Source organism: Muntiacus reevesi, chromosome 1, assembly GCF_963930625.1.
Source record: "Muntiacus reevesi chromosome 1, mMunRee1.1, whole genome shotgun sequence".
Classification (NCBI taxonomy): Eukaryota; Metazoa; Chordata; class Mammalia; order Artiodactyla; family Cervidae; genus Muntiacus; species Muntiacus reevesi.
In genome coordinates this window covers 5,887,663-5,959,751 of record NC_089249.1, presented here as the reverse complement: position 1 = coordinate 5,959,751, position 72,089 = coordinate 5,887,663, and the positions used below count along the sequence as shown (strand labels likewise).

At 37.2% G+C, this 72,089-nt stretch overlaps 1 protein-coding gene and 3 pseudogenes across 1 annotated transcript; 1 reads left to right on the top strand and 3 right to left on the bottom strand.

The window, feature by feature from the left end:
• The first annotated feature begins 15,278 nt into the window (after positions 1-15,278).
• Positions 15,279-16,114, top strand: LOC136163006 (olfactory receptor 5AP2-like; annotated as a pseudogene).
• Positions 16,115-40,531: 24,417 nt separating this feature from the next.
• Positions 40,532-41,473, bottom strand: LOC136162916 (olfactory receptor 10C1-like). The gene has a single exon (XM_065927370.1). It carries the CDS (start codon positions 41,471-41,473, stop codon positions 40,532-40,534), a length of 942 nt encoding a protein of 313 aa, XP_065783442.1.
• A 6,387-nt stretch (positions 41,474-47,860) lies between these two features.
• LOC136162820 (olfactory receptor 10A2-like) lies at positions 47,861-48,795 on the bottom strand (annotated as a pseudogene).
• A 12,605-nt stretch (positions 48,796-61,400) lies between these two features.
• On the bottom strand, positions 61,401-63,751 carry LOC136159012 (heat shock protein HSP 90-alpha pseudogene; annotated as a pseudogene).
• Between the last annotated feature and the right edge of the window lie 8,338 nt (positions 63,752-72,089).

Here is a 72,089-nt window from a genome sequence, read left to right as displayed (position 1 = left end):
TATTTCCATAAGTTATTGCAATCTCTTTTTTGGACATAATTGATTTTTAATGTTGTGCTAGTTTCTGCTATACAACAAAGTGAATCAACTATATGTCCCCTCCCTCTTGTATCATTAAGAGTTTGGTCAGTATAGAAAAAGAAAGAAGTTTAGGAATTTTAAACAGGAAGATGTTAATAATTAAGGTGAGCGAGGCCTATGAAATTTGGAAAGGCAGAATGAACTTCTAGCTGAAACTCTTGCAATGACTCTTAGAAAAACATAGAATTAATTCAAAAAGTGAGGCTACCATTGTAGGTATGGTTTAAGGACAATATTGCTGACTGTGATCCAAGGATCATATACACAGCAGCAAAAATATGTCAGTACTTTCTTATCCATCAAAATAGATTCCCTAGGAAGTTAGAGGTTCAACAAGGCTTCAGAGAAAAGCCTTCAAGTTTTCATAACTTCCTAACCAGTAGAAAAAGTAAAAATGAATGGAACATTGATCCAAAACACACTGTGTCTTCCCAAATCCCAAGTCTGTATGGATCTATTACAATTGGTTGTAAAGTTCTGTGTCAAGAACCTTAGTAGCAGGAGACATTTTAACTTTTTAACATCACCAAGTAGAAAGAACTTGGAGAGGAGCTTTGGGATCTAATCCATAAAGTATAACAAAATTCACTATACTTTTTCTCATTTCCTAAACTTCCCACAATACCATTAGCAAAACAACATGTTACTGTTTATAAATATCTAAGAAAAACTTACTGGAAATAACAATAAATGGGATGAATTCTCAATAAATTCAAAGACTGAAATCATTCAGTGTATGTTCTTTGATCCTGGTCAACTTAATATAGAAATGAATAACAAATAGACAAATAGAAAGTGTGGATGTTAGAAATAAACACTGCCTAAAAGACCATGAGTAAAAAAGAAATCAAACCATCTTTTTATCTAGTTTGAACTAAGTTGTAATAAATTATGATATACCTAAATTTCTGGGGTGCAGAAAAAGAAGTATTATACTTAGTGGGATATATAAAACCCAGAAGTAACTACTATAAATGAGTAAGAAAGGAACATAAATATATTATCCATCTTAATTATGTGAAGGAGGAAACAGTCGGTGCAAAAAAAGTACTATAAAATAAAACAAGGTAAATAATAAAGGGCAAAATTAGTTAAATAGAAATATATACTATAGGATATTTACAAGGCTTAACACTGATATTTTGAAGGATTAGTAAGATACATAAAACCCTAGCCAGCTTAACAAATACAGCAACACTGAATCACAAGTGTCAGGAATGAAAAGGAGATAGCACTACAAATCCTTCTAATACTAAAATGGACATAGCAAATACTATTTTTTAACATCAGAAATGATAATTTTTAAAAGTGATATATATGAATTTTAAAATATCTATTAATCTGCAGATATAAACTACTGTATATAAAATAAATAAACAACAGGGTCCTATTGTAACACACAGGGAACCATATTCAATCTGGGGGAGTGGAGGGGGAGTAATTGTTGAAAACACTTTTGTTTGAAAATCAATTCAAAGTGATGCACCTGACTTTCTGGTGTTTGGGGTTTGCCTGCCCCTGTCTGCCCCCTGGCCTAGAGTGAAGAGCATCCAAGTCCAGACTAGTCAGCCCAACCCAGATATCTGTCAAATGAAACAGCCAGGGGAAAGGCCCATTTGCAGCCAGGCCCAGTCCCCGTGAGGGACTGCCTGGAATACCGAGGGTCCACCTGCCACGATAGCCACTTAGCGTCTTTAAGGCCCCTCAAGGAAGGACTACAGGGTCATTATTCCCTATCCCAGGGGCAGGTGCAGCCAGACACTGGCTTGGTTGGAAAATGGAGCAAGCTGTCTGTCTAAACAGCAAACCAAGTTACAAAGAGAATAGTGATGCCCATTTGGCAAACCCCCATGGGTCCTTATCTTTTTTCCTGAGGAGCCTGGTAAGGACTATGAATGATTAAGACACTGACAACTGTTGAGGCTGATTGTGTACAGATCCTGACCTCCCCTGATCCTGCGTGGATAAAGGGGACACTGTAGGTGTTGCCCTACTTTACAGAAGAAGAACAGAGAGAGGCTTAGGGAAGTGAAGTAAGTTGCCCAAGAGGAGAGGAAGAATGGAAATCTGAACACAAGACAGCCTGACCTTTCTGGGTAGTGCAATTATCAATCATCTGCTCAGTGGTCACAAATAAGGAAGTGACACTTTCAGGGTGGGAGAAGGGCAAACCTGGGTCAGGAATCAAGAATGGGGAGTCACCTAGTGTCTGTTGATTAATATTATTGGCCGAAAGGACAACAAGTCAGAAAAGGAAGCCCATCCATAGCCTGGGCAGTAGAGAATCCCTGGGAGACCCAGCCAGGCAGTTGGAACTAACACATTTCAATCTCAATTTTTTCTCCCAGGAGATGCTCAGAACCTCTCTGAGCCTCCAGATGTTCGGCTGTAAAATGGAAATACTACTGCTTTCCAGAGCTTTTGTGAGGATGAGCTAATAGCAAGCACATATGGCACAAGCCCGGTATTTGACGCCACCTTTGCCAGCACCCCAGATCGAGGCTTGTGAGCTTTCTCACCTCCAGCTTGCTTTCCACTCACCTTAAAACTACAAGTCCAAGTGCAGAAAATGGTCCCTAAGAGGAGGGCCCTTCCTTGTTTCCAGGCCTCCTACTCGCAGTCATTGGGAGAACGTCTCAAGGCCACACAGAACTTTCAGACAGAACTAAACAGCAGCAGTCCCACCTGTAGCTGAAACTTGTGATCATCGTGCTGACTCTTTATTTCGTCTCAACCCAAAGCTCCACCACCAAGACATCTGTGGCAGTCCTGCTCTGACTGTGCATGGGACTTGGATCCTGCAGGAAACCCGACAGCTCCATTCTACTCACTGTCCAGTGAGGTGGGAATTCTTAGGTGAAGCCCGGTCCTCAATTCCTACACCATGCACTGCAGTGGCAAAACCCTGAGCCAGACAGGGTCTGCGTCTCCTTGTCCAAAACATGACAGAACTTCTCTGCAAATATGCTCTCACACTCCAGCACTTCACTGCCCTGCAGAGAATCAGGTCCTGAATCACCAGTCACCTGTCAATGCAGCTAAAAGCCAGAAACATTTTATTTTTCCAGCCACAGGACTGCAGTGATCCCCGGTATCATACTGTGCTTGGGGAAACTGAGGCCCAGGAATCTGACCCTCCCAAGGACCCCCAACCAGTGAGTTCATTGAAGCTGGGACTGGGACTTCTCACTCCTAGACTGCCCAGCCCTAATGCATCAAAAAACTTCACTTTGTGCTACTCCCTCTGGCCTGAAGGAGCCAGCAGTGGGATGAAGGGTGTACATGGAGTTATAAAGAGAAACCCAAATTGTAGCCTTAGATTGCTAATCAGTAATAAAATATCCCTCTAACCCTAGTCCTTCCCTGAACTGACAGACTGAGAAGGTAAAACAAAATCTGTGCTGGGCTAGCACCCGACCTTCTCGGGGCTAGTACCCCTGTCCGCTACACGAGGCACCTGCAGAGCCCACTCAGCCATCCAACCCGAGAGAGAGGGTCCAGTTCCCATCCCATCCGCAGGCTGTCACATGGGGGAACAACAGTCATTGAAGGCCTAGATACATTTTCTCTGAACCAGGAAAGGCTTCAGACAGAACCAGAAAAGGCTGTTTAATCTCTGCTGCTGCTGCTAAATCACATCAGTCATGTCCGACTCTGTGCGACCCCATAGATGGCAGCCCACCAGGCTCTCCCGTCCCTGGGATTCTCCAGGCAAGAACACTGGAGTGGGTTGCCATTTCCTTCCCCAATGCATGAAAGTGAAAAGTGAAAGTGAAGTCACTCAGCCGTGTCCGACTCTTCACCACCCCATGGACCACAGCCTACCAGGCTCCTCCATCTATGGGATTTTCCAGGCAAGAGTACTGGAGTGGGCTGCCATTGCCTTCTCCTGTTTAATCTCTACCTTAAGGCAAATAGCTGAGGCAGAAGTAACTGCCACCAGAAGGAGGAGCTAAGCCCCCAAAACTATGGAAGAACAAGGAAGCAGGAGAGGAGCGAGGTGGCCAGGAGGAGCACTGACCCAGAGGACTGGAGAATGGGGCCCCTCTGATCTGCCCAACAGTCACTGGGGGGATGGGAGAAGGCCCAGCTTTCCTGAGGCTCCCACCCCCACCGTGGCAGCCCACAACCATCGGGCTTCTGGCAAAGTGAAAGTGTCAGTCACTCACTTTCCAGTGTGCGAGTCTGTGTGACCCCATGGACTGTAGCCCACCAGGCTCCTCTGTCCATGGGATTCTCCAGGCAAGAATACTGGAATGGGTTGCCATTTTCTCCTCCAAGGTATCTTCCTGACCCAGGGATCAAACCCAGGTCTCTTGCATTGCTCGTAGATTCTTTACCATCTAAGCCATGTGACAGACAGTCTACAAATCCTTTCAGACACTTTTATCCACCTTATATCCAGGTGTAGGAATCATCGTCTCCATTCTACAGAGAAGGAAACTCAGGCACGCGTAGACCAAAAGCCAGAACCCATTCCAAGCACATATTCCTCTGCGAAGTCTTAGAGCCTCGGTTGAAAAAGGCCCCTGGACCCTGAGAAGGGCAGGACTAAAGGCCGACCAGGAAGGCTCTTGGCCCTGGTCCTCTGGCCCAGCTTCTTGGGCCCCTTCTCAGCAGGCAGGCAGCACCGAGAAGCCCTGGTGGGATTCATACACACGTGGACGCTGCTCAGGTTTGGGGCAGCAGGTCGCAACAAATAAGACAGGAAATTCCACATTGCGCAGATGGAATATCCTTGCATTTTTCCCCCCCATGAAAAGCTGCCGGCTCCCAGACAAGGGTTTCCAGGCTGGGATGTGGCGCCTCCAGCCAGCCCTAGACCTCCAGCCTCTCGTACTCAACTACCGGGTCCACTGCGAATTCCACGCCTCCATCACTTAGCCAGAAAATCACCACTCAAAGCCCCAGTTCGGATGGACTTGGGATCCTCCCGTCCGGAGCCGGAGGAGGGGTCTGGAGTGGGGGCCTCCCGTGGGGGACAGGGGTTGTGGTCCAGAGACCCGCGCTGCCCGGCCGGTGCCGTCCTTACCGCGCGGGCCATCGGGCACGCTTCAGTGGTGAGATGGCTCCAACGGGTCGTCCAGGGACGTGTGCGGGGTGACGGCCTTGTCTTCCGGGGGCCTCGTGCGGCCTGAGGGGGCAGCAGCAGGGCTGGGAAGCGCGGGTAGCGGCCTGGGCCTCCGCCTTAGCCCACGCCGCCCGCCTACCGCCCGCTCAAGCCGGCCCGGCAGTCCTTCCATCTGTGGCAGCCTGCGTCCCCGCTCCTCCTGGTCCAGCAGCAGCAGGGCTCCATGAGCTCCAGGGTCCCGCCCAGCAGGGCCTCCCGGCGGCCTCGAGTTCCCGCAGCTTCCGAGGTTCGCGGGGCCACCTCTAGCCGCAGGCGCAGGCAACGTGGCGCCCACAACGCCGCCACAGGTCGCGCTGCCCGCCTTGTGCCGGTCGGCGGCGTCCAGGAAGCCGCAGAGCCCGCGAAGCTGCAGCTGATCGTCCTGCAGTCACAGGTCCTGGAGGCCGAGATACTCGGCGGGAGCTGCCACAGCCGTCCGGTCACGTTGAGCATCAGCATCAGGCCACCGTGCTCCCTCCAGCACGAGGCCCGCCTTCTGGGCCTCTGAGCGCGGCATCACTGCACCGGCTTCTCGGTCCATGCGCCGTCGGAGGAGGTGAGCCAGGGGCCTGATCCCCAGCCTTGCTGGTTTTCCGAAGGTCTGCTGAGGAATCACTTCCCTCATTTTCAGTTTTTTGCTTTCTGATGCAATACACTGGTCAGAGAGACATTTAGGTCCCTTGCAGAGGGAATGACTGCTACTCTGATTTTTCTCCCCAGGAAAGAGTTTCTCTCAGGACCCTTTGCAGCTATGTTTGTTGGTTTAATCAATTAAAAAGTACAGAGAACTAAAGAGTGAGAAGCTGCATCCCTGCCCCCCTAATACTTGTTCCTCTTAGCATGCTTAAATAATGATCTAAACAGTGAGGAAATGCGATCTATGTTGCAGAATTACTTACTGTTAAACAAATATTTGCTTCTTTTCATACTGTTGATTATTCATGAATTGCTTGATTTCATTGTTGGTAAAGTTTTCATTCCAATCCCAAAGAAAGGCAATTCCAAAGAATGCTCAAACTACCGCACAATTGCACTCATCTCAGACGCTATTAAAGTAATGCTCAAAATTCTCCAAGCCAGGCTTCAGCAATATGTGAACCATGAACTTCCAGATGTTCAAGCTGGTTTTAGAAAAGGCAGAGGAACAAGAGGTCAAATTGCCAACATCCGGTGGATCATCAAAAAAGCAAGAGAGTTCCAGGAAAACATCTATTTCTGCTTTATTGACTATGCCAAAGCCTTTGACTGTGTGGATCACAATAAACTGTGGAGAATTCTGAAAGAGATGGGAATACCGGACCACCTGACCCACCTCTTGAGAAACCTATATGCAGGTCAGGAAGCAACAGTTAGAACTGGACGTGGACCAACAGACTGGCTCCAAATAGGAAAAGGAGTATGTCAAGGCTGTATATTGTCACCCTGCTTATTTAACTTATATTCAGAGTACATCATGAGAAACTCTGGACTGGAAAAAGCACAAGCTGGAATCAAGATTTCCAGGAGAAATATCAATAACCTCAGACATGCAGATGATACCACCCTTATGGCAGAAAGTGAAGAAGAACTAAAGAGACTCTTGATGAGATTGAAAGAGGAGAGTGAAAAAGTTGGCTTAAAGCTCAACATTCAGAAAACTAAGATCATGGCATCTGACCCATCACTTCATGAGAAATAGATGGGGAAACAGTGGAAGCAGTGTCAGACTTTATGTTTTTGGGCTCCAAAATCACTGCAGATGGTGATTGCAGCCATGAAAGTAAAAGATACTTACTCTTGAAAGGAAAGTTGTGACCAACCTAGACAGCATATTAAAAAGCAGAGACATTACTTTGTCAACAAAGGTTGATCTAGTCAAGGCTGTGGTTTTTCCAGTGGTCATGTATGGATGTGAGAGTTGGACTATAAAGAAAGCTGAGCACCGAAAAATTGATGCTTTTGAACTGTGGTGTTGGAGAAGACTCTTGAGAGTCCCTTGGACTGCAAGGAGATCCAACCAGTCCATCCTAAAGGAGATCGGTCCTGGGTGTTCATTGGAAGGACTGATGCTGAAGCTGAAACTTCAATACTTTGGGTACCCGATGCGAAGAGTTGACTCACTGGAAAAGACCCTGATGCTGGGAAGGATTGGGGGCAGGAGGAAAAGGGGACGACAGAGGATGAGATGGCTGGATGGCATCATCGACTTGATGGACTTGTGTTTGAGTAAACTCTGGGAGTTGGTGATGGACAGGGAGGCCTGGTATGCTGCAATTCATGGGTTTGCAAAGAGTCAGACACGGCTGAGCGACTGAACTGAACTGAAAGCGTTTACTCCATTCCAAGGAATATGTAAGGAATCGTATCCAGTCATGAGACTGCCTCATATTTGTTTATTCTTTGAAATAAACATTTGCTTTTTCTGTTTTCTTTTAGATGCTTTTAGTTACATTTATGTTTTTTAAATAATATGTCTCTGTTGAAACAAGAAATGTGTTTATGTAACAAATGAAGTGGCTTCGAGTTGGATTTCTGGAGAACTGTCACTTTAACTTTGAGCTACTGTGTTGCGGTGGTTTTTCATGGTGTTTGATGAGTTATTCTCTGCTAGTGCACTTGAAGTAATGAACATCTTTCTTCCCTAGGTAAATCTGCCTTTTTTTTTTTTTTTGGTAACCTGATTATAATGATTCAACAGATTAGTAGTTAGAGGTGTTCCTCTTGTTGTGTTTGGTAGATGGTCCTGTAGCACCAGTTTTCCGTTTCTCTTACCTGAGCTGCCTGTGGTTATATGATAGGATTGGCACTTCCCGCCTTCCACCACCTCTGCCCTCATTGTTACTGCTTGTACCTCTGGGGTCAGTAGCGCCTCGCCACCGCTGCTGGCGTTGCCGCTGCTGTGGTGGGTGTTGCCATCCAGGGCTCTGGTGTGGCTGTCCCCTCGGCTACCTCTGTGGTCTCCTGGGATGGCAGCTCCACCACCCCAGGGAGAGGACAGAAGTGTCGGGGGAGCTATGGTCACAGGTTCCTCAGCGACGTCTGGAGTCGTTGAGTTCCCAGGGGCTGCTGTGGGTGGGCAAGGGGCCAGAGTCACGGATGCCTCTGTGGCTAAAGAAATGGGGCCGCCGCTCTGCCGCTGCCTGTTTCCTTGTGGCTGCGACTGCTCTTGCGTCCTGGAGGCCTGAGTCCTGGGCCACCTTTCCTGGGCTCTCTGGGACTGCAAGCCTAGCTGGGGGGCACCCACCCTGCTTAGCCCTGGCTCTGCCTCCTCTGTGTTTCCAGTCCACCCATCTTTAGATGTGCCGATATGTGGAATTCTCTAGTGTGTCCTGGTGTGTTGGACAGAGGCACATTTGTTGGATTATGAATGTTTTCGAATCCACCTGCAATGCGGGAGACCTGGGTTCAGTCCTTGGGTTGGGAAGATCCCCGGGAGAAGAGAAAGGCTACCCACTCCAGTATTTGGGCCTGGAGAAGTCCATGTACTTTATAGTCCATGGGGTAGCAAAGAGTTGGATACGACTGAGTGACTTTAACTTTCACTTCACTTTAGTGATTGTAGATTGAAGGAGAGAGGCAAAGAGAATGTCTGCATCACTGTGATGAGTTATGTGTTTATTTAAAATTTTTATCTGGTGTGTCTTACAAAAATTTTTTTTTTTTCCTGGTGTATTTCTTTTTTTTTTTTCATTTATTTTTATTAGTTGGAGGCTAATTACTTCACAACATTGCAGTGGGTTTTGTCATACATTGACATGACTTTGATTTTAAACTTTTTACTATAGCATTTTATAGCTGTGACTTTGAAAAATTTAAACTTCTCCTCCCACTCCACATATACAGTAGACACCATATTTTGAAATAAGGGAGATTATCTCATTTACATTAATTGTAAAAATCTGTTATTGTTCTTTACTTTTGCCTTCTAAATGTCTTTGTTCTGTGTTCCTTTTTTTTTGGTATTTTGCTATTAAATAAATAATTACCAATTCACTTTGAGAAATATAACCTTAAATTGCTTGTATCATTTGTGTCTACATATAGGAATTTATTCTCTGGTTTACCCTCTCTCATTTAAAATCAATTTTTAAAATATTTAATCTATATATTATACATTTAGAACTACAGAAGACTGCACTGTAATAATTTTTCTTCAACTACCAAACATAATTTAGAAAACTCAAATTTATTGTATTTACCTACATTGTGGTATATCATCCACAATATATATTGTACTTTGAATTTCAGTTTTTATATGAAATTGCTTATAGCTATGATTTTTTATAAATCAAGTTCTCTTTCCATTATCACAAATGTAATTCTCTTAAATGAAGGTAGTGTATTTCACTTACATTCATTTAAAAAATTTATTTACTTCACTTCACTCTAGTCTTCACTTTTGCTTCACTTCACTTTACTCACTAAAGTCATTTTTTGTATTTTCTATGTATGCTCCATTTTTTAATGTTGTTTTAGAGGAAAATAATACTTCTGCTATTTCCATCTTTCAGAAGTATAAGCCTATGTTGCATTGTTTGTGTCTGTAATTAGCAAGTGTATCAATTTTCCCCTTTCAATCTTTAAGACTTAACAAATTATTCAAATTCATCTTTTACTTTTAGAGATAGTATTGTTCTCTGAGCCTTGTTAGATTATACATATCTGTCAGTTATTCTTATATATAAACAAATGATATGGAATGTAATGAAATTTTTCCAGAAAATATTTTTGTATCACTTAACAGATAAGAAATAGAAGTCATTATAACTTTATAGTTATTTAAATTATATTCTTTATATGTCCATATGTAGAAAAGTTTATTACTTTAATTCTTAAAAGTCGATCACACTTGTGAGAATCATATATTTCTCTATGCTGAGTCACATTTTCTGTTGTGTTTAAATGGGTCATGTCTGTTTATTTTGTTTCCTGCCATAGCAAGTGAATGTCTCCTTAACAAAGACTACACCAAATTTTCAGTGAGTCTTTCCAAAGGCTTAGAGTCTCACTTTGGCTAAAAATTTGTTTTCTTTTAACAGTTAATTGATAAAGGAAAAGAGTTTATAAAATATGAGGAAACAGGTTAAGAAAGAAGTAGAATGAGGTGATGCAGGCAAGGACGTGCAGGACCGTTAAGGATTCCTGGAGGATTCTGGCTCCAGAAGCAAAGGCTGGATCCGGCTGCAGTTTGCTGCCATCTGGTGGCTGTTGTCTGACAAAATAGCAAGACAAAGATTCTAGGTGCTATGGTAGAGGGGAGCTTCCAGAATGATGGTTAAGAATTCTAATTACTGCCTAGTTACCTGGTTTCTGTCCCCATCAGAGGTCCCGAGGAGAGGAGCTTGGCTAATAACAACCAGCAATGTGCAAAGCCCCAGACACCCCCCTGTCTCCCAAGATGAAGTTGTCTCTGATACTGTGAGTCTTGTTTTCTCTCCCCTCCTTTTGTTATTTCCCTCACCTAAAATAAGTCCTGTGAGATCTCACCGCTTGTTTCAAAAAACAGATGAACAGAAAATGGAAAATATTTTCCAATTACATTATATCTGAATTTGTTTTATCTTGAGATCCCTTTGCATGGGTTTTATTGGATTTTATTTAGAATTGTTGTATATATATATTTGTCATCAAGATAGATCATTATTTGCTTTCCTCATACTAATCATGGTACATTTTGTACTTAAACTTGTCTTATCATTAAAAGATGGTGGATTTTTCATCAATTTTAAAATTCCTGAAGAGATTGTATAACACTGAAATTATTCACTGTTTCAAGCTTTCCAGGAATTAATGGGAGTTGCCATCTGACAAAGGATTTTTTATCATAGGAAGAGTTTTGACTTATGATTCAATTATTTCAGTGGTTAGCAAAAGGGGTAATAGTCAAAATATTTAACAACATTTTTAGTAATCATTTATATAAGTGCTCATATATCAAAGTAAATCAATATTTCAAAATAGTCCCTTTTGTATTCTTACTAAAGTTATTACTAGTGAAGAAATTTTTAACACAAACACTAAATTTTTTCTAATCATTTATTGATTTTTTAAAACAAATTGCTGTGGAAAAACTTTGGTTCGATATACTTTGCTAAATGCTGTCTGAGCCACAGTTTGAAGTCATCCCTAAGGTTATCAGAGGGGACTAGACAGGCCAAACCATTACAACAAGTTACTAGTTGTCCCATTAAATTTAAAGTCATCAGTTGCTGTATTTGAAAAAAAATAATCTTCCAACAAAATTGTTTATGATGCTGAATCCTTGCCAGGTTTCTGCTAAACTAATATCAATTATATTTACAATTTTCTATCTCCTTGTCTTGTTCCTGATCTTCAGATAAAGTCTTTCAGACTTTCATCATTAAGGGTGATATTATTACCCCTAGATTTTTCATAGATGCCTTTTATCAGGCTGAGAAAAGTTGCTGAGAGTTATCAGAATTGAATGTCTGTTTTTGTGTGTATATATTCTCCTTTCCACTTTGTTAATATAGTAAATTACATTATTTTTGAACAATAAATCAGTTATGCATTCCTGGGATAGCATCTGTTTCATCCTAGTGTCTTATCCCTTTGACATCCCTTGGTCCTCTGTTGGATTGAAATTTACTAAATATTTGTTTAGAAATTTCACGTTAACGTTCACAACAGATGTTGACCTGTATTTTCTTCTCTTTTTCTGTGTCTGTCTGGTTTAATGCCACCTTTATCTTGGCTTCATTAAATAAATTAGGAGGTATTCCCTCATTTAAATTCCATGGAAAAGTTTATGTAGAATTATTATTAAGGTCTTACTTATGTATTTGGTAAAATTCACCAGCAAACTGAATAGAGTTTTTCTTTGTGGGATAGTTTTGAACTACATATATGCATATGTGTGTCTATGTGGTATATGTATCAGAGGGAAGAAGGAGAGAGGGAGGAGGGAGACCCAGAGCGAGAGTGAAAGAAAGAGACTCTTGTTACTGATTCGGGCAGAGATCTGGTTTCTTTTACTTTTTGTTTGCTAGAATCAGAAGTCAACTCTTTTATTTTGCAAAACAAATTAAACTTCTTTTCCAATCCACCTAAGTAGTAGAAAGACAGTGATTTCAATTAGGTGTAAATGTAAAGAAACCTAAAGAATGCCTGAGAATTGGGGAGGGTGGGAGGAGCATGGTTTATATATGCAGCATTTAGTGATCTAGTTTTGATATCCACTGGCGTCAGAAAATGAAAAATGGATTATATTTATTACACACTTGTGTTGAACAAAGACAGAAATTCCTGGAAAGGATATTTGTAAATCAATGCAATGAAGGGTGGAAATATCCTTCCAGAAGAATATGTATGATTAATAATACCTTTGATTGACTTTGAGTGAGAATGTTGCTATTCTGCCAGGAAGCAATAAAGAGACCAAATTCACTTGTCCTCGAACTTCTAAGTAGGAACTGGCTTCATTGTGGTCAGTTGAGAATCATAAAATATAAATGAATGTTCTCCACACTCATCTCACTAGACAATTTTCAATATTGAGGCTAATTAAGAAGGAGGTGTGATCCAGGAATCAGTACTAAAAGTGAAGCAAAACAAAACCTCCCTAGCAGATTTTAACATATGGGGAAATTTAGCAAACAATGACCTAATTGACCTCTAGAGCCCTTTTTACTTTTCAGAAAGACCACATATCTATATATCTATATCTATCTATCTATCTGTTTATCTATATCTAATTTACTTTCTTTTTTACAAGAATAACTACATGGTTAGATCAAAGGATTTAGAACTTATCTAGGAGCAATTTTTGGTTCAGTCTTTGCATAATATAAAGAGTAGGATATTTCTTGATGTCAAACTGAAGAGTCAGTCTGATCCTCTTTTGGTTCTAGCAAGTAAAAATAAGGTATATGAGATTTCGAAATAAATAGGTCTGTTTATTGAGTGCCCTCACTTGAATAGATTGAATATATACTGTTAAACATGTTTGCAATTAACCACACTTTCTTCAAAGCTTCTTTTAATGGAAAAAGGAGCTAATAAAATTCTTCAATGAGCTTCTTTTGGTACCTGCTGAATCTCAAGTAAGGTACCTGATTTTTATAAAATCACAACTTTTAAAAAGATAGATTTCTTAATTTAGAAAAAAATTCAAACTCTCATATATGCACTCTTAATGAACACTTTCTATTTCCCAGGTCCTACATATTTTATTTAATTTATATACATCACTTAATTTAATCCTTTCAATACCACCCTATGGGATAGATGTTCTAAGACATATTTTGCTGATGAGGAGACAGAGGTTCATAGACTATGAACAATTTGCCCAAGATTACTTATCCAGTGAGTGTCAGGACCTGGATTAAAACCTAGGTTTACATGTGTCAAATGCCACACTTTTAACTAATAAAATATGTTTTACTTCATAAAAAAAAATAGTAACAGAAGCAAAATTGATTTCAATTTTTCTGACTCTAATTTTGATTTTGTAAAAGTGCCCAAATTAAAATGACTTCAAATATGACATTAATTTCATTGATGGGAAGTTTTTTTTTTTGATATTTCAGAAATTAAAGATAGAAATGGACACACATTTATAGCATTAAATTTCATCTTTTCCACTTGGATTTAAATTTTCAGATACATTAAAATTATTGATGTTTTATCCACATACATCTTTAGTGTTTGATATTAAGCATTGATAGTTATTTTAAAAAGCAAAACCTGTGCACCGCAGATTTTGTTTGCTCTATGTATTTCCATTAATGTCTTCTGTTTGATTAATAATATAGACAGGGGAAAAAATACTTCTTAGGAAAGTCAATCTTGTACTTCTTGTATCATAAAGTTTGCTTCTGTATAAGCAATAATTCATGTACTGAGATGTTAATGCTTTACATTAAAGGAAAAAGATGTGCTGGAGTCTGGCTGCAGAAGGAAGCAGGTCTACTAGCAGTCAGAGTTAAGTGGTAAATGAGTAGAGGTCGAAGGGTGTGTAGCTAGTGTAGGAGGGAAGAGTTCATTCATCATTTCAGATGACTGTAAGACTGGTGCTTCATTCCATCCCATGAAACTGTAATCCCATGTTTCCTAATGTCTTTTAGATAGCAGGATGTTTTAAGGCAGTCAAACTAGCTGCATTTTGTGATAGGAAAAAGAATTGACCTAATTTTTCACCTGATATTCATTCCTAAAACAAAAGTAATTTTTTACGTGGCTATTTGCTTGTTAATTTGTCTGACATTTACTTTGAATTTAAGAAGTTCCAGTAACTGCAAATATTGTTTTTCATACTCAGCTTCACATTTTTATCACAAAAACCCTATAATGTAGGTATTATTATTACCTACCATTTCACAGAAGAGGACTTCAGGCATGGAAAATGTAGATAGCAATTTTAGATTATTTCAGATTGAAAGAGGTGAAATTCGGACTTAGTCTATCTAATTCCAAAGTTCTGAACAAATGGTATAAAATGACTCATAGCATCACTGTCCCAGACATCTTTTGCCCATCTACATTTCTCATATCATTGACATTGAATATATTAGAAAAAATTATATATATTTGGCTATCGGTCTTTTCAAAAGTAAAGTTATTCTGTTAGATGTGTTGCCAAGAGAACTTCATATTCCAATAGCATGTTTTTCTCTCATTTGCAGCCACATGGATGAACCTGGAGGGTATTATCCTAAGTGAAATAAGTCAAACAGAGAAAGGCAAATACTGTATGAATCACTTAACTATGGAATCTAAAGAATACAACAAACTGGTGACTATAACAAAAAAGAAACAGGCTCACAGATATAGAGAACAATCTAGTGGTTGCCATTGGGGTGAGGCTGGGGGAAGGAGAAATATAGGGGTAGGAGAGTAAAAGATACAAACTGCTATATATAAAATAAGCTACAACGATATATTGTACAACACAAGGAATATAGCCAACATTTTATAATAACTATAAATTGAGTATAACTTAAAAATTGTGAATCACTGTATTGTATACCTGTAACATAATATTGTACGTGAACTATATTTCAATTTTAAAAAAAGAACAGAAAGTTGAGGAGGCTTTCCATAGGATTCGTGATCATCCACTGATTTTCTCAGATAGGTCTCAGCTGTGATGAATGAACTGAATAAGAATTACTCAGAAGGGATAGAGTTTATTCTGCTGGGATTCCGAAGATCTCCAGATGTACAGATTCTCTTACTTTCACTCTTCTTGCTTATCTACATGGTCATATCAGCATGTTAGTTGTCACTAAAATCAACTTCAGACTTCATACCCCTGTGTATTTCTTTCTCAGAAATCTGTCTTATTTAGATCTTTGCTACTCCTTCGTCATTGCTCCCCAAACTCTGGCCACTTTCTTATCCAAAGACAAGAGAATTTCTTACAATGGCTGTGCAACCCAGTTCTTTTTCTTTGCTCTCTTTGTTGGGACTGAAGGCTTTCTTCTAGCTGTGATGACATATGATCGCTTCTCAGCCATTTGCTCACCCTTCCTCTACACTGTCCGTATGTCCCAGCAGGCTTGTGTTCGTTTGGTGATTGCCTCCTACATCTTTGGTGCATCAACTCCATGATCCAAACAGGTTTCACCTTCAGTTTGCGTTTCTGTGGGGAAAACAGATTGGACCACTTTTTCTGTGATGTCCCAGCCCTGATCACGATCTCCTGTGTGGACACCTTGGTGAATGAGATTGTACTCTTTATTCTGTCTGCCCTCATCATCATCACTACCACAACTGTCATTCTGGCTTCTTGCATGTATCCTCTCCACTGTTCTAAAGATCCCCTCAGCTCATGGCAGGAGTAAGACCTTCTCCACTTGGAGCTCTCATATCAACAAGATTATAGCTGTATTCTACACTCTTATCATCCCTATGTTGAATCCTCTGATTTATAGTCTAAGGAATAGGGAGGTAAAAAATGCTGTGAAAAGGATATTTCATTGACCTCTGGCCATCTGTAAAACTATAGGCTAGACTAAAATCAATATATGTAGTAATTTGTTATGGAATAATTCTAACTAATTCATCTACATTTTTGAAGATTCCAGTTTATATAATTATTTTCAAAGTAGTTTATGATGTGACATCTAGGTGTTACATAGGTTTCCTGTTCTAGTTTTGTTTTATTTAGATGTATTCCAAACTGCAACTCATAAATATTGTACTATTTAAATTAATTGATAAATACACACATTATGTTCATTAATCAATATCTGCATGAACATTTGCATATCTCCATGATTATTTTAATATACCTAAAGTTTTTCTGGTTTTGTTAATCTTTTGTTTCTGAATTCATTAGTTGAAGGCTTGGTTGATTTATTTTCTGTTTTTACTGTAATGGAAAATATTTAAGACTTTTATATAGTTTTCAATGTAATTTTCTTTTGCTTTCATTATTATATTCAATATAAATAATTTTTCATTTTAATATTCTTTTTATTAAAGGCTTATGTAGATGAGGTTTGTTCTTTCAGTATAGTAGATTTACTTAGACAATATATTTTTATTGCTAATTTCTAGTTTTATTGTCTTAACTTCAGAGGATTTAAACTCAAAAAACCTTTATCGTGGAATTTCTGGGTCACATTTAGTTAGCTATTAAACTTGTAAATATTCCACAATTTAAGGAAACTATGTCATCCTAATATGCATTATCAAATTGGGTTTTAAACATATTGAATATGATAAAAGGTGATCATTATGGCTAAGTTGTAAATATAGCAGGTAGGCAATGCTGAATTAAATTTGACATATTATTTCATTTTAATTAATTAATTTAATTAGAGGATAATTACCCTAAATAAACCATACATACCTTATCAATTAATATTCGACAAGGGAGCCAAGAGTGCTTGGTGATAAAAGAACAGTTTTTTCAGTGAAAGATGTTGGGGAAACTGGATATTCACATGTAAAGAATGAAACTGAACTGACTACCTTATACCAGCCATGAAAATTAACTCAAGATGGATTAAGGACTTAAACATAAGACCTGAAACTGTAACACTCCCAGAAGAAAACATAGGGAAAGAATTCCTTGACATCAGTCTTGACATTGATTTGTTGGTTATGACAGCAAAAGCATAAGCAACAAAAGCAAAAATAAGCAAATTAGAGTACATGAAACTAAAAGTCTTCTGCACAGCAAAGAATTAATTATAAAATGAGGGAACCTATGGAATGGGAGAAAATATCTGGAAACTACTTATTTTGACTGTGTGGGTCACAATAAACTGTGGAAAATTCTGAAAGAGATGAGAATACCAGACCACCTGACCTGCCTCTTGAGAAACGTGTATGCAGGTCAGGAAACAACAGTTAGAACTGGACATGGATCAACAGACCGGTTCCAAATAGGAAAAGGAGTACTTCAAGGCTGTATGTTGTCACCCTGCTTATTTAACTTAAATGCAGAGTACATCATGATAAACGCTGGACTGGAGGAAGCACAAGGGGAATCAAGATTGCTGGGAGAAATATCAATAACCTCAGACTTGCAGAGGACACCACCCTTATGGCAGAAAGTGAAGAAGAACTAAAGAGACTCTTGATGAAATTGAAAAAGGAGAGTGAAAAAGTTGGCTTAAAGCTCAACATTCAGAAAACTAAAATCGTGGCATCCAGCCCCATCACTTCATGGGAAATAGATGGGGAAACAGTGGAAACAGTGTCAGACTTTATTTTTTTGGGCTCCAAAATCACTGCAGATGGTGATTGTAGCCATGAAAGTAAAAGATACTTACTCTTGAAAAGAAAGTTGTGACCAATCTAGACAGCATATTAAAAAGCAGAGACATTACTTTGTCAAAAAAGGTCAATCTAGTCAAGGCTGTGGTTTTTCCAGTGGTCATGTACGAATGTGAGAGTTGGACTATAAAGAAAGCTGAGCGCAGAAGAATTGATGCTTTTGAACTGTGGTGTTGGAGAAGACTCTTGAGAGTCCCTTGGACTGCAAGGAGATCCAACCAGTCCATCCTAAAGGAGATCAGTCCTGGGTGTTCATTGGAAGGACTGATGCGGAGGCTGAAACTCCAATACTTTGGCCACCTGATGCGAAGAGCTGATTCATTTGAAAAGACCCTGATGCTGGGAAAGATTGAGGGCAGGAGAAGGGGACGAGAGAGGCTGAGATGGTTTGATGGCATCACTAACTCAACGGACAAAAGTTTGGGTGGACTCCTGGAGTTGGTGATGGACAGGGAGGCCGGGCATGCTGCATTTCATGGGGTCGCAAAGAGTCGGACATGACTGAGCAACTAAAGTGAACTGAACTGAACTTATTATATAAAAAGTTAGTAGCCACAATTAAAAGGACCACATAGGACTCTATAGCAAAGCAACAAATTACCAGATTAAAAATGGACAGATGACCTGGATTGACATTTTTCCGAAGAATATAGACCTAAATACAAAAAGCTTCTCTCATATAAGAGAAGATATGTATATATACATATATACACATATATGTATATATATTTACATGTATATATAATATATTAATATATTATAGTATATATATTATAATAAATATATTATAGTAGTTTTTCCAGTATTCATGTACAGATGTGAGAGTTGGACCATAAAGAAGTCTGAGTGCCCAAGAATTGATACTTTCGGACGGTGGTACTGGAGAAGACTCTTGAGAGTCCCTTGGGCAGCAAGAAGATAAAACCAGTTAATCCTAAAGGACATCAACCCTGACTGGAAGGACTGATGCTGAAGCTGAATCTCCAGTACTTTGGCCACCTGATGTGAAGAGCTGACTCATTGGAAAAGAGTCTGATGTTGGGAAAGATTGAAGACAGAAGGAGGAGGGGGCGACAGAGGATGAGATGGTTGGATGGCATCATTGACTCAATGGACAGGAGTTTGAGCAAACTTTGGAAGATAGTGAAGGACAGGGAAGCCTGGAGTGCTGCAGTCCATGGGGTCACAAAGATTCGAACACCACTGAAAGACTGGACAAGAATGACTATCAATATTACTTAACCTCTGGCCATATTCACCTGGCTGAGGTAGTGTTTATCCAGTTTCTTCTCTGTAGAGTTACACTATTTTTGTCCATACTGTACTCTTTGGAAGCCAGTCACTAAGTATAGCTCCCACTTAAGGGGGAAGGAATAAGCTTTACCTTCCTGAGGGGAGAGTGAATATATAAATTACTTGAAATTCTTTATGTGATACTTTTTAATGAAGTAAAACAACTAAAATAAAATAAGATGGCATATTACTTAAATTATATTAGATGTTATCAACTGAATGATTAACAAGGGAGTATGAATGTTACCTTAGGCTAGGAGGATGCTGGTATGAGATAAGAGAAAACCACCTGGTTAATGTTCATATATGGGCCCAAGTTGATACTGTAGCATGAAACAAGGCTTACTATTAATTCCTTCCTCTGTACTTGAAATCCAGATGTATTAAAATTATAATGTAGTATCATGTATGTGCTTAGTAACTTTCTCTAGAATCCTAATGTATTGCTATTTTTACTTCCTTTTGTATGTATAGGGAATTCTTGCCTACTTCAAGTTTGCAAAGATACTGTTTTTTTCTGTAAGTTTAATGATTTTAGTTTTATCTATGATTCATTTAATTCAGTTTTGGGGTGTGATATAAAGTGTGATCAAGAATTGTATTGTTTATTGCTTATGGTTAGTTGTCATTGCACTATTTGTTGAAAAGACTTCTCTTTCCCCAATGAATTCATCTTAGTAAAAAATCAGTAAATTATACATGTACAGTCTTTTGCTCTCTCTTTTATGTTATACTGATACATTCTTATGTCAATACAATGGTTCCAGATTGCTATAGCATTTTATTAAATCTTCAAACCAGTATAAGTCTTCCCACTTTTTCTTTAAAAACATTTTTTTGACTATTCTGTATTTTTTGCCTTTCCATAAAAGTATTGGAATGAATTCTCATTTCCCTCAGGGATATAACTGTGTGAAATTGCTGCTTTAGATAGGTGTAAAAGTGCAAGTGTTAGTCCCTCCGTCTTATCTGACTCTTTGCGACCCCACAGACTATAGCCTTCCAGGATTTGTCCTTGGGATTTCCCAGACAAGAATACTGGAATAGGTAGCCATCGCCTTCTCTAGGGAATCTTCCCCACCCTGGGATGGAACCCAGGTCTCCTGCATTGCAGGCAGATTCTTTACTGTCTGATCTATCAGGGAATCCCACTTAACTTAAATGTAACTGCCAAACTAGTTTTCAAAGTGGCTGTACATTTTACACTCTTGCTAGCAATGTGTGAGTGTTCAAATTCTTATCAGCGCTTGGTATTCTCAGTATTTGTAATTTTAGCCATTCCAGTGCATGTGTATTATTTCACAATAGTTTAATTAACATTTCCCTGATGACAATTGGGGGATTCCCAGGTGGCTCAGTGGTAAAGAATCTGCCTCCCAATGTAGGAGCTGTGGGTTTGATCCCTGGATTGGGAAGATCCCCTGGAGAAGGAAATGGCAACCCACTCCAATATTCTTGCCTGGGAAATCCTAGGGACAGAGGAGCCTGGCAAGTTACAGTTCATGGCACTGCAAAAGTGATACGAGTGAGTGATTGAGCACAAGCCTGATGACTATTGATGTTAAGGATCTTTTCACTTGTCTACTTAACATTCATATATCTTGCCTGATAATATTTCTGTTAAAATTTGCCTATTAATTATTGAGTTGTAAAATTTTAAAATTATTATGGATAACTATCTTTTAATATATAAACCTTTTCCAAATATTTTCTCCCAGTCTATTGCTAGCCTTTTCAATTTCTTAACAATATATTTTGAAGACCAACTATTTTTTAATACTGATGGAATCTATTTTTTTCTCTCTTGTGTATGTTAACTAAGATGCATTTGCCTAGACTGAGGTTATAAGAATGTTTATGCTATATTTTTTGTAGATTTTTAAAATTGTACTCATAATAATTTTTGTACATGACATGAGCTAAGAGCTGTTGCTCCTTTTTCTTGCATAATGATGTACAATTTCTCTGGCAGGATTTGGTGAAATGACTATTTTCTCTCCATTGAATTAGCTTTTTGCCTTTGTCAAGAATCAATAGACCATAGTCTTTGTCAAGAATCAATAGTATCTTTGGACTCTTTCCACCCCCCCATATTTTCTATTTATGTCTGATAATATGGTGAATAGCTTTGATTTTCAAGTGTTAAAATAACCTGGCATTGCAGTATGTTCCCATTGGTCATGATGTATTTATTATTTTTTTTAGATGGTCTGGGATACTATTAATAATACATCTTTAAGGATTATCTTTTTGGTTTGTAAGGAAAGTTTATCTATAGCTTTTTTTTTTTTTTTTTCAAATGGCCATAGCAGGAATTTTTATCTGAGTAATACTGACCTCATAAAATAAATTAGAATATGATGCTTCTTAAAACTTTCTGCAAGTTATTTTGTACAATTTGCATTATTCTCTTCTTAAATGTTAGAAAGAATACACCATCATCTCAATCTGGACTTTCCTTTGTGGGAGACTTTTAGCTATAAACTCAATATCTTTAATAGATAAAGGGTGATTTAGGTTATCTCTTTCTTGTCCAAGTTTTAAAAATGTGGTAAAATATATAAAATAAGACTTATGGACTTCCCTTGTGGTTCAGTGGATAAGAATCCACCTGCCAATACCGGGGGCACCTGTTGGATCCCTGGTCTGGGAAGATACCACATGCCTCAGGGCAGCTAAGCCCATGTGCCCCAACTACTGAGCCTGTGCTCCAGAACCCTCAAGCTGCAACTCCTGAGCCCATGGACTGCAACAACTGAACCCTGCATGCCTGGAGCCTGTGCGCTGCAACTAGAGAAGCCACCCTAAGATGCCTGGGCACCACCATGAAGAGTAACCCTTGCTCACCACAACCAGAGAAAAGCTCACATGCAGCTACAAAGACTCAGCGCAACTAAAAATAAATAAATAAATGATTCACATAAAAAATCTTTTTTTAAAAAAAGAATATTAAAAAAAATTAAACAGTAAAACTTATTATCTTAAGCATTTGAATGGTACAGTTCACTGATTGCAGGTACATTCATATTGTTGTGCAACCATCATCATCTTCTATCTCCAGAATTCTCTTCACCTTGGAAAACTGAAACTCTGTGAAACAACAACTTCCCATTCCCCAAATTTTCAGCAGCTGGAAACCACCATCTATTGTACTTTTTGTCTCTATGATTTTGATTTCTCTAACTACCTTATATAAATGGAACCATAGAGGATATGTCTTTTTGGTTACTGGTTTATATTACTTTGGAGGAAGAAACTGCAACCCACTCCAGTACTCTTGCCCTGAGATTCTCATCGACAGAGGGTCCTGGCGGGTTATAGTCCATGGGGTCACAATCAGTCAGACGTGACTGAGCAACTAACACTTATGTTACTTAACATAATATTTCAAGTTTCATGTATGTCGTAGCAGATGTCAGAATTTCTTTCCTTTTTATAGCTGAATAATATTCCATTCTATGTATATACTATATTTTGCTTACTCAATCATCCATCAATATATGCTTGTGTTGCTTCCACACTAGGTATTATAAATTAGGTTGTTAGGAACATGGTGTACAAATATTTCTTTGACACTCTAATGGCAGTTCCATTGAGTATGCACCTAAAAGTGGAATTGCTGGATCATAAGTTAGTTCTATTTTTATCTTTTTGAGATACCGCTGTACCACTTTCCGCAACAGCACCATTTTCATTCCCACCAACAGTGTATAAAGGTTTGAATTTCTCCACATCTTCATAAAAGTTGTTTTATTTGGTAGTAGCCATCCTAATTGTTTATAAGGTGGTATCTTTGACTACTTGTGAATCTGATTTTCTTTCTTTTTTTTTAGTTTAGGAGTTTCCTATATATTATGAGTACTAATACCTTATCAAATATATGATTTGAAAATATTTTTCTCATTGTTTAGGTGGCTGCAATTTATTCTATTGATAATATCTTTTGATGCAAAGCATTTTTTACATTTTTGTGAGAGTCAATTTGTATATATATACATATATAGATATAGACACCCCATTCTATTGATGCTATATCCAGAAAATAATAGGCAAATTCAAAGTTGTGAAGTTTAGCCCATTTTATTTCCTGAGAGTTTTATTGTTTTAGGTCTTACCTTTAGGTATGCATCTATTTTGAGTTAAAACTTTGTATCTATTGTTAGGTAATGAGTCAACTTTATTCTTGTTCGTGTGGATATCCAGTTTTCCTGCACCATTTGTTGAAGGGACTGCCTTTTCTCCATTGAAAAGTCTTGGCATCTTGTCAAAAACCATTGACCAATATGTATGAGAGTTTATTTGTTAACTCTCTTTTCTAATCAGCTGGTCTTTATGCCAACTCCACACTCTTTTGAGTATTACAGATTTGTAGTGAGTTTTGAAATCAAGGAGTGTTATTCCTTCAGCTTTGTTCTTCTTATTTCAGTATTGAAAAAAGGAGGAATTTATTCTTCCTTTTTCAGTATTTTCAGTTTTGACTATTTGAGATTCACTGAGATTCCGTATAAATTTTAGGATGGGTTTTTCTATTCCTGCCAAAAAAAAAAAAAAAAATAGCTTTTTTGGGATATTGATATTGAATGCATTGAAATAGATTGCTTTTGGTAGTGTTGACATCCTAAGAATTTTCATTTTTCCAATCCATGTACATGCTACATGTTTCCATTTATTTATGTCTTTAGTTTTTTGTTAATGTTTTGTAGTTATCTCCTTGGTTAATTCTTAAATATTTTATTATTTTAGTTACTATTTTTACTCTTGGAATACTTTTCTTAATTTTTTTTTTTTGCATTTTATTTTTTTATTTTTATTTTTTAAATATTATTTTATTAGTTGGAGGCCAATCACTTCACAACATTTCAGTGGGTTTTGTCTAGTTGTTCATTATTAATATGTGGAAAGGCAGCTGATTTTGTGTAACTTTGTATTCTGCTACTTTGCTGAATTTATTTGTTCTAAGAGTTTATTTTGTGTGTGTGTGTGTGTGTGTGTGTGTGTGTGTGTGTGTGTGTAATAGTTAAGGTTTTCTATGTATAAAATCATACTATCTCCAAGCAGAGATAGTTTTCTTTCTTTCCAGTTTGGATGCTTTTTCTTCCTTGCCAAAATTGCTCTTTCTAGAGCTATAGTACTGCGTTGAAAACTACTGGCAAAAGTGGGTGTCCTTGCCTTGTTTCTCAACCTAGGGGGGGAGTTTCAGTCTTTATCATTAAATATGATGTTTGCTGTGGGTTTTTCATATATGGCCTTTATTATGAAGAGGTTCTTTCTTTCTATTCATAGTTTGTTGAATGTTTTTTCCATGAAAGTGTACAGAATTTTGTTAAATGCTTTTTTGACATCAATTTAGATAATTGCTTTTTGCCCTCTTCATTTGTTTAATGTGGTGTGTTGTTGATCCATTTTCATGTGTAGAACTATCCTTGCATTCCAGAAATAAATCAAACTTTATCATTCTTATTAAAATCCTTTAGCAAAATTCTGTTTGCTCACATTTTGTTGAAAATTTTTGATTTTTAAGTATTTTTGAGTAAATGGGATATTTTTGTCCTTTAAGGAATTTTTTCATTTATGCTGTTAAAATTTTTCACACTAAGTTGTTCATAATATTCCCTAATAGTCTTTTAATTCTCTAATAGTAATAGACATCTTCTTATTCCTGACATTGGTTAATATGTATCCAGTTTTCTAATTATTAGTTGGGTAAAGTTTATCAATTTTATTGATGCTTTTTTGGAAACATTTTTATATATAATGATTTGCTTTTCTTTTTTCCTGTTTTTATTTAATTTCTAAATTTTACTGCTTCTTCTTCTTATCTTTATTACTTCCTTTCTTCAGATTATTTTGCATCTTGGTTTTTCTTATTTTATTACTTTCTTAAGGTAGATGCTTAAGTAATTATTTCATACTTTTTTGTTATCCTGTGTATACATTAATTCCTATACATTTTCCTGCAGGCCTACTTTAGCTTAATTTCAGTAATTCTGAGAAGTTTTTTTTCAATAACATTCAATGTAAATCATTCAGTTAATTTTTTTCTTTTTATTTATTCTTGCTTTGACCCATGGATTTTTAGATGCTATTCCAGCCATTTGGAGACTTTCTAGATGCCTTAAATTTTTTATTATTTTTGATTTCTAATTAAATGTTGTGGTAGGGGAACACATTCTGAGTGATTCAATTATTTTAAAATATACTGAGAATTTTATATGGCCCAGGATATTATCTATTTGGCCAACATTTTATGTACAATTTAAAAGATTGCTGTTGCAAGAAATGTTTAAAGACTGTTGAATGTAATTCTCAATAAATGTCAATTAGATTAAGACAGTTGATAATATCGCTTGTCTTCTATGCTTTTATTGATTTTTTAATATTTGTTTTATATTTTATCAAGAGAGGTTTATTTATATTCACCATCTATAATTCTGATTTTCATTATGTTTCCATTTGCATTTATAAGTTTTTGCTTCACATATTTGATGTTTTGTTAGTGTGGACATTCACATTTATAATTGTTGATTTTTACTGTGTTATCAACCTATTTATCACTTTAATAAGTGGGCCAATAATGTTTGTCCCTTGTTAAACACTTTGTTTTGGAATCTAACTTTTCTGATACTAATACTGCTAACCCAGCGTTCTTATCCTTACATAGTGCATGTTTACATTTTTTTTTTTCCAGTTTTTTACTTTCATATATTTGTTTTCTCAGTTAACTTATCACTTTCCTCCTTCTTTAGTGCTATTTGTTATACATATTACATCTAAATGTTGTGGATCAGATTATTTAAAGCCTTTATTGCTTTCTGCATAATTGCTTGTTGAATTTTTGGTTTAGTTTTTTCCCCCATTAGTGCAATGTTTTGGCTTCTACAGTCTTTTATTTTAACCAGTGGGGTGAAAGATCTATTCTTGGAAAACTAAGAAATTGAAGAAGACAGATAAGGGAAATATACCCTGGTTTCATGGGTTGGAGAAATTAATATTGTTAAAATGTTATAATATATGAAGTCATTTATAGACCCAGTGTAATATCTCTGAAAATTCCAATGTCATTTTTTACAAAAATAGAAGAACACAATCTTAAAATTGATATGGAACCGCAAAAGACTCTGCAGACTAATTAAAAAAAAATTAAAACTGGAGGCATCACATTATTTTGGACAAAGACTCATAGGTGAAAGTGAAAGTTGCTCAGTCATGTCTGACTCTTTGTGCGAGTGGACTATACAGTCTTAGGAATTCTCCAGGCCAGAATACTGGAGTGGGTAGCCATTCCCTTCTCCAGGGGATCTTGCCAACCCAGGGATCAAACCAAGGTCTCCCGCATGCAGGCAGACTCTTTACCAGCTGAGCCACAAGGGAAATTTTATACAAAGACTCATAAACATTTTATTAAATAAATTGAGGACTGCTCATGAAAATATCAAAGAAACAATAAGAGGCAACCTATTTCCAAACCACATATTTGGTAAGTAATTAAAATCTAAAATATTTAAGAAATCCTTACAACTCAGTAGCAAAAACACAAATAATCTAATTTAAAAATGGACAGAAGACCCAAATAGACATTGAACAAAGAAAACATGTATATGAAAATTTCTTAAGCATCACTAGTCATCAGAGAAATGCAGATCAAAACCACTTCACCCTGTTAGGCTGGCTATTATCAAAAAGACAAGAAATAAAAAGTGTTGGTGAGAATATAGAGAAAGGGAACACTGATGCACTGTTAGTGGTATTGTAAGTTGGTAGACCACTTTGGAAAACACTTCTATGGTTCCTCAAAAAATTAAAAACAGAACTACCATATGATCAACCAATTCCACTTCTGGGTCTATATCTGAAGGATATAGCAATAAAATTAGTGTTTTGATGATATATACACATATATTTGTAGCGGTTTTCCCAGTGATAACCTTTAAAACAGAAGGTCTATATTAGAAGCAGAGATTGCCTACATTTGTTGTCATGCATTCTTAGTCTCTTTCAGTGTGAAATAGGAATATCACAGAAGTGATGCTGTCTTCTCATTGTGTCACGTTGGTGGCAGATGAATTCATTTGGTCATGTTCCCGATAATTTTTACTTTAATCATTTAACACAAAAGTCTCTGCTAGCCTTCTCTTTAAAGTTAAGCGTTGTTCAATTTGAAATACATGCATGAAAGTGAAAGTTGCTCAGTCCTGTTTGACTCTTTGCGACCCCATGGACTGTACAATCCATGGAATTCTCCATGCCAGAACCCTGGATTGGGTAGCCTTTCCCTTCTGCAGGAGATCTTGCCAACCCAGGGATCTAACCCAGGTCTCCTGCATTGCAGGCAGATTCTTTACCAGCTGAGCCACGAGGGAAGCTCAAGAATACTGCAGTGGGTAGCCTTTCCCTTCTCCAGCTGATCTTCCTGACCCAGGAATCAAACCGGGGTCTCCAGCATTGCAGGTGGATTCTTTACCAACTGAGCTATCAGGGAAGCCAAAACACATACATCCATGTGTATGTACATATTTGATTAATAAGTCACTATAGATTCCGAGTGTGCTTTGTCACTCATGTTTGACTCTTTCCGATCCATTACTGTAGCCCGTCAAGCTCCTCTGTCCGTGGTATTCTCCAAGCAAGAACACGAATGGTTAGCCATTCCCTCTTCCAGGGTATCTTCCCTACTCAGAGATCAAACCCGAGTCTCCTTCACTGCAGGCAGATTCTTTACTGTCTGAGCCACACTATATTATTTAGTGGGTTGTACCATTTTATCAGTCTTGATGCTCAAATTATGCTGTGTTTGAAGGCTGGCTTCCATGTCATTCTGTAATGTTCCTATTGATCTTTATGTACTTTCTAGCATAAGTTCATAAATATGTTAATAATTCAGTAAAGAAATGCATACATACATACATGATTTCATAAGTTTATATTATGCATACACTTGTGAGAAATAAATGGTTCATTAATGTCAACCATGGTAATTCTCTACTCTTGCCTTTATTATTTTTTTAATTCAATATTTGTTTATTTTTATTTTTGTAGAATGAAAGTATTTAAGAATCATAGTATCTTCAATATTAGTATATTTTCATTTTATAGCTTTACTACTACTACTAGTTCTACATAAAATTACTTTCTATTATCTCAAATTGCAAGTTTAATTTCCTATTAGAATTAATACTTCTGGTATTGTTAGCTTCATTTTCAAAATCAGTTAGATCCCTTTACTTTTTTCTCTTTTTTTAAATTATTTTTATCTTTTACTATAACTTTTCTGAAAATTTCTTGTCCTATATTTTTATCTCATAAATGTTATTTCTAACTTAATGTGTTATCAAATTAATCATTTTCTGTGAATATTTTGGGGAAATATGTTATGTTTGAATGATAAATTGTTTAATATATAGGTAACAAAATTTATCAAAGTTTCTCATTTTTCATATTTTATGTATTCTTCCATTTAGTTGCTAGTTTTAGAAGTATATAGATATTCTCTAATACAGTTTTCATTATAGTCAATTTATCATGTATTTAAATTTTTAAAAATATGTTTTGCTATGCTTTTTATATTATAATTTTTATTATCAATTGGACCAAGAAATAGTTGAAGAAGCAAAACATGGCAATTTCTGAAGACTCATTTAACTATGACATTTTGTGCATGGCAAGCAGAATTATGAAACCTAGGCTGAGTAATTTAAAGAAGCTGACAAGTCTCCTGTTTTAGATGTTTGCTTTATTTTCTGTAAAATATGACATGTATCTGGTCATTTGTGTTGCATATGATTCAGTCAGGGAAATAGACCAGGAAATGGAGGATGCATTCCTTTGTATGGATTTTTAAATTTAGACTTAAAAATAATCTGTGGCATATAAAATTCTTGAGAATTTAAAATGTAGAATGAATATCCTATGTGCACATTTCTTGCTGGTACCAATTCACCACTAGAATCCAGCTCTCTTTATTCTGAATTCCATATTTTTTCATAATACCTTACCCAAACCTAGAATAGATAAGAATAAATATTTCTTGATAAGTATGCTTTATTCCATGTAATCTTAAGGATTTGTGTAATTGGTAAGGACATTTTCTGATTAACATTTTGTTTTGAGGAGACAAAACAATTCTGTCTTCTTGCACAAGAATTCCTCTAAACTACCCTTTTAGTTTAAATTCTCGAATGTGCCCTCTGGAGTTAAAGTTAAAAGAAATTTATGTCTTTAATGCAGCAAACCCTGGAGACCAATCAAAAACTCACAAAGCACTCTTCTATTGTTGCTGTTAATCATCTTTGTCCTTGGAGAGTACTTATATAAATGTTTTTAATTAAAGATGAAGTCATCCTCAGGGTAGCATATTTGGATCCAGTTCTACTAGGATGATTTCCAAATAGTGTTATTCCTAATGGGTATCTAAAATAACACGGCATTTTCATAGTTAATTGTGCCAATTAGAGAGGTATCTAAGAGAGTTGGAATCATGGCTTTGAGAAGGTTAACAAGAAAATGGGACTCCACTGGTCTCAAAGTACAGTTGAGGGTGTAGGGTACTAATTTCTCAAACTTCCTCTAACAAATTGATCTGTTTTACCATAATTAGCAATAGGATGCACCAGGGTGACTGAATGATTCCCACTGGTGGGAAGAAACTTTTGTATTCTGCTATGAATTATCTTATATAACGCCTATGTAAAATAACTCACAATTTTAATCAGTCTCATTGGGCCCTATTAAAAAGTAAATTTAGTCAAAGAACAAAATTAGAAAGAACTTTAAGAAAAGTCTAAATAGGTGATTATAGGGCAAGATAAGCCTGAAACAGTTTTAAGTGGTATATTACACACATGTTTAAAAATAATAGAGGCAGAGACAAGTGTTTACTTAAGTTTTCATACTTGCCACACACACACACACACACACACACACACACGTTCACAAGAATCTCTTGGGTGAATGTTAACTTTATTGGAGTAGTTTCCAAAGAGTCAACGTGTTAAAAATCATTTTAGTATATGGAAACACAATTATTTTCTGACTTCTTCCGTGAGGAATTACTTCTGCTCTTGATCACATCTTATTTAAAAAATATATATATATATTTGAAAAAGTGATTTGTAGCTTCATATTTAAATTCATTTTACACTTCTTAATGTCTGGAAGTTAGTTTAGAATTTATTTACAGTTATTTTTCCTCTAGTGGAAATAAACATATTATTCATCAGGTTGAATAAATATCTTGAATAAATTGGGAAAAAAGTTTTTTTAAGACTTTATTTAATATATGGACAAATTTATTCACTCTTTCTCTTACTTCTAACACATATGTAAAATAATATTTTACTCAATTTCTTGGCACTTTAAATATATATTTACATATGTATTTAAAAAATCAGTTTGAATAGTAAAATGCAATTAAGCCCTTTCTCTTGAGATGCTATTATTGGAGAATGAATGAAGATATTTCCATTAGTCAGTCAAATGAACATATTACAATCTTTACTTAAATGAATTAATATACTCATTTGTATGCCCTTCAAGGTCACATATATAGAATATATATATATGTGTATATATAATATATATATATATTTATATAATAGATTATATATAGAGTTGGTCAAAAAGTTTGTTTGGATTTTTCTGTAACATATTCTATAACAAAACACATATTAACATATATATATATGTGTGTGTGTGTGTGTGTGTATGTATGTGTGTGTGTGTATATATTTATACATATAAAATCTCCTCAGGATTATTGTTTGATTGAGCAGCTGCCTTGAGCTACATTAGAAACTATTGTAGTATGACGCTGTAGCAATATTTTCAGCTAGTCCTTTTAAACAGAACAGCCACACAAGAGAATAAAGAACTAATTTCATCATTCATGATTTAGGTTTTGATATCAACTAGATATCAAAATCATATCACAGCAATGTGTAATAAGAAGTATATACAGGATCTGAGGAATGGCTACCAAAATAATCCTTGCCCAAATCTCAAAAACATCTGTTATTCTCATCCATCTTAAAAGAATTTTCATTCTATCACCCACCAAGAGTTCAGAATTACTCTGGGAAGGTGATTATGGGGAGGGACTCACTCCCCATGGTGATTAATATTGGTAAATATGAAAGGAGAGGGTGAAATTGTGTAAATGTATGTCTATAATCTACATAAAATAATGCAAACGGTCTTTCTACTTATATTTTTTCAGAATAATTGAAAAGGAAAGCAAGGCACTATATTAGTTGTTAATAAAAAATAAAACATTTTATACCTTCTGATTGAGGCTAATTCTAGACACTAAATACAATAGTTAAGCTATAAAGCAAATGTTTTTCTTTTACATTTCCCAGGACCTTATATCAATTAGAGGCGGGGGATTTATCATTTTAAGTAAAAGAGGTAATATTTTCAATTTTAAAGATTTTCCCTAAAGTAGAAAGGTATTCTTATTATCATTTTTAGCTAAGAATTTCAGTTTTAATGATAGGCTATCAGATGATTGTGGTACAGAAATTTATTATTGTTAATGATTAATGACATAGTTAATTATAGTTGTTGAACTTACAGAATTCATGTATATAAATAATCCCCCCAAATATTGGAAATCATATTCTACCTAAACATAGAGGGTGGGGAAATGAATGACCAATTATATACTTGAATAGTTTTATCAATTGAAAATTTCATATTTTTGAAAGCAGTCTATTTCATTTTTAAAAGGCTCTGCTTCTTAAAACAGTTTTCTTCATACTAAGCAGAAAGATGCTTTCCTGTCAGTTCCTCCTATTGTTTTAAATGCTACCATCTTCATCTCTGAGAATAAATCAAACCTCTCGCCCTTTTACATGGGTAATGATAATGACTCCAGTTTTCTTGTATAATATTCAGTTTCCCTGGTGACTTCAGTTAATCCTTCTCTATCATGACCAAACATAGCAATCCTGTCCACCTCTATGTTCTTGCTCTATTATTTCACAGGTGTCTTTCATAGGTAGTAACATTTAGAATTGAACAGAATACTTATTTATTTAAAATTACTTATTCAGTGCTTGCTCCTTGAAAAATAGAGAGATCTGTGGACTTCTTGAATATTTTGTAAATCATTAATGGCTCTGTTAGTAGCCATCTCTCCTCTCTAGCAGCCTATAAACTATTTTGGAGGAGGATTCCAGGGAGTTGTGAATGCTATTGAGAATAACAGAGTTAGGTAACATAAAATGAGTCATAGGTCGCTCTTTCTTGGACATACACATAAAATAGACTGAAGAAGCAAAGGAGGGAATGCTTCTATTTCTTTCGGTAAATTTTTAACAATAATTTTATTAAATATAATATAATTAAATATAAATATTATATAAATATAATAATTTTAGTTTAATAAAATTGTATATGTCACCAAAATATCACAGAGAGTCAGATTTTTTTTTTTTTTAAGTAAAAATTTTTAGGCTTTACCTACATTCAGGTACAAGCATTGCAGATTTTGTCCACCAGATGACATTGCTAGGGACCTTTTCATGGCCAAATACATAGTCTTCCTAAATCTATACGGTGAAATAAACCGTCTCTTAATTTAGCTAACTGGTAGGATGTGAGTATAGGTATATTTCCTTTCTTGCAAGACATTTTTGGCAATTAGTAGCTTTAACTGATTGTACTGTTTATATTGCAAACACATAATTTGGTAAAAATTTCTAAGTATACAAAATCCTATTTTAGGTTTTTATCCTTGTTACCAGATTGGTCAATGTTGCTAGCTTAATCAATAATTATTAATAAACACTTGGCATCTGCTTTCCCCTAGTGACAACTTTATATAGAAACTGAGAAAATATTATTTTTTGAATCTTACCTAATTATTATTTTTAAAAATCCAAAAATTAGCTCCAAAAGATAGCACAAGTATATCTGTCTAGGAAAGGATCTAGACGCTGATTATATACTTTGGTCTGTTTGTTTAGGAAGTTTCTCTTGAGTCAAGTGATCTGGTCACAAAGATTACTTTTGCATGATATAATTTGTTCAACTCTTTCCTTCTGAGGTAAATGGAAAAACCTCATAAGATTAGATGTCTCAGGAATCTTGCGAAGTGTTTATCTATAATTATCTATGAATTGTTTATCTATACTATGTAAGTGATATTTATTGAATAAATCTACATTATTATTGAATTACTCTTAAAGAATATATGCATGTTATATTTGATAATATATAATATAATAAAATGGAATTATTAAAATTGATTTTAATTCATGAAATTTGTAAGGAAAACCACTAAAGATACATAAAGCTAGAAAAAAGAATGCATGGAAATAATCTTTCTTAGGGCAGTAAGAAGATAGAGTTAAAAAATAGCGATATCCATGTCTCTAAAATCCCTGTGGATGGTGACTATAGGCACGAAATTAGAAGACAGTTACTTCTTGACAGTAAAGCAATGACAAACCTAGACTGTGTTAAAAAACAAAGATGTAACTTTGCCAACAGAGGTCCACAAAATCAAGGCTATTGTCTTTCCAGTAGTCATTTACTGATGTGAGAGCTGGACAATAAAGAAGGCAGAGCGCTAAAGAACTGACACTTTTCAACTATGGTGCTGGAGAAGACTCTTGAGAACAACTTGGAAAGCAAGGATTTCAAACCAATCTTAAAGGAAATCAACCCTGAATACTCTTTGGAAAGACTGATGCTGAAGCTGAAGCTCGAATAATTTGGCCATCTATGCAAACAGTTGACTCATTGGAAAAGATGCTGATGCTGGGAAAGATTGAAGGCCGAAGGAGGAGAGGGCAACAGGATGAGACGGTTGGATGACATCACTGATTCAGTGAACATGAACTTAGGTAAACTCCGGGAGATGGTGAGGGACAGGGAAGCCTGGTGGGCTGCAGTCCCTGGGGTCACGAAGAGTTGGACATGACTTGGTGACTGAACAACAAGAGATGTCTCTAGAACTTCAGTTACAATGGCTTTTGAGCCATTGCATTTTTCAGTTACTGGTAAGGAATACCTCATCTCAGAATGATGTAAGCAAATGGTAAAAGAAGGGGAGGGCATTATTGTTCACAGTAGAAAATTAAATGTTTTACTAAAGCTAGAGTCACTGGCCTACAAGTCATCATGACTCAAGAATATGCATCTCTAGGAAGTGTTTTCCTCTCTTTGACATCATAATCACAATACTCTCTTTGCTTGGGCTATAGTCCTTGGGTACTCCAGAGTTCTATATTCCCAAGTTCAAGTCTAATAAAAAGAGATATCACCTTGTTGTTTGCTTAAATAAAAACTCAAGAGTTAGTTTGATTGAACCTTTCAAGATTGTGTGTCAGATTTTGAGCCAATATCTTTTGAGGCCTTGGTCACAAGCTTCCCATATTCTATAGTGCTAACATGTAGTCTGAGAATCAGGAAGGTGTGCTTTTCCAATGAAAAAGAAGGCAAAGAGACAATGATTGCTAAGGAGATAAAATTTAAAAAAAAATGCCTCATCTGCATTAAAGTTAATAAAGGATGTAGAAAGGAAAGGAGAGTGAAGTGTATTTAAAACAGATTTCTTTCCTCAACCCATGAATTTCCAGATGTTCAAGCTGGATTTAGAAAAGGCAGACGAACCAGAGATCAAATTGCCAACATCCGCTGGATCATTGAAAAAGCAAGAGAGTTCCAGAAAGACATCTAGTTCTGCTTTTTTGACTATGCCAAAGCCTTTGACTATGTAGATCACAACAAACTGTGGAAAAATTCTTCAAGAAATGGGAATACCAGACCACCTGACCTGTCTCATGAGAAATCTGTATGCAGGCCAAGAAGCAACAGTTAGGACTGGACATGGAACAACAGACTGGTTCCAAATTGGGAAAGGAGTACGTCAAGGCTATATATTGTCACCCTGCTTATTTAACTTATAAGCAGATATATCATGCGAAATGCTGGACTGGATGAAGCACAAGCTGGAATCAAGATTGCCGGGAGAAATATCAACAACCTCAGATATGCAGATGACCCCACCCTTATGGCAGAAAAAGAGCTTCTTGATGAAAGTGAATGAGGAGAGTGAAAAAACTGGCTTAAGACTCAACATTCAGAAAACTAATCGATGGGGAAACAATGGAAACAGTGACAGACTTTTTTTTTTTTCAGCTCCAAAATCACTGCCAATGGTGACTGCAGCCATGAAATTAAAAGATGCCTGCTCCTTGGAAAAAATGCTATGACCAACCTAGATAGAATATTAAAAAGCAGAGGCATTACTTTTCTGATAAAGGTCCGTCTAGGCGAAGCTATGGTTTTTCCAGTAGCCATGTATGGATGTGAGAGTTGGACTTTAAAGAAAGCTGAGCGCTGAAGAATTGATACTTTTGAACTGTGGTGTTGGACAAGACTTGTGAGTCCCCTAGACTGCAAGGAGATCCAACCAGTCAGTCCTAAAGGAAATCAGTCCTGGGTGTTCATTGGAAGGACTGATGCGGAGGCTGAAACTCCAATACTTTGGCCACCTGATGCGAAGAACTGACTCCTTTGTAAAGACCCTGATTCTGGGAAAGATTGAACATGGGAGGAGAAGGGGATGACAGAGGATGAAATGGTTGGGTGGCATCCCTGACTCAATAGTCATGAGTTTGAGCAAGCTTCGGTTGTTGGTGATGGACATGGAAGCCTGGCATGCTGCAGTCTAAGGGGTAGCAAAGAGTAGGACATGACTGAACGACTGAACTGAACTGAGCCCATGGTCAGTGGACTGTCATGAAAATACACAGACTATTTCATACATGTCTAATTTCCTATCAAATTTTTGAAATTATAAATATAAATTGACTCAATTGATTTGGTGATACCATATGACTGAATTAACAATCCATATCTAGATTTTCTCTTCTTCCTCTTCATTTACTCCCTTTTATGCTAAAGAAACTTTTTTTACCCTATCCAGTTCATTCTTCGAGTTTAAACCTCCTAAACCCTGTGTTTCCTTTATCAACAAATCGTTCATACTTGGGACCAGGTCCTAAGTATTTAGATTTTTCTGAGAACAAGTTATGCACCCTGCTAGTGTACCTGCAGGCCCCATTGCTACCTCTGGCTTAAGATAACGTGGGGAATGTCCTGTGAACAATTGACTGAAAAATCTGAGCATGTTCTATAAATAAATTTTTTTCATATCTGCAACAAGCAGGAAGTGAACTGCTGCACCATTCAGGCAACTCTAAGTTTAAGTGTTATACTGAATAGAAGTGCATAATTTGAAGAAAAAATATATCGAGAGAGGGGACATATGTATACCTATAGCTGATTCATGTTGAGGTTTGACATAAAACAACAAAATTCTGTAAAGCAATTACCCTTCAATTAAATAATAGATAAATTAAAATATATAGTAGCATAATATTTAAGATAATGAATTTATCATTTACAAATGCTGTTAGTTATCATTGGCAAGTTTCTTAAGTTCTCAATGCCTCAATTTTTTCATTTTTATAATAGAAATAATAATACCCCAATTGCAGTGTTGTGAGGTATAAGGGAGGTATACTTTGGAAAACACTCAGGACAATGCCTGGCATAGATTAGGTGCCAAATGTATATTTGATCTAATTATTATTATTCCCTCTCTTTTAAGGAGGGGTAGCTCAGGATGAAGATCTATAGTACATTTTCAGAATGGTTAATTGTCTAACTATATAAAAATATCTGAGAAGAACAAGGTCTGTAGGGGTAATATCAAGCAGTTTGGAGAAGGAATATAAATTTGAATGTCTCAAATGAGTTAATAATAAAAGAAATAAAATTGAACAACTGAAGCACCATAAATATGGAAAGGAAACTTGGGACCCAAAAAAAGTTAAACAGTGTCATAAACTATGTAATAGGAAGAAAATATGTAGTTATGGAGATGAAGATTTCATAAATAAGTGGTTATTGATTTGAGATTTGAGAACTTGGATTAATTAGATGAAGAGAATAGTTACAACAACAACATAGTTATTGAAGAGGGAGATTATAGGGAGAGAAAGCAACATATGCATTGTCTGCATGGTGAAATGATATTCAAGAAACTGAAAGAAAGTCATTGAAATTAGAACAGAGAGAGCATGGAGTTAGATGAGGTCTGTGACAGCAAAAAGGAGCTGGATCTTTTTTGGCTACGTTCTTCATGTTAGTCTGTATTCTAAAAGTTATGAGCCTACTGTATGCACTCAGACATGGTTATGGTTTACTGAAATTTTTAATTTGCAACTATCACCATGACTGTAGTTTGGAACATACTCAATAAGGTCAGTCCTTCCTAGTGGATGTGTTGTTGTTTAGTCGCTAAGATGTTGTCTGACTCTTTCAGACATGGACTGAATAATCCATGGGCTATAATCCCATGGACTACAGCCTTCCAGGCTTCTTTGTTCATGATTTCCCAGGCAATAATACTGGGGTGGGTTGCCATGCCCTTCTCCAGGGAATCTTCCCGACCTAGGGAATGAATCCACATCTTGGCGGGCAGATTCTTTACCATTGAGCCACCAGAGAGGTCAATTAAAGGTCAAAATGATAACAGTTTGGGCTATGCCAGGAAAAATAAGGAGAAGTGAACAATTTTCATATGTTTCCTGTGTGTAATTGCCATTATTTTGTGACAGATTGACTATAGTGACAAAGAGAGCTGTGTTAGAAGGACAATCCTAAGACTCCTGTCTTCCATACAGAATGGATGGTGTAGTAGTTTGTACTAAGATATAGAATGGAAAATTTTGACGTATTTTTCAGGGTAGATTCACTCATACACTTGCTTTGGGCACGTCCAGTTGAGATACCTTGAATTTCTGAGTGAGATATCAACTAGAAACTTGATTTCAAATTTCAAATTGATTTCAAATTTCAAATTGGTTCTGTGGGGTGTCAATGGTTAATGCATGGAAATTAAGATGAAACAAAGGCATATTTTAAATGCCATTGGACCATATATAATATTAGAGACTGCATATTATTAGCCAGCTTCAGAAGTTGTTCTTTGTGTTCTTATTGATCATTTACTGGAGATGGCTAAATATGATTTTTTCAGGACAAAATAGGCTTAAAAAATGATAACTGTCTTCGAAAGCTTTACAGGAGACTTTTTACTAATAAACTTTTACCAAAAAGACCCACTTCAAATATGTCCAATACTTGTTCTTCCTCTGTTGTTTTTCCATTGCTTTGAAATGGCAACTTGTTCCAATACTGATGTTTCCTTCTGTGTGCTCTCAGAATGCAAACATCTTCTAAGGAGTAAAATTTGACTTTAATATTTCTAGTATGCATTAGAAGCTCTTTTATTAATATAACTGGAAATTTTCAAAGTAGTAGTGAAAGAAAACCTCTGAATGTAAAATGAATAAGTTTTGTGTACATATTTTATGAATTTGTAGATCAATATATTAATTATAAAGGAGATTATCAGTTTGCCATTAATAGGGTGCTCAATATTTTTGCTAAATTCTCATACTTGGAAAATAATGAGATGATAGATGATCCCATTCAAATTTCTACATAAGCCAGGGTATAACATATACCATAAAAATGCTATGTGTGTCACTGGCTTTCATGTAAAAAAAATCAAATATTTGTAACAGAATGCTCAATTCTTTAGGAACACAACTATGAAATGGCTTTACTTTTTCCAATAATTGTTTAATTTTGCTGTTTTGATTCTCATTTTTTTGTTTCTCTGAACTAGCTCTGTCAGTTACTATAGCTTGCAGATTTTTTAAATTATTGAAATATGATGAATTTGAATTTGAAAAAATTTATCATATTTTAAATTCAGAACTCAGCCAATACATAGCAGCTTCTAGACCCTGTGTGGTCTGGTGAATTGGTAAGTTAGGAATGAGAGAGAGGAAAAGGGCAAATTTCCTTACTGGGTGAGGCCCAGGAAGTTATAGGATGTAATATACAACCTGGTTCAGTTGTTGATGTACAAGGCTATTAGGTTTCCATTTTTCTGGTTCTTCGATATCTTCCATCAAAGCTTTGTAGTTTTCCTTATATAGATATTAGCATATTTTGCAAATTTATAACTAGGTTGGTTATCTTTTCAAGTATTCTTTATTCGTTTCTAACTCTGCTTTTTAGAGATTCCTATAGTGAACCTCACTACAAGGATAGCAGTAATTGTATGTGAATCAGCCCTCACATTTATGTTTCTATATCCACACCCCCCACACCCAAGCTCCAGGGGATACAACCAAAGTCTGTCTTTAACATTTAGTCATCTGAAGCTCCTCTCAGTTGGAAGTAGTTCAGCTGCCCCAGATGGTACATCTCAGCAAGCTTTGGAGTGGAGACTTTTATCCAGTTTCTCCTTTTAACAGACCTTCCAGTTTCTACAGTAATTCTCTTTAAGGCACTCTTAACACCTTCCACCCTGAATATGATTTCATATGCTTGCTGCTCTACCTTTCCATCTACTGTGAGAGATACAAGGAAAATCTCCTTGAGAACCCACAGTTTTGTAAGTGCAGCATTTCCAACTTGCTTTGCCCCGCTCAGTCTACCACACATTCGTGTGGATACATGGAGGTGCCTGGGGTGATTTTCTATGTTTTTAATAAATGCAATTGTTTTTGACTCATTTGCTGTCTTATTTAGAACTTAAAGTGCCTCATTACTTCAGCTTTGGCCACTTCTGAAATGGCTTAATGAGTAAACGAAGCTCCTCTGCACTCATGTCACATATTTAAAACAATAGATGCAGCAAATATAATATTACATTTATTACATGATTTAAAAATGCTTTAATATCTGAAGAGCATAGAGTAATAAATGTGATATCAGGTTTTTATCATTTTGGAGGTACGTGGAAGTACTAATTACTGAAGATTTCTGGTACTTAACCAGAAACAGGTTGGAGCTTGGAAGAGACGTCAAGTAGGCTTGACGTGAGAGAGCTGTGTGGGGCATGTCTCCTAGAAGCAGTCATGCATGGGAAAGCATCGCATTGGGGCCCACAACTTTCTATTACTTAAACTCAAGTTCTGTTCATACCTTTTTCCTTCCATACATTAAAAATGCATTTTTGATGTTTCTGTTATGGACCCTCTCCTCATTCTACTAAACCAAGAGTCAGCACTGATATTTCTTTCATGATATATGAAAAAAAGACTCTTTTAAACTTTTACTTATGGAGGAGCTGCTGTGAAGCACTGGAGTAAAATGTCACACAAGTTATCTCTCTTCCAGGATATCACCCTTATTCTGGAATCCAGGAAAATTGGAGGAGAAAAAAATCCAGAAAATACTTCTGGCAGATACATGGGTCTCTAAATAGTTTAGTAATAAACAGGTTTAGGTCATTTGTCTGTGAGTGCGCCTTAGTGTTATTCTTTGAAAGGCTTCCTTCACTTCCTTGTTCCTCAGGGTGTAGATAACTGGATTCAGAGCAGGTGTGACCACGGTGTACATGAGTGCGGTTGCCTTGTCTGTTTCTGGGGAGTGTGCAGCCTTCGGTTGGAGGTAAGTGAACAAGGCAGTGCCATAGAAGAGAGAAACAACCAGGATATGAGATGAGCAAGTGGAGAAAGCTTTGCTTCTGCCAGTGGCTGAAGGGATTCTCAGGATGGTCACCAGAATGCGTACATAGGAGCACAGAATGAGGAGACAGGGGGTCATGATAAAGAGCACGGAGATAGCAAACATCACAATCTCATTGTGGGAAGTATCAACACAAGCTAGTTTCACCACAGGCATGATGTCACAAAAAAAGTGCTGGATCCTTCCTGTCCCACAGAAGGGCAGAGTGAAGATCCATGTGGTCTGGGCTGACTCCACCACGACCCCAGTGGTCCAAGATGCTACAGCCAATTTCAAACACACACGAGGGTCCATCAGGAGAGAGTAATGCAGAGGATGGCAAATAGCTACAAAGCGGTCATAAGCCATGGCTGCTAGCAGGCAGCATTCTGTCAGTCCCAAGATGCTAAATACATACATCTGAGCTGCACAGCACCCCACGCTTATGGTCTTGATCTCCACAAGCAAGTGCACCAGCATCTGAGGCACCACACTAGTGATATAGCACATCTCCAGAAAGGAGAGGTTAACCAGGAAGAAATACATGGGAGTGTGCAAGGAAGGGGTGCCCCAGATCAAGCCAATGATGAGAAGGTTTCCTCCCATAGTAAACAAGTAAATGGCTAAGAACACAATGAAAAGCACAGGTTGCAACTCCGCTAGAGAGGAAAATGCTACAAATGTGAAGTGGGTGCAGAGGGACTGGTTTCCACTCATTATAGATTCAGAGCTATACATCTGTGGAGAGAGCAGAGAGGGTATAAATAGCATCTAAAGGCATCGAGTCACCTAGCGCTGGTCTCTGTGGAACTTTCTAGGGTTCATGGTCTGACATGAGAACCTACACACTTGTATTCCTTTTGCTAAAAGTTTTGAATTGATTAGCAAGATTCCCTGGAGGGGGACATGGGAACTCACTCCAGTATTCTTGGCTGGAAAAATCCATGGACAGAGGAGCCTGGCAGGCTACAGTTCATACAATTGCAAGGAGTCAGACATATTGAAGCGACTTAGCATGCATGTATGCACCCAACATAATGGATGGGGTATTTCTTCCTGACTTTGAGTTCTGGATTTTTATAGAAGTTTAGAGAAAACAATGACTTTAAATTACATCCTCTGATGTTTGTATTTACCTTGTTATCCTAATCACATAACCAGACTGTTAGGTGTGTAATATATATGAAAGCCTTCTAAATGTAAAATTGTTAGCCACTTCAGTTGTGTCAGACTCTTTGCAACCCCATGGACTGTAGTCCACCAAGGTCCTCTGTCCATGGAATTCTCCAGGTAAGAGGATGAATGGGTTGCCATTCCATTCTCCAGGGGATCTTCCCTACCCAGATATTGTACCTGGGTCTTCTGCATTGCAGGTAAAATCTTTACCATTAAGGATAAAGGAGTCACATAAAAGTTAAGTGTAGAGAGTAAATTGTAAAGGTGCTATGTTCTGGTCTTCTGAATTCCACAGTTTTCCTTTAAATGTACAATTAAGGGCTTGAAAGGGTGAATATTTCTAGGCATTTGTCTATTCATTTTCTTACATATGTTAGTCTTTTTTGATTTGAATATGATAAAATCATAATTGGCAGCTAAAATCCTTGGAAATCCAAACCACCAGAATGGCCTTTCTATATCCTCAGTATAGTTTTACAGGAAATTTGAATGGGAGAACATACCGAGAACCACAAGACAAATTTCCCTTTCCTTGTCCGTCTTCTAGCCTCCTGACGATTCCGAATTATAGTATGGTTATAGAATGGGCAGTGTTTCTACTCTGGGAGGGACCATAGGGATTGCATCCACTGCACAGTTTAATTTGTCCCAAGAGCAATTTGTTCAAAAACAGTGACGAACATTCAATGTAAATTTGGTTTTCGTTATTTGAGTACATTTCCCAGAAGCAATCTATTGCTGTTAGTTACATCACTTAAATTTCAATGGGTAAAACCCAATATTTCTAATGAATTTACACCTTGCACTTCAAACAATTACTGAATTATATGGCTATTTTCAATATTAATTTTCTTTAAGTTTTTCAGATGCATGGTGACTGCTCATGTCTTTTTTGATGTCAATAGAACCAGCATAAGACAGAAAGTAGACTTTGTAGATGAACAGATAGTATTTACTTTAATAGACATTCAAAATTTTGCAGTAATTCTCTTTGAAGTACCCTCAACACTCTCATTATAATTTGATATGCTTATAGCCCTCCTTTCCCATATTGTGTGAGATATAGAAGGAAAATCTATTTGGGAGCCCACAGTTTTGTAGTGATAAGTGTGAAAGTGAAAGTTACTCAGTCGAGGCTGACTCTTTGTAAACCCATGAACTATACAGTCCATAGAATTCTCCATGCCAGAATACTGGAGTGGATAGCCTTTCCCTTCTCCAAGGGATCTTCCTGACCCAGGAATTGAACTGGGTCTACTGCATTGCAAGCAGATTCTTTACCAACTGAGCTTTCAGAGATGCCAATGCAATGTTTCTACTGGCCTTGCATCCTCCTCTCTCTGCCATACTTACAGGTAGGTACATGGAGGTCCTGGGGGAAGTTCCAAATCATTTGTGTGTGTGTTAGTTGCTCAGTCGTGTCTATGTCTGTGACCCCATGAACTGTAGCTTGCCAGGCTCCTCTGTCCATGGAATTCTCCAGGCAAGAATACTGGAATGGGTTGCTATCCATTCTCCAAGGGATCTTTCTCTCTGAGGGATTGGACTTGGGTCTCGTGCACTTTAGGCAGATCTTTACCATCTGAGCCACCAGGCAAGTCCTCCTAACTTTTTTTTTTTCCAGTGGGTTTTGTCATACATTGACATGAATCAGCCATAGAGTTACACATATTCCCCATCCCGATCCCCCCTCCCACCTCCCTCTCCACCAGATTCCTCTGGGTCTTCCCAGTGCACCAGGCCCGAGCACTTGTCTCATGCATCCCACCTGGGCTGGCGATCTGTTTCACCATAGATAATATGCATGCTGTTCTTTCAAAACATCCTACCCTCGCCTTCTCCCACAGAGTTCAAAAGTCTGTTCTGTATTTCTGTGTCTCTTTTTCTGTTTTGCATATAGGGTTATCGTTACCATCTTTCTAAATTCCATATATATGTGTTAGTATGCTGTAATGGTCTTTATCTTTCTGGCTTACTTCACTCTGTATAATGGGCTCCAGTTTCATCCATCTCATTAGAACTGATTCAAATGAATTCTTTTTAACGGCTGAGTAATATTCCATGGTGTATATGTACCACAGCTTCCTTATCCATTCATCTGTTGATGGGCATCTAGGTTGCTTCCATGTCCTGGCTCTTATAAACAGTGCTGCGATGAACATTGGGGTTCACGTGTCTCTTTCAGATCTGGTTTCCTCAGTGTGTATGCCCAGAAGTGGGATTGCTGGGTCATATGGCAGTTCTATTTCCAGTTTTTTAAGAAATCTCCACACTGTTTTCCATAGTGGCTGTACTAGTTTGCATTCCCACCAACAGTGTAAGAGGGTCCCCTTTTCTCCACACCCTCTCCAGCATTTATTGCTTGTAGACTTTTGGATAGCAGCCAACCTGACTGGCGTGTAATGGTACCTCATTGTGGTTTTGATTTGCATTTCTGTAATAATGAGTGATGTTGAGCATCTTAAAACAGAAAGAGAAATTAAGGAAACAATACCATTCACCATTGCAACAAAAAGAATAAAATACTTAAGAGTATATCTACCTAAAGAAACAAAAGACCTATACATAGAAAACTATAAAACACTGATGAAAGAAATCAAAGAGGACACAAACAGATGGAGAAACATACCGTGATCATGGATTGGAAGAATAAATATTGTCAAAATGGCTATTCTACCCAAAGCAATCTATAGATTCAATGCAATCCCTATCAAGCTACCAATGGTATTTTTCACAGAACTAGAACAAATAATTTCACAATTTGTATGGAAATACAAAAAACCTCGAATAGCCAAAGTAATCTTGAGAAAGAAGAATGGAACTGGAGGAATCAACCTGCCTGACTTCAGACTCTACTACAAAGCCACAGTCATCAAGACAGTATGGTACTGGCACAAAGACAGAAATATAGATCAATGGGACAGAATAGAAAGCCCAGAGATAAACCCGCAAACCTATAAACACCTTATCTTTGACAAAGGAGGCAAGGATATACAATGGAAAAAAGACAACCTCTTTAACAAGTGGTGCTGGGAAAACTGGTCAACCACTTGTAAAAGAATGAAATGAACACTTTCTAACACCATACACAAAAATAAATTCAAAATGGATTAAAGATCTAAATGTAAAACCAGAAACTATAAAACTCCTAGAGGAGAACATAGGCAAAACACTCTCCGACATAAATCACAGCAAGATCCTCTATGACCCACCTCCCAGAATATTGGAAATAAAAGCAAAACTAAACAAATGGGACCTAATGAAACTTAAAAGCTTTTGCACTACAAACGAAACTATAAGTAAGGTGAAAAGACAGCCCTCAGATTGGGAGAAAATAATAGCAAATGAGGAAACAGACAAAGGATTAATCTCAAAAATATACAAGCAACTCCTGAAGCTCAATTTCAGAAAAATAAATAACCCAGTCAAAAAATGGGCCAAAGAACTAAACAGACATTTCTCCTCCTAACTTTTTAGTAACCCAGCTACTACGGACTCATTTGCTGTCTTCTTTAGAATTTAAAGAGCCTCCTTCCTTCAACTTTGGTCTATTCTGAAATGGATAAACAAGCAAAGCAAGCTCCACTGCATGCATGTCAGGTGTTTAAAACAAATAGTTTCAATGAATATGGTATCAACTTTATCACATGATCTAAAAAGTGCTTTTATACCTTGAAAAGCATGCAGTGATAAATGTGATATCAGGTGTTATCATTCTGATGATCCGTGGAGATAAAATGTGATATCAGGTTTTATCATTTTGATGGTCTGTGGAGATATTGATTTGTGAAGGTTTCTGGTACTTGAAATCAGTTTGGGCCTTGGAAGTGATGTCATGTAGTCTTAACACAAGGGAGTGGTGCTGGGCACATCTCCAAGAAGCAAGCATATACTGGGAAGCATCTCATTGTTATTCACAACTTTCTATTACTTAAACTAAAGTTCTGAACACATCTTTTCCTTCTGTATATTATACAATAGGGCATTATTTGAGATGTTGTTTTCGAGTCTCTAACATTCTTCCAAACCAATCTTCAGTACTGATATGTCTCTTGTGATATGTGTAGAAATTAGTCTTTTATTAAAGTTTGAACTATGGGAGGAGCTGCTTTGAAGCTCAAGAATTAAAATGACACACACATTTGGGAAAGAGATTTCTTTCATCTGCTTTTCTGGGAATTCAGCCTTCTTCTGGAATCCAGGAGAATTGGTGATTCAGAATATTCCAGAAACTACTTCAGCCATAAGCATAGGTCTTTGAATAGTTAGATAATAAATAGTAACAGCATGTCTTCTCTAAGTGATTTTGCTGAGTGTTTTAAAATACAGACAAAACAGTAGAAGGGATCAGATGTTCTGTGATGACTGGCAGCTGTTGGATTGGTCTGTGTTTGTGTGTGTGAGCGCATGTGTGGGTCCACATGCACCCATGCACATTGAAGCATTTGTTATGTGTGCAGAGACAACTAAGGGTCAGCTTCGGCAGGGAGAGATTCTGCTATTGAACAGGTAGTGCCTGTGACCCTTTGGTCAGTCTGCTCCAGTGAATGTCCTCTTATCTATGGTTATGACAGTGTCCCATGTATAATCACTCTGACTTTTGAACAGGAGAGAACATACATTCATGTTTTTCAGGCACAGAATACCAATATATTTGCTCAGCTTCTACTTGGGCAGTGATGTTGAATCTCTGTGTTTAAAATGTATAGGTATATTCCTTTCAGTTGTCATATTACTGACATACATTCTAGATTAAGACCATTAGTGTTGTGAAATTAGGACCTGATGATTTATGGGAATAGAATGGGAATTTGATCAAAGCAATATACTGTACATTCAATACACAGGAAAGCTGGGGACAAATAAATCCATAATTTAAAAACTAGATAGATAGGAAAAAAATTTGAATAATAGTATACTTTCATCATTGCCTTAGGTAGTATGTAATATATGTTTCTCTAAGCCTTCATTTGTATGAAAACCCAAAAGATGAGTGGATAATACCATAGAAGCAAGCTAGTTTTGGATAAAAATCAGAATCCTTCACTGGATTTACAAATTAAATACCTAGAGTTGAGTTACAGGGCACATCACTCATCAGTATTTATTGTTGTTGTTTTTGCTCAGTTGCTCAGTCCTGTCAGACTCTTTGTGACCCCATGGTCTGCAGCCTGTCAGGCTTTCCTGTCCTTCATCTTCCTTTGGATGATTATTTAATAGATCATATTAGAGTTTATCACAGGTGAGTAAGCATGGGAGGGTATTCCACTTAATCTCTTGAATGACAGCATCCTATGTTTAGCACTAAAATATATTAATTTTTTCATTTTTATTTTTAGCACTTTCCACTGAAGAAATATTTTCTTTCATCAAAAAGTGTGAAACTCACTAACCTTAATCCTATTACCATGGTAGTCGGGAAAAATTGAGTAGTGCCCAGGAGATACTCAGTAATTTTGTTGATTGAATATTGTTGATTGAACACAGGATATATACTTTAATGACCCTACTGCACATTTCCCTTTTTGATTTTTATTTATTTAATTTTGACTGTGCTGAGTCCTTGTTGCTGCACGGGCAATTCTCTAGTTGCAGCAAGAGGGGCTTGATCTCCAGTTGTGCACGGGTTCCTCATTGCAGTGACCTCTCGTGGCAGACCACAGGCTCCAGGGCACGTAGGCTTCAGCATTTGTGGGCTGAGTGTGGGCTCAGTAGTTGTGGCTCCGCAATAGTTATGGTGTCAGGCTTAGTTGCTCTGCAGAAAGTGGGATCTTCCTGGAACAGGGATTGAACCAGTGTCTCCTTTGTTGGCGAGCAAGCTCTTCACCACAGAGTCACTAGGGAAGCCCCACACTTTTCTTCTGCTTGAACATATGTAAAAACATAGACGAGGTCCACGTGTTTCTTGGTTGCGATCCTGTGAGTACTTTATGCCACTAGTCTAACAGTATTCCTCAGTGTTAGGCTTTGAAAGGCTTCCTTCACTTCTTGTTCCTCAAGGTGTAGATAACTGGATTTGGAGCAGGTGTGACCACTGTGTATCGAGTGCAGTTGCCGTGTCTATTTCTGGAGTGTGCAGCCTTCGGTAGGAGGTAAGTGAACAATGTAGTGCCCAGACGTGAGAAGAGCAAGTGGAGAAAGCTTTGCTTCTGCCAGTGGCTGAAGGAGTTCTCAGGATGGTCACCAGAACGCACACATAGGAGCACAGAATGAGGAAACAGGCTAAGAATAAAAGGCACAGAGAGAGCAGACATCACAATCTCACTGTGGGAGATATCAACATGAGCCAGTTTCACTACAGGCATGATGTCACAAAAAAAATGCTGGATCCTTCCTGTTCCACAGAAGGGCAGAGTGAAGATCCATGTGGTCTGGGCTGACTCCACCACCACCCTAGTGGTCCAAGATGTTTCTGCCAATTTCAAACACACAGGAGGGTCCATCAGGAGAGAGTAATGCAGAGGATGGCAAATAGCTACAAAGCGGTCATAAGCCATGGCTGCTAGCAGGCAGCATTCTGTCAGTCCCAAGATGCTAAATACATACATCTGAGCTGCACAGCGGCCCACGCGTATGGTCTTGATCTCCACAAGCAAGTACACCAGCATCTGAGGCACCACACTAGTGTTATAGCACATCTCCAGAAAGGAGAGGTTAACCAGGGAGAAATACATGGGAGTATGCAAGGAAGGGGAGCCCCAGATCAAGCCAATGATGGGATTTCCTCCCATAGTAAACAAGTAAATGGTGAAGAACACAATGAAGAACACAGGTTGCAACTCCGCTAGAGAGGAAAATCCCACACATGTGAAGTGGGTGCAGAGGGACTGGTTTCCACTCATTATAGACTCAGAGCTAGACATCTGTGGAGAGAGCAGAGAGGGTAGTAGTGATACCTAAAGGAATCCAGTTACCTAGCATTGGTCTCTGTGGAACTTTCTAGGTTCAGTGGTGTAACATGAGAACCTGCACACTTGTATTCCTTTTGCTAAAAGTTTTGAAATGATTACCCAGTAAAATGAATGCAGCATTTCTTCCTGACTTTGAGTTCTGGATTTTCACAGAAATTTAGAGAAAACATGGCCTTAAACTGCATCATCTGATGTTTCATTTTTACCTTGTTGTTATTCTAATCATATACACAGGCTGTTAGATGAGTAATATCCATGAGAGCTTTCTAAATTAAACGAGTCATCTAAAAGCTAAGTGTAGGGAGGAGTACAATGTAAGGTGCTATGTTCTGTTCTTCTGAATTCCACATTTTGCCTTAAATCCACAAGTAATCATTTCAAAGGGAGTATATTTACAGCCACCTATCTGTACTCTTATTAATACATACTCTTATTCATTTTGATTTGAATATAATAGGACCATAATTGGACAGCTAAAATCCATGGAAACCAAAACTAATAAAATGTCCTTTCTGTAACCTCAATGTAATTTTACAGAAAATTTGAATGAGAGAACATACCAAGAACCACAAGGCACATTTTCTCTTCCTGATTGACCATCTAGGCTTCTGACAATTCCACATTATAACATGGTGATAGACTAGGCAGTATTTCTACTCTAACTAGAGACTGTAGCGATTACATCCACTACACAGTTTAATTATCTTTGTCTCAAGAGAACTTTGTTCAAAAGAACAATGATGAACATTTAATGTTAATTTGGTTTCATTATTTAAATATATTTCCCAGAGTTAATCTATTGCTGTTAGTTACATCATTTAAATTTCAGTGGGGAAAACCAAATGTTTCTAGTGGATTTGTACCTCGCCCTTTAAACACTTATTGAATTGTATGGGTTTTTCCATATTACTTTTCTTTAGGCTTTTTAGATGCACAGATGCTCAAATCTTCATATCAAAAGAACAAATGCAGGACACAAAGTAGGCTCAATAAACCTACACATAGCATTTCATTTATTCATTGTGTATGATTAAGCTTGTAGTGCAGTAAATACATGGTCTTGGTGGGAGAGGCTAAAATTTATTAGTTACATGTAAGTGAAATCGTATCTTTATTTTTCTGGGTCTGAGTTAAGTTTCTTAGCAAAATATCCCCCAAGTAAATCCATATTGTCCTGGGATCCTCTTCATTTTTTGTGCCTGAATAATATTCCTCTTTAACGTTGGTCTTGGTGATAATTTTTGGAATAAGATAAAGCAACCATAGATTGATGGAAAATACTTGCAAACCAAATATTCAATAAAGGTCCCTATCTAAAATACATAAAAATGCATGCAATTCAAAAAGTAAAAAACAAATAACACAATTAAAAAGTTTGCAAAGGACCTGGATATACATTTCTCTAGAGAAGACATAAAGTACTAATATGTATATTAAAAGGTGCTCAACATCCCTAATCATAAGGGAAATACGGGTCAGAATGACTCTGAGATATCATCTCACTTCTGCTAGGACTGTGATTATTAAGAAGACGGTAGATAATAAGTGCTGGCAAGAAAAGTGAATCCTTGTGTGCTGTTGATAGAAAAGTAACCTAACATAGTCATTATGGAAAATAGTATATATAGGGTCCTTAAAATATTAAAAATAGAGCTACCAGATGATCCAGCAATCTCACTAGTGGGTATATACCCAAAGGAAAAAAAGTGATTATTTCAGAGAAATATCTGCACTCCCAAGTTCATTTCAAAATTATTCAACAGTAGTCAAGATAGGAAAACAACCTCTTTGATGTGTCTTTACAGTGAAATATTAATAAAACAAAACAAAGTAAAAAGTTGATGCTACATTTAAAAAATTTAATCTCAATCTGTTTCTGTGTTGACTATTTCTCAGTCTAGCTCTGAAACCAGGGCATAGTATTAAAATGGAAGAGGAGTACAGTTGACTGTTGAACAACACAGATTTAACTGGAGGGAAGTATAACACAGATTCTCCACTTGTATGCGAATTTTTCAATAAATAGTTACTGCATGATCCTTGATTGGTTGAATCCATGGATGCAAATGCTGCAGTAGACACAGAGGGAAGACTATAAGGTATACAAGGATTTTTGACTGCTGGCAGAGAGGAGGCAATGCTCATTCTCTCCCATATTGTTCGAGACTCAAGTGTATATGGTTGGATGTGGATATATGAAAGTCAAAAGTCCTCTTTTTTAAAGTAAACTTTTTGTTTTGTATTGTAGTATAGCCAGTTAGGCTTGCATGTGGCTCAGCTGGTAAAGAATCTGCCTGCAATGAGGGAGACCTAGGTTCGATCCCTAGGTTGGGAAGATACCATGGAGAAGGGAAAGGCTGCCCACTACAGTACTCTGACCTGGTGAATTCCATGAACTGTATAGTCCATGGGGTCACAGAGTCGGACATTTGAGCTTCCCTGGTGGCTCAGATGGTAAAGCGTCTGCCTACAGTGTGGGAGACCTGGGTTCAATCCCTGGGTCGGGAAGATCCTCTGGAGAAGGGAATGGCAACCCACTCCAGTACTCTTGCCTGGAAAGTCCCATGGACGGAGGAGCCTGGTAGGCTATAGTCTGTGGGGTCACAAGGAGTTGGACACGACTGAGTTACTTCACTTTCTTTCTTTCATAGCCAGTTAGCAATGTTGTGACAGTTTCAGGTAGAAAGCAAAGGGACTCAGATCATACATATACTTGTATCCATTCTCCTTCTATATCCCCTCCCATCCAGGCTGCCACATAGCATTGAGCACAATTCGCTGTGCTATACAGTAGGTCCTTATTGGTTATCCATTTTAAATATAGCAGTGTGTACCTGTCCATCTCCAACCCCCTAACCATCCCTTCACCTGTCCTTCTCATTGACAACTGTGAGTTCATTCTCTAAGTCTGAGTCTGTTTCTCCTTTATAAATAAGTTTGTTTGTAGCACTTCATCTTAGGTTCTGCATATAAGGGATGTTATATGATGTTTCTGCTTCTTGGTCTGACTTACTTCACTCAGTATGACAATCCTATAGGTTCACTCAGAATTCTTTCTTAATGCTTTACATCTGATTTTGACCTGAATAATTTGGTTAAAAGGTCGCATTTGGCGATACAGTGACCATATGAGAATGAGCTCTACCAGCAATACAAACAAAATATGGACTTAAGTTCTCACGATGATTTCTTGTACCCTTCTCTAAACCCTTAGAAAATGAATTTGTGAGTGATCTGAAAAACAAAAGATTTGGGATGAGAGAGTAGATCATGGCAAACAGTATTTCCTAAGGTGAAAAAAGATTATTTAAGGAAGATGTGATTAAGTGTGCTAAATATTTATGAGAAGTTGAGAAAAAAAAAGCTCTGAGTTATCTATTAATTTTCAGCTACACATTGGCCATTGGAGATGTCAGAAAAAAGTTTTTGAGAGAGAGATAAAAGGGCAGACCAGATTCAAGTTATGTATGGATAGATGTAAGTTGAGAAATGAAAAAAAAAAAAAGAAAGAAATAACATGTTGGAAACATTTGGCCATAAAAGGGAGGAGAAAGACAGGATGATTTATATCTAGAGAAAATAAAAGATAAGATTATTTATGACTGTTATTTGATATGTCTTCAACATGGAGAATTAGAAGTCTACTTAATGGCTGTTGTGAAGGAGTTATACTAAACAAAATAGCTCACCATCACCCCTGCACACACATTTTGAAAATAGAATAATGTAACCTTAATTTTAGGGTTATTAATTTACCTAGTTTCAATATTGCTGTTCTTAGAGAACAGGGAGGGCTGTGGAGAGGAGGGAAGGGACAGTTGACTTAAAAAATGTGTGACCTGGCACATTTTTTAAGCTTGCCATCTTATATGGTTATGGTTGTGGCATCCCCAAACAATTACAATAGTAACTTCAGAGATCACCAAATAGGTCACCATAAGAAACTCTGTAACAATGAAAAAGTCTGAGATATTGTGAAAATAACCAAAATATGACAGAGACACAACTTGAGCAAATGCTGTTGGAAAAAATGGTGCTGATAGACTTGTGCAAAGCACAATTACCCCAAATCTTTAATTTCTAAAAAATCCAGTATCTGCAAAGCACAGTAAAATTAGGTGTGCTTGTATAGCCACTGGATCTAGTATATGGTATACTAGATCCTCAGAATTTACTCATCTTTTAACTTAAAGCTTATATCCTTTGACCAGCAGCTCTCCATTCCTCCCACCCACAACCTGCCTCTGGTAATTATTTCTGTTTCTATAAATTTGTCTTTTTTAGATTCCACATATAAGTGATATCATATCTTGATTGCACCTTATTAAAGGCTCTGAGCCAAACTCTGCAGATAAACTTCCTGAATTCCAAAACCAACCACAGAAATTGTAAGGTAATGAATATTTATTACTGTTTTAAGTACTGAGGGATGCAGTTACGTGTTGTTGTTCAGTTGCTCGCTCGTGTTCCACTCTTTGCAACCCCATGAACTACAGCACGCCAGGCTTCCCTGTCCTTCACCATCTCCTGGAGATTGCTCAAACTCATGTCCACTGAGTCAGTGATGCCATCCAACCATCTTATCCTCTGTCATCCCCTCTTCCTCCTGTCTTCAATCTTTCCTGGCATCAGAGCCTTTTCTAATGAGTCTGCTCTTTCCATCAGGTGTCAAAGTTTTGGAGCTTCAGCATCAGTCCTTCCAATGAATAAATACTCAGGACTGATTTCCTTTAGGATTGAGTAGTTTGATCTCCTTGCAGTCCAAGGGGCTCTCAAGAGTCTTCTCCAACACACAGTTCAAAAGAATCAATTCTTTGGTGCTCAGCCTTCTTTGTGGTCCAACTCTCACACCCATATATGACTACTGGAAAAACCATAGCTATGACTATACAGACTTTTTTGTCAAAGTAATGTCTCTACTTTTTAATATGCTGTCTAGGTTGGTCATAGCTTTTCTTCTAAGGAGCAAGCCTCTGAATTTCATGTCTGCAGTCACCATCTGCAATGATATTTGGATCCCAAGAAAATAAAATCTGTCACTGTTTCCACTGTTTCCCCATTTCTTTGCCATGGACTGGATGCCATGATCTTAGGTTTTTGAATGTTGAATTTTAAGTCCTCTTTTCCACTTTCCTCATTCACCTTCATCAAGAGACTCTTTAGTTCCTCTTCACTTTCTGCCATAAGGGTGGCGTCATCTGTATATTTGAGGCTATTGATATTTCTCCCTGCAATCTTGATTCTAGTTTGTGCTTCATCTAGCCTGGCATGAGGTACTCATGATGTAATCTGCAAATAAGTTTAATAAGCAGGGTGACATGACACTATACAGACTTGAGGTACTCCTTGCCCAATTTGGAACCAGCCCATTCCATGTCTGATTCTAACTGTTGCTTCTTGACCTGCATACAGATTTTTCAGGGGGCAGGTCAGGTGGTCTGGTATTCCCATCTCTTTAAGAATTTTCCACAGTTTGTTGTGATCCACACAGTCAAAGGCTTTAGCGTAGTCAAAGCAGAAGTAGATGTTTTTCTGGAATTCTCTTGCTTTTTCTATGATTCAGCGGATGTTGGCAATTTGATCTCTGGGTCCTCTTCCTTTTCCAAATCCAGCTTTAACATCTGGAGGTTCTTGGTTCACATACTGCTGAAGCCTCACTTGGAGAATTTTGAGCATTGCTTTGCTAGCAATTGTGTGGTAGTTGAACATTCTTTGGCATTGCCTTTCTTTGGGTTTGGAATGAAAACTGACCTTTCCAGTCCTGTGGCTACTGCTGAGTTTTCCCGATATTGAGTGCAGCCCTTTAACAGCATCACCTTTTAGGGTTTGAAATAGCTTGGCTGAAATTCCATCACCTTCACTAGCTTTGTTCATAGTGGTACTTCCTAAGGCCCACTTGATTTCACACTCCTGAAGTTCTGGCCCTGGGTGATTGATTGCATCATCGTAGTTATATGAGTCATTAAGATCGTTTATGGATAGGTCTTCTGGAGAAAGGAATGACCAACCACTTCAGCTTTCTTGCCTTGAGAACCCCGTGAACAGTATGAAAAGTGGTTACATTTCATAAAATTTCATCAAATGAGAATTACAAATAGTATAATCTTTCTGAGATGGAAATCTGTGTTTGTTTTACCTTTCAAACCTACTGTGCCTGCCACTTAGTAGCCAAACCAAGAAATCAGTAGGGAAAGAATCACTGATTTGTTTCCAGGCAAATCCCAAATTATAACTGCATGAAGAATTTTCAGCTAAAATAATGAAAATGAACTATCCACAAGATGGCAGTGATATGTAACCAGTGAATGTATCGTATAATGATTTTAGGAATTATTAATAAGGAACTGAGTTACTCAAAAGTGGCAGTTAGAACACCTACACAAGGAACTGTATTTTATCTGAATTTCTTTTTCTTGGTTAGGTGATATTAATTAGGAACAGAGAAGTAAAAAATAACCTCATTGAAGTTTGTATCATCTTTGTATGAGAGGGTTTTCATAGTCATCCTGTTGATATCTAATAAAATTTCTGTTAAAAAAATTTGAAAACAAAACAAAAGCTGGTACAAAACATTAGTCAGTAATGCACCATTTTTATTTGATTTTCTTGCTCAGTGTTACAAATGTATCTTTCATATGGCCTATAGTTATTTATTTCATACAGGTATGAATTAAAATAGAATAAATATATTTTGTAACTTTTCCTTTGATGTTATAGCTCTATTTTGCTTATTTTAAAGGCAGTTATTTCCAATTGAAGATTTCAGAAAAATAATTTTAAGCTATTATAGCATTGTTATTTAGTTTTTTTGGAAAATAATGATTGATTAAGTATTTTAATCCTTAGTTAGGATTAAATCCAAATACACAAAGCTTCCCTTTTACTTTTCAAGAAGGAAGTAAAATTGGAAGTGGTAAATTTTCCTATCTAGCTATTTATTATGTCTCCTGCTCATGATAAAATTTAAACTCCTGGGGCTTTTTCAAGGGTTTTTAACTGCCACCCATTTTGTTAAAATTTTTGGGAATCATTTTTGCTGTGCTAATTTGTGACTATTTTAACTTTATTTTAGTTGGTCCTATAACAAATATAATAAAATACAGCTTTGTTAGCTCAATGAAAAACACTTCAAAAAATAATGTTATGTCTCTGTCCACTAAATTAAAATAGCTTTTGAAATTTCAAGGAGAATACATTCTAAGGATTAACAAAACAAAGAAAGAACTGTTTACCACTTTATGACAATAACCATGTTAGTTATTATAAGATATTGCTTTCATGAAACAGTATGTGAATCTTGGAACTGTTTACAGTTTTCTCATGGTTAAACAAAGCTGTAGGCAAACTATTTGATGTATAAAACAATAAATGCATACCAATAATCATTTTAACTTGCACAGTTTAATCACAAAAAGATTATTACTAAAAATATATATTTAAAAATAAAATTTTAAAAATGAATTAAAAAATAAAATTTTAAATCATTTAAATTTCAAGGATGTGGTACAAATATATTCTATCATTTTGTGGCCAAAATCTATCCTACAAAAAATTCTCCAGGGAAAGCTAAAATCTATGCTCCTCACATAGTCATAGTGTATTAATAATTGTAATACCAAGAAATTGACCAGTGTGCCCTACAAATAGGGCACGAATAGCTATTATTAAGAAATTCATATTGAATTGAAGCCATTGTGACTTAAAATATAAACAATTTCTTGAAAATTCAATATTCTCCCCTATAAGGTAAAGCGGTTGTTTAATTAGCAGCAATCCCTTCTAATATCCCAAGGATCATTTTCCCCAAGCCAATCACTCTTAAATACTATTATGGGAGTATATCAACCATTTAGTGCCAATGCAAAGTAGGTTAACCTGTCAAAGTTATTTGCTTAATTCTGAAAATTTGAGATGTGACAGATTTCAAGATCAGTTTATAATTCTCAGAAGATATTACTTATCTTTAAAAAATTATTAAATTTCAAATTCAGAAAAATGAAGTTTTATTTGGTAAGATATAGCCAGATATTTCTGTATGATTTATTTTGTTCCTCAATTCTGCATCCCCCCCAGCCCCAGCAAAAACTATTTTTATCTGTGCATCTATATACAACAAGTCACCTTAAGAAAAATAAACCTATAAGCTTATTTATACATGAAAAAAGGAATAGCTTGATGCTTTATTAAGTAAAACAAAAGACAATAGAGTGTTTTTTCTGTCTAGAAAGCTATAGAATTCTGAGGAAGAGAATATTAAGAAAACAATGGTTATCTATTTAATAAATGAGGTGTATTATAATCATGCAATGTATTTTCAATTCAGGTATGAGGGTTATTTGCTTTCCAATTTTTATTAGTTTATATTTTAGGTTCTTAGAAGTGCTGTTCCAGTTAAAGAAGCTGAATGATTTGTAAAGATTTTTATGAGAAAACATATATTTATGAGAAAGCTGGCATATTTTCCAGAAAATTTTGAAGCTGGCCTGCTTAATAGCAAGTGAGAAACTCTTTGGTCTCAAAACATAGTCCAAAAATTAGTGGACTTAATTAAATGTCATTAAAATTTTAGAATTCCATGCAATAAATAAAACAATACATTCTCTAGAGCTATGTAGCAATCCTGATAACTCATCTACAGTTTACAAGTTTTTAAGAAAGGTATCAGTATAAATTTGTGGTAGTTACTGCGGCATTACTGCTGATGAATCTTTTGATTTTTAGAAGATATATGCAATGTAAACAGTATTTTTTTTAGGATATAGAAAGAGGGGAGGGATATTTGGAGGTGTACTTTGTTACAGTAAAAATCTCTAGTTCTCCAAAACTTTATTGAATTTAAATATGGCTACACAAGGTAGAATATGTATATCATTGATTATCAAATAAAGAAACTGATAATCTTCTTGTCTTGCCTTATTCCTATCTCACAGTGGAGACCATGGATGTTACATTATAGACCTTGGTCACTCCAGGACTATATATTAAACCTGTTATTGTTTTCTGCCACTTCAGTATTAGAAATCTGAGAGGCAGAAGTGGTTAAGGTATTTTAGAGATACACTAAAAATTGTTGGACTACTATAAAATCTTGATACCTTATTCAATTCTCATAATTGCTTTCCTCAGACAAATGACGGAGTATATTTAGAGTCACAGTGAATTTAGAATTGTTACAAAATGCTGGTGAACATGATAATGCATCTGAAACTATTTATGCTGCTGCTGGTTTATAGTTTCTCAGTCCTGTCCGACTCTTTGTGACCCCAAGGACTGTAGCCCTCCTGGCTCTGCTGTCCATGGGATTTCCCAAGCAAGATTGTTAGAGTCGGTTTTCATTTCCTTTTCCAGGTGATCTTCCTGACCCAGGGATCGAACTCACATCCTCAGCTTTAGCAGGTGGATTCTTTACCTGTGAGCCACTTGGGAAGCTGCTGAAGCTATTTGTAAGTTTTTCTAAATATGCCAGGAATACTGTTGTTGTTATTGTTGCTGTTGATGTGAATGATATTGAAGCAGAATTTGCAATAATGGTGCAAGGTAGTGGTCACAATCATGGTCGTGTCTCTTAACCTATTATTCTGGAGTGCCACTGGTGTGGGCAGCCTGGGATGACCAGGTCCTTTCCTTCTGTTGTAGAGGATATTGGTTTGAGAACTTGTGGTATGCGAAATAGGTGAGATATTATCTGCCACAAACCACTGTATATTCTGCATTTAATGTGATGCAAAGACTATCATGTAATGTGTTTTAAGTTAATTTTTAAAAGATAATGAAAGGTAGAGATTTGTAGTTGCCAAAAATTCATGGTGCAAATTCCTTATAAGTGTGGTGGGTTTAAATGAGGTTACTTAAAAAAAAATTACCATAGTTTTAATATTTGTTAACATCCTTCTGGACTTCCTTGATCATTGGCTAAATCTGCTATTAATTTGGATTAATCAACTATTTGCTGTTGTTGTTCAGTTGTTGTGTCTGACTCCTTGTGATACCATGAGTGCCAGGCCTCCCTGTCCTTCACTGTATTTCAGAAGTTGCTCAGATTAGGTCCATTGAGCTGGTGACACTGTCTAATCGTCTCATCCTCTGCTGCTCCTTCTCATTTTGCCTTCATTCTTTCCCAGCATCAGGATCTTTTCCAACGAGTCGGCTCTTCATATTGTAGCCAAAGTATTGGAGCTTCAGCTTCAGCATCAGTCCTTCCAATAAATATTCAGGAATGATTTCCTTTAGGATTGACTGGTTTAATCTCCTTGGAGTCTAAGGGACTCTCAAGAGTTCTCCAGCACCACAATCAGCTATTGGAATCTAAACAACAATCTTGGCTTGACAATACTGTAAGTGAAAAAGAGTAAAGTTAGTAATACCCAACTTGATTTTTCAAGTCACTGCCTTTAACAAATGCACCTGCAACAATCCAAGAGATAGATTTTCTTTTGCATTTACGTTTTTTTTTTTTGTAAAAGAAAAATTAGGATCAAAAAATTAATTTGAAAAGGCAAGGAGTTATGCAGAGGTGGTCCCGAGAATTTGAATTCATACTCTTTTGAATTTGAAACCCAATATCTTAACCAGTGAAAAGTCTCTAGTCACATTTTCATCACGATAAAGTCCCCACTTACATGGTAATTTGGCCTTTCAGGAATGAAAGCACCTTGAGACAGCATAGAAGAACAAAATGAATAATTTGATTTTTGAAAAATCTCATATTTCCACTAGCATAAGGATATATTGACTTTGAATATGCAATTTATATATAATGATATCAGTTGCTCTAAGTCTTTGTTAGCCAGTGTTATTTTTTTTTTAATTTTACAATTTTTTCTTTAAGCAAAAATGACTCTCAATCATTCTTTGTCAATTCAAGAAAATTTAAAAGTCATCTCAAATTTCCAACTTGTGTTGACTATTTTAGTTTAATTGTGTTTCCCTGAAGTTTGTATCCTTTGAATATAATGGGAATTTGGGGCAGGAAATATCAGTTCCTTTAAATATTTCTCTTTCAGTGGCCTTTTAATTTCTTAAGCCTAACTCAAATATTTTAAAATTAATGTTACTAAGTTCAGTGACCCTCTGGCAAGACTCTTTTGCAGTGGTTTCCTATTAGCTTTATGTGACTCAGAAGTAAATTGTGAGATTGTTAAATCTATTAAGTAGTGCATGTGTATGCATTTAATAGACTAGCATAATCAAATATAGAGAAGAATAAAATAAGCCATATATGTAAAGAATTTATGAGAGCATCTGATGCATGGTAAACACTATCTGGTTGTTTGATAATATTATTGTTAGAATAACAGAAAATATGGAGTGGACCCCACATATTATAGGGTATATTTTAGTTATGCATATACTCCCTTCTGATTGAAATGCAAATTAATATCTTCTATAAGATGAAAGCAAAAATGTTCATAAATCATATACTTATTGCATATTCTGGGTGATTGATAGTCTATAAGTTTTTACAGAGAATTTATAATTTTATGTTTCAAATAGTTTTATTAAAATTGATAAAATTCACTTAACTGCAAGATCTTCATGGAGATGTTTTAAAAAAACTTTTCAGCCTCAATTTACAGGTTGATTTTTTTCTGTTTTTATAAAATTTTTATTTATTTATTTTGGCTGCACTGGGTCTTCGCTGCTTCTCATGGGCTTTCTCTAGTTCCGTGAAGTGGGGACTGTTCCTCCTCGTGGTGCGTGGGCTTCTCATTGTGGTGGTTTCTCTTGCTGCTGTCTGTGAGCTCTGGAGGAGCTATGAAGCATGGGCTCAGTTGTTCCATAGGATGTGGAATCTTCCTCAACCAGGGATGGAACCCCATGTTCCCTGCATTGGCAAGCAAATTCTTATCCACTGTGCCACCAGGGGAGTTAGATTTTGTTTCTTTAAAGTTCCACAAGCTAATTAACAAAGTCATTATTATATCTGGAGTTATGATTGAAAAGATTGATTTGATGAGTTTTTTTCTCTCTTTTTAAAAAATATTTATCTGTATTTGTTACAACTTTTTAAAGCAGAATGTGACTTGAGCACTACATTTCCATTCACAAAACTTGCTCCAAGTTACTTTTCCAGCGGCTTTACAACATGCCTGAGCAGGCTTATTATTTTGCTACTCTAAACAATATTTTTCTTTGGAAAACAAGCGCTATGTATGGACAGCGACTCCAATCAAGTTGGTTCAGCTTAACACACTAATTTCTAGAGGCCTGGCACATGCAGTCATAACTACAGGGGATGGAAGTTTTAAAAAGTATATCCCAGAAGATGAAAACTTGCTTTAACAAGTGTTTCTTTTAAACATCACGATATATACTTCAGAACACTTCAGAAGACTTCAGTGACAGGAAATCTTGGTCTACTAAAGAATCTGCTTGATAGCTAAACACTTCAGACCACAAAGTTAACACAGGCTACATACATACCTTACAACAAGCATAACTACTTCCATCTGTTAAAATGAACCAACATGAAACTAGGAAAAAACAACTAGCTCTGCTTTAGTGCTAAAAGTATCACAGTATCACACTTAGTATAAAGAAATCTTATCCTTCCCTTATGTAGTTACCATGCCATACAGATTTTTAAATGTTAACAAAAATAAAGAAATACTTGAAAACATATTAGAGGGGATGGAGACAGAGTGCTAAACACATAGCCAAGCGATCCTCAGGCAGCGCTTAGTCTACTTCTTCCATGCGGGACGTGTCATCATCTCCTTCCAGGGGAGGCATTTCCTCAGTGACCGCAGCACTGCTGTCATCAGCAGTGGGGTCATCCTCGTCAATACCTAGACCAAGTTTGATCATCCTGCAGATCCTGTTGGCGCGTGTCTGGGGATCCTCCAGACTGAAGCCAGAAGACAGAAGAGCTGTTTCGTATAGCAGGATGACCAGATCCTTCACAGACTTGTCATTCTTGTCAGCCTCTGCCTTTTGCCTCAAGGTCTCGATGATGGGATGGTCAGGGTTGATCCCCAGGTGCTTCTTGGCTGCCATGTAACCCATCGTTGAGTTATCTCTCAGGGTTTGAGCCTTCATGATCCGTTCCATGTTTGCTGTCCAGCTGTATGTGCTTGTAACAATGCAGCATGGGGATGTCACCAATCGGATAGACATAACCACCTTTTCAACTTTCTTCTCCAAAATGTCCCTCATGATTCTGCAAAGGTTTTCAAATTTTGTCTTTTTCTCTTCTTGTTTCTTTTTCTCTTCCTCATCTTCTGGAAGTTCCAGGCCCTCTTTGGTGACTGACACTAAGGTCTTCCCCTCAAACTCCTTCAGCTGCTGCACACAGTACTCATCAATAGGCTCGATCATGTAGATCACATCCAAGCCGTGCTTCTGGAGATGCTCCACAAAGGCCGAGTTGGCTACCTGGTCCTTCGTCTGACCTGTGATGTAATAGATGTATTTCTGGTTTTCCTTCATTCTTGTGCAATAGTTCTTGAGAGAAACCATCTCATCACCAGAAGCAGAAGTATAGTACCTCAACAGCTCTGAAAGCTTCTTCCGATTTTGAGAATCTTCATGTATTCCAAGCTTAATAATTTTAGAGAACTGCTCATAAAACTTCTTGTAGTTCTCTTTATCTTCTTCCAGTTCAGTGAAGAGTTCCAAGCACTTTTTGACCAAATTCTTCCTGATAACTTTCAAAATTTTGCTTTGTTGCAACATCTCATGGGAAATGTTCAGAGGGAGATCCTCAGAGTCCACCACACCTCTAATGAAATTCAGGTATTCAGGGATTAGCTCCTCACAGTTATCCATGATGAAAACTCTGCAAACATACAACTTAATGTTGTTCTTCTTTCTGTTTTCAAACAGATCAAAAGGAGCTCGTCTTGGGGCAAAAAGAAGGGCTCTGAATTGCAACTGTCCTTCAACTGAAAAATGCTTGACCGCCAAGTGATCCTCCCAATTGTTGGTCAGGCTCTTGTAGAACTCTCAGTACTCCTCGTTAGTGATGTCATCAGGGTTTCTGGTCCAGATAGGCTTTGTCTTTTTCAGCTCTTCTTGATTGATGTACTTCTCCTTGATCTTCTTCTTCTTCTTGTCCCTGTCCTTCTTCTCTTCCTCCTCCTCATCTGAGCCAACGTCTTCTATCTCAGGCTTGTCATCTGACTCCTTTTCTTCTTTCTCCTTCTCTTCCTCTTTGTCTTCCTTCTCTTCTGCATCATCATCACTAACTTCTTTATCACATTCCTTCTCCACAAAGAGTGATGGGATAGCCAATGAACTGAGAATGCTTCTTCACAATCTCCTTTATTCTCTGTTCCTCCAGGTACTCAGTCTGGTCTTCTTTCAGACACAGAATAACCTTTGTTCCATGCCCCATAGGTTCTCCTGTATCAGTCCTCACTGTGAAGGATCCTCCTGCAGAAGACTCCCAGGCGTACTGCTCATCATTGTTATGTTTGGTGATAACGGTCACTTTCTCAGCCATCAAATAGGCTGAATAAAACCCGACACCAAACTGGCCAATCATGGAGATATCAGCGCCAGCCTGCAAAGCCTCCATGAACGCTTTGGTCCCGGACTTGGCGATGGTGCCCAGGTTATTAATCAAATCGGCCTTGGTCATCCCAATGCCGGTGTCCAAGATGGTGAGGGTTCGATCTTGCTTGTTCAGTATGAGATTAATGTGCAGCTCTTTCCCAGAGTCTAACTTACTGGGATCGGTCAAGCTCTCATACCTGATCTTGTCCAGGGCGTCGGACGAGTTTGAAATCAACTCCCTCAGGAAAATCTCCTTATTCGCGTAGAAAGTGTTGATGATCAGTGACATCAACTGGGCAATTTCCGCCTGGAAGGCGAACGTCTCCACCTCCTCCTCCTCCATCGGCTGATCCTGAGCCTGGGTCTCCTCAGGCATCTTGGCTGAAGGACTAGCACGGGCTCCGCACTGACGCAGCACCGGGACGCAGAGGCAACTGGAGTTTTTCTCTCAAACCAGTGCTGTCTAATGTTTTCTTTACTAACAGCAATTCCAGGATTTGTGGTAGTGGTTTGTTCTCTCAGTTGTGTCTGACTTTTGCGACCCCTTGGACTGTAACCCACTAGGCTCCTCTGTCCGTGAGATTTCCCAGGCAAGAATACTGGAGTTGGTTGCAATTTCCTTCTGCAGTGGAATCTTCCCAACCCAGGAATCGAGCCGGGTCTCCTGAATTGCAGGTGGACTCTTTACCGACTGAGCGACAAGGGAAGCCGCAGGGTTTACTTCGGGCCATGTATTTTTGTCATGGTTACTGTGCTGATATCATTGACTTTTTGCAGAAAACGTTTTGCATAGAGTCTCTCCTTTGTTTTCAGTTTCATAGATGGCTTTCAAATATATGTCCCCACATTGTTATTTACAAGCAATTCTGGAAATATTTCCTTTAAATGTCTTTGAGTTTGAGTATTAGAAGGTGTCCTCCAATGCCAAACCTGGTACACATAAGAAAATAATTAGCTAGATTGATTATAGTATGCAATCTTGTTACATATATATGGGAACTGAGGTAAGAAGAAAAAGTGATCAAACATATTTCATATTTCAGTATAGCTTAAAAAGTTTGTGTGGTTTATTTCAGTGACACTCTAGTCAAATTAATGAATCCAATCCAATGCATATCATAGTTTATATTTATATTTTAATGTGAAATAAATAAAATTGTCCTAAAGGAATTTTAGATTTGGTTAAGAGACATAACTTAGGAACAATTAGCTAGTAAAAATGCAATTATATAATGATGACGTAAAGCAAAATTTTTAACCTCCAAAGTCAATATTACAATAACAAATACATGCACATTTATAAACATAAATACTGATAGTGAGTTCTGTGAAAGTTCAGATAGTAGAGAGAATAAAATGTGTGTAACACAATGATTCACTGTGAAATAAAGCCTACAGACTTGATTATCAGATAGTCACTAGTTTGAATTCAGAACCCAATACCGAATATTTATCCTCCATGAATTTTCATTTCTGTCCATGTTTTTGGCAAAGTCATTTGAGTTTTTATTGTGCTATTACAATTTGATATATTCAGAAAAGAGGGGGCAGGAGTTACCTATAGATCACTTAGCCTCTGGACTCCTCATTTTATGATTCTAAGGGCAAGGAAGAAACCATCTACCGTGGAGAAGAGATGAAGGCCGGATAGACCATGTATTACCAGACTACCTTATGTACTTTGAGCATATGTAACTTAAGCTCAATTAATCACATTTTGGATTGCAATTTAACCATGTAAAGAGATGGGACAGTTGGAACTCACATGAAGCCAGTGGTTCCAGAGTCCAGGAACAAAGGAGACTACAGTGACTGTGGCAGGGCGCAGTGTCCAGTACTCGGGGTGCAAGCTTAAGCCGTGACATTCAGATTATAGTTGTGCCACAGCAGGATATTTGCACAACTGATTCTGGAGTAGTAATTTAAATTTTCACAACGATCCTGCTTTTTCTTACATTTTCCTTTCCATTGTATGCAGTAGGCTTCTAAATATGTTTTCAATATTTCTCCTATGTAAATCATCAAAAGTCAGTTTATTTTTTAAAAATGAAAAATTCTAATGAATAAAAAAATCAAGCAATTCAGGAAGCAAATATCATTTGACTGAATTTATTTGTAAGTTCCATCAAAATATCTTACACAGAAGCCTGTGGAATGAACATTTTTAAATGAGAGGCAAGCATTTTTGCATATATGCCGAGGTCCAGCCCCAGTGGGTCCAGGAATACCAAGGAATGAGTGGCATTGGTGAGGAAGAAGACAGACACACACACAGAAGGTTGTGTAGAGGAGGTAGCTTTTTTCTTAATTTTTAGGATAGCTCAGATTTTATAGAATGAACGTTACCTCCCCCTTAAGTCACCACATATTACATCAGAGTTTGGTTTCAAGCTTCTGTCAATATTTTTCTTTCCCATGTTTTTCCCCTATGCATTCATCTAGAACATTTCCAATTACAGGGTTTTTTCTTAAATATCCCATACATTAATCTTCTTGCCTCAATGCCTAACATTTTCATTCTAACAAAACAATGTTCTACAAATCTCAGGTATAGTGTAAATTCTTTGGACAATAAAACAATACATGGGAAGGGTCACAGTAACATGTTTGACATTTCTGAGAATAGTACCATGAGAAAAACCTTGATATTTTTCTTTACCTGAAATTACAAAGTCTCAATTTACAATGATTAACTATTAAGCAGCAAAAACACCTCTAAAGCAGCAAAACACCTCTATAAATAGTGAGATAATGGCAGTGAAGCTGGTTAATATAAATCTTCTATTGAAATCCTATGTACACCATTTCCTAACTCTACAAATATACCCATAATCTTCCATCTTGTTTAAAGAAAGGGAAACAATGAACAAATAGCACCAAAGAAATAGCAATAATGAAAACCCTCTCAACCAAGGAGCAAGTAAACTGAAGCAGTATATCTACTTCTAAATCTAAATGCCTCTACTCTTTTCTATTCTAGAACATTATAATCTTTTAAGCAAGCAGCCAAACTATACCTGTGGCCGGTTTTTTTTTTTTTTTTTGACTTGATGTTTATGGTTGTGTCTTGAGCCATAGCAATCATGAGCATTTCCAAAAAGGCTTGGACTTTTCCAGGGAGGCCTTATTACTATATATTATATTTCCAAAAATTAACAGAAAGCCCAACAACAGTGAAACAGAAGGAGGAAAGGGACATACCGGGCCCCCAGGACAACCTAGAGGGTAAGAGCTGCCTTGCAGATTCCTTTCTCGCCTCGTGACCTTGTCCCTGGGACAACCTCGAGGGGAAGAGCTGCCTTGCAGGTTCCCCTCTCGTCCCATGACCTTGTCAGCGTCCAGGCGTGTCTTGGTGGCTCCAGACCCATATATATGTAACAATCATATATAAGAGAATTTGATTTCTCTTAAGCACTTTTGATAGAATATATATGATCACTCTTGTGGACTGACTCGTGTCCCCCAAAAGATATGCTGAAGTCCTACCTTATTTGGAAATAGAGTATTTATAATCATATGAAGATGAGGTTATAATGGATTGAAAGTGAAAGTCACTCAGTCGTGTCCAACTCTTTGCAACCCCATGGACTGTACAGTCCATGGAAATCTCTAGATCAGAATATTGGAGTGAGTAGACTTTCCCTTCTCCAGGGGTCTTCCCAACCCAGGGATTGAATCCATCTCCTGCTTTGCAGGCAGATTCTTTACCAGCTGAGCCACAAAGGAAGCTCTAATGGATTACAGTGGGTGATAAATCCAATGACTAGTGTCATTACATAAGGAAAGATTTAGAGACACAGAGATATACAGACCTGTAGGAAACACAGCCTTGTGAAGATGGAGGCAGGAGCTGAAGAGATGTAACTATATGCCAGGAACACTGGGGTTGTTGGCAAGTTCCCATCCTGCCCACAGCTTGGTTTCAGACTTGCCTCCTGATCTGTGAGAGAGTACATTTCAATTGTTTAAAGCCACTCCTTTGTGGTAATTTGATTGCAAAAGCCCTAGGATGTACTAATATACATCACAATTTTGAAAGTAATTAGGTAATTTCTCATTAACTGTGTGGTGAGAATAGACAGATGATCATATTCTTTAGAACCTGCTTCTTCATCTCCATTGGAGAAATGCCTATTTCTTCCATCCTTTGAATCTAGTCTAGACCTGTGACTTGCTCTTATGAAAAGAATGTGACTAAAGAAATGTTGTGCTAAAGCATAAGAGTCAAGAAACCAAGCACATATCCTCTATCTCTTGGACCATGTGATTCTCACAAGAAACAAGACAAGGCTAACCTGCTGGAGAAAGAAAAATATACTTAAGCAGAGCTCCTTTATCCCAACAGAAGCATTCTAGATCAGCTTATAGCCAATTGATTCCCCTAAATGTGGGAAAATCCAGACCAGATCAGCAGAACCTCCTAGCTGACCTGTAGACTCATGAGCAATAATAGAAGTTTTTTGTTTTCAGACACTAAGTTTAGGAAAGATTTGTTATGTAAAAATGGCAAAGTGATAAAAGATGCATAACTAATTGCAGATAATGAAATTAAGAAAACATCTGTCAGAGCCACCCATATCTACCACCGAAGCTGTTTGTGCTGTGCACCATGGCACAGAGAAGCTATAAATGTTAGCATCTACGGCCACTGCGTGTGGGTGCACGCTCAGTGGCTTCAGCCATGTCCAACTCTTTGTGACTCTATGGACTGTAGCCTGTACCAGGCTCCTCTGTCCATGGGATTCTCTCAAGCAAACTGAAGTGAGTTGCCATGCCCTCCTCCAGGGGATCTTTTCCCACCAGGGATTGAACCCAGGTCTCCTGCATTGCAGGCAGATTCTTTACTGCTGAGCCACCAGGGAAGCCCTTAGATCCACTGAAGCAGAGCCTATTTCCTATACTTACCTTAATACTACCCACCTGATTTATTGAAATCTACCTCCCTTCATCTGTCTGTCTCTCTGAATATTAACTCCATCTTCAACCTTCAAATATTTTTTCTGTCTTCTACTTGGACTCTTTTACAATCTGGGTCTGAGTTTACATTGATCATGGCATGAACCACAGCTTTAGTTAGGAAATACAACAATCGCATTTACCCACAAATACTACTATTCTTAGTATCGTCTATATTGTAAATTACTTTTTAGAAAATAAAACACTCATTTACTAAGGTTTATAATAAAAAGTGATTGATAATAACTAACCAGAGATAGCATTTAGTTAATTAGTGTTAGTCACTATATAGTTAAAAACTATAGACAGGAAAACAAGGGTTGCACTTTGATATTGGGGTATTCATGGAAAATATGCAAAGAAGCAGAATATCAAAACATCTTCCTTTATGCTTATTATATGTAACTGGAGAAATTAGAGTTGGCAGTTGATAAACATAAGTCCTCTATCCATTTCCTTCTGAATAACACTTAACTGCATAGTGTGAGGAGAAGGCGATTGGCACCCCACTCCAATACTCTCGACTGGAAAATCCCATGGATGAAGGAGCATGGTGGGCTGCCATCTATGGGGTCGCAGAATTGGACACAACTGAAGCGACTTAGCAGCAGCAGCAGCACAGTTGCAAAGTTGATAGTTCCCTGATAGCTCAGTTGATGAAGAATCCACCTGCAATGCAAGAGACCCCGGCTGGATTCCTGGGTTGGGAAGATCCTCTGGAGAAGGGAAAGGCTACCCACTCTAGTATTCAGGCGTGGAGAATTCCATGGACTGTATAGTCCATGGGGTCACAAACAGTCACATGACTGAACAACTTTCACTTTCACTTTTCCTGGTGAACCTATCTGTTATGTGAAAGTCAGCTCAGAATAGAATAATATTAGAACTTAACACTTATATAGCACTGAATATGTGCTTATATATTCCAGTAAGCTAAAGTAAATGCTAATATAATCTCCATTTTGCAGATGAGGAAAATGCAGCATGGATGTTAGAAATGTAATTGTTATTTTCTTACTCACTTTTTATGGCAAATTACCTATTAATCACTTCCTTGACCCACCTTTCAACCCACACCCTTATGACCTTATCTTCTTTCATGAGTGATATCAAGCTTCCTTATTAAATACATTTAGTTTGTTTTCTAAAAAGAAACAATGCTAGCTAGTGAAAATAACAATTGTTTTCATCTCTCATCCTGCTACAGTTATGGGAAGTGGTATGGAAGTTGTCCTGAGGCAATCTTCTACTTGAGAATGTCCACATCATAATCAGAGGGCTGTAGGTTTGCTAGTTTGAGGTGCTAAAATGTTTGAAGGTAATTATTGACACACAAAAAAATATTTGAAATGTGTATTTATGCAATAGTGCAGAAGAATTGGATGCCAGCTATTATATTAGAAATAGTGTGTGGTTAATGGGGTGGTTTTCAAAAAAGATAATTACAACATTAAAATGAGAGAGATGTGAATATGTGATCATTAAATGTGGTACAAATGTGAACTTTAAAATGGGAGAAATGTGGTGCAAAACACAGGCTTGATTCAGAGAGACCAATTAGGATATTACTGTAGCAGTTGGCACTAGTGATAAAGAACCTGCCTGCCAATGCAGGAGACACAGGAGATGTGGGTTTGATTCCTGGGTTGGGAAGATACCCTGGAAAAGGAAATGGCAACCCACTTCAGTAATCTTGCCTGGAGGATCCCACAGATAGAGGAGCCTGGTATGCTATAGTCCATAGGGTCGCAAAGTCAGACACGGCTGAAGTGACTTAGCACACACGTAGCACAGCAAGTGTGTGATGTCAACTCCAGGTTATAGTAATAGGGGAAGACTGAAAATAAAAAGCAGAGTGAAAAAGAAATCACAAAGAAGATATTGATAATCCCTTGACTTTACACGGCAAGAGAAAAAGAATAGCAAGTATATTTTAGAGGCTAGGAAAGTAGTGGAGTTAGTAACAGATTATAGGGATTATAACAGATTATAGGGATTTGGAGAACAGAGGATAGGCAGCAGTTGAAAGGACAACACATATAATGAGGCTTATAATCATGGAATTTTGTATCCATTAATATCTTTACATTAAGCTAACCTACTTCTTAGAATACATATATGTGCTATGCTAAGTCACTTCAGATGTGTCCACCTGTTTGTGACCCTATAGATTGCAGCCTGTCAAGATCCTCTGTCTGTTGGATTCTGCAGGCAAGAATACTGGAGTGGATTGCCATGCCCTCCTCCAGAGGATCTTCCCAACTGAGGGATCAAACCCATGTCTCTTATGTCTCCTGAATTGGCAGGCAGGTTCTTTACACCATTAGAGCTGCCTCATCAACCCCAAATCAATTATACCTCAATTTAAAAAAGAGTCCAGAAATAGACCCACAGCGATAGGTCTACTGATATTTCAAAATAGAAGTGCCAAACAATTAAAGATGGAAAGGATTACCAGATTATTATTTCTATAAATGTGTTAGAACTATTTTTAATCATATACAAAAAATAATAATATACAAGTTAAATACCTTGTTCCTTGTATCACACCTTTTTATAAAAATTAACTTGTAATGGATAATAGGTTTAAATGTAAGTCTTCAAACTATAAAACTTTGAAAGAAAACAAAGCATATTTCTGTTTTGGAGAAATCTTAGTGATACTCATTTGGCAAAGATTTCTTAAAGCACAAAAATATAGGAAAGAAACCCCATATAAATTGGACTTTAAAAACAAAAAGTTTACTGTTCAAAAGACATTATAATGAAAGTGAAATGTTAGGTCAAAACTGAAGAAAATGGTTGTTAAATAGATCAAGGACTTCTTTTCTAAAATAAATGAAGAACTTTTGCAACATAATAATAAGACAAGCAACTCAATATAAATGGGCAGTAGATTTAAACAGACACCTCATCAAAAAACATGTACCCATAATAAATAATCACATGGAAAATTTTTGACATCTTATTCATTAGGAAAATATAAATTAAAATAACACTTAGATACCATTACAAACTCAATAGAATAGCTAAAAATTAAAATGAATGACCATACCTAATTTTAGTGTGGATGTGGGTTAAATGAAACTCCTACACAAAGTTGTGGAGAATATAAATATTATGACCCTTCTGGAAACAGTTTTGTGGTTTCTTTAAAAAGTTAAACAGTCATTTTACTTTTAGGTATTTGCCCAAGAGAAATTAAAGCATCAATGGAGAAAAGGAAAGATATTCGCATCTGAATGCAGAGTTCCAAAGAATATCAAGGAGAGATAAAAAGCCTTCCTCGGTGATCAATGCAAACAAATAGAGGAAAACAGCAGAATAGGAAAGACTAGAGATCTCTTCAAGAAAATTATAGACAAGAGGGAACATTTCATGCAAAGATGGGCTCGATAAAGGACAGAAATGGCACGGACCTAACAGAAGAAGAAGATATTAAGGAGAGGTGGCAAAAATACACAGAAGAACTGTACAAAAATCATCTTCACGACCCAGATAATCACGATGGTGTGATCACTCACCTAGAGCCAGACATCCTGGAATGTGAAGTCAAGTGGGCCTTAGAAAGCATCACTATGAAAAAAGCTAGTGGAGGTGATGGAATTCCAGTTGAGCTACTTCAAATCCTCAGAGATGATGCTGTGAAAGTGCTGCACTCAATGTGCCAGCAAATTTGGAAAACTCAGCAGTGGCCACAGGACTGGAAAAGGTCAGTTTTCATTCCAATCCCTAAGAAAGGCAATGCCAAAGAACGCTTGAACTACTACTGCACAGTTGCACTCATCTCATAC

Coding starts and splice junctions, on each gene's coding strand:
- LOC136162916 (XM_065927370.1), bottom strand. CDS start 41,473: ATGAGTGGAAACCAGTCCCTCTGCACCCACTTCACATTTGTAGCATTT.